General features: G+C 36.2%; 1 protein-coding gene and 1 long non-coding RNA gene across 2 annotated transcripts; one reads left to right on the forward strand and one right to left on the reverse strand.

The window, feature by feature from the left end:
* Positions 1 to 4,331: 4,331 nt before the first annotated feature.
* Positions 4,332 to 27,444, forward strand: RGS18 (regulator of G protein signaling 18). The gene is made up of 5 exons (XM_008543193.2): positions 4,332 to 4,773; positions 5,263 to 5,364; positions 6,414 to 6,475; positions 24,297 to 24,463; positions 25,982 to 27,444. The coding sequence occupies exons 1-5, from the start codon at positions 4,655 to 4,657 to the stop codon at positions 26,237 to 26,239; spliced, it is 708 nt and encodes a 235-aa protein (XP_008541415.1). The 5' UTR covers positions 4,332 to 4,654; the 3' UTR covers positions 26,240 to 27,444.
* LOC139080688 (uncharacterized) lies at positions 26,481 to 45,987 on the reverse strand. Its single transcript, XR_011535393.1, has 2 exons — positions 45,534 to 45,987; positions 26,481 to 45,387 (listed from the first exon to the last, which is right to left on the reverse strand). It is a non-coding gene; the product is annotated as an uncharacterized lncRNA (long non-coding RNA).
* Between the last annotated feature and the right edge of the window lie 26,102 nt (positions 45,988 to 72,089).

Raw genomic sequence — 72,089 nt, forward strand, 5'->3', positions numbered from 1 at the left:
GTCAGAAGTGACATTTCAAGACCTCAGTCTGGGTCTCATTGCTATTGCATTAGTCACTGTATCTAGGTCTTTATAGTGGAAAGAGGTAGAAAATATTTACAGGTAGGAAAAATATATATATTAGCTCTGTCCACATAAAAGACTAAAAACAAAGACCAACCCAGTAGCAGCTTCCTAAGTTTATACTGATATTTGCAATCAAATTTCAAGACTGAGGAGATTTTAATTAAACTCTTCTCTATTGTATCTATATGTCCCTATTCCACACCAAGAATTACGATTCTCAGGGGTACAGGGAATGATAAATTAGAACATCCACTAATTATTCATTTTTTTTAATTCTCAGAAATAATAATACTAACACCATTGAGATTACTGAAATTAAGTAAACTAATGCTAGAAAAGCTTTCTTGAATCCTGGCTTATTCTGAAAGTACAAGAAAACTAATTTCACATGAAAGTAAACAACAAATATATCGAGTTTACATTCCATACAAAGTTATAAGAAGAAGAGAATAAGGAACATAATTATATAAATGTACACATTCACAAAAGATAAGTCTAAAACCTAGCCTCATTTTAGTAGGCCTTAATTTCTCCTAATGCCAAGGGAGAAGACAAGGATTTCAACCATCAGCTTCCTATACTGAAGTTATAAACCAGTGTTATTAGGCTAGAAAATTAATTAGAGTATAACAATTAGAAAAGAGTTGTTGAAACTAATAATATTTATAAAGAATCTGTTTATTGAGAAATTTAAGAAAACTAGTCGAAAACTATGAGTACTTCTATGAGCAGTAATAGCAGTAATAGGATTCAATAAGGTAACAGGATACATGAGTCTCAGGTAAAAGATGGCCATGTTCAGGATGGACTGACTGCCATAGCACATTATTTCCTGCCATAAACAACTTGAAAACTGGAAAAATATATAATACGACTCTTTTAAAGTGCTAAAAATTGGTAGCATAGACCTAGCAGAAGAATGACAGGTAAGGTGATCCATACAACTTCAACTGCTTTCTTCGAAGACTTCAAATGAGGGAAGAAATGTAAGTGTCATTAGAAACTGAGACGTTTACAGGGGTACTCCTCAAATAGAGCAAAAAATACTGTTTGAAGTTGAGGAAATTGTGATCTGAGCTCAGTAAGAGCAAGAGGGCTCAAATTTGCAAGAAGAAGTACTAGAAAGAGCTCCAGATATTTGTACAATGGTGCCTTTGAGTCTGGCTGAATATCAAGTAGCTCACATGCAGAATAAAACTCCATGAGTATTGGCAAAGGATACCTACCACAAGATAGAAGTGAACAATTTCCAGAGCTCACACAGGGCTCAGAGACATCCAAGTTCTTAGCATCTAGAATAAGAAAGCCTTAATGAATACTGAGAATTCATTAGAAACTTAAGAATCATCATACCTTAGTAATTGAGGCTACTCTAGATTCACAGTAACAAAGTTTAAATGAAAGTCTTTAAAAACAAAGCTGATCCTTAAATAACTGCTGGCCAGGACTAACTCCATCATCATTAAGTGAAGATTAACAAAATCCTGATATGTAACATCAGCAAATTCAAAATGTTCAGCAGGCGATAGTTAGTAGACATCTGAAGGAGCAGGAAAATGTGGCATCATCTGAAGGAAACTTGGCATAAAAGCAGGCTCACAGAGATGAATTTTCAGAAAAGAACTTCAATACAGGTATTTTAAATTGTTCAAGTACTTAAAAGAAAGAAGAGAAAAATGAGAGCTATAAAAAAATTGAATTTCTGGAGCTGAAATTAAAAATTTACTGGATACACTTGGCAACAGATTAGCACTGCAGAAGAAAAGATCAGTGAACATTGCTATGAAGACTAGCAATGAAAATGTCTGAGGAACAGAGAGAAAAGAGGTTGAAAAAATTGAATAGTTCTTAAGTAGTCAGTGGAACAATGTCAAGGGGTCAACATACCTGTATTTGGAGTCTCTGAAGACGAGAGAAAGAGAAACAAAAAATGGAGAACCAGTGCCTGAAAGTTTCCAACTTTGATGAAAACTATAAACTCACAAGTTCAAGCAGCTCAACAAACCCCAAGTAGAATGGACATCTTTTGTATCTTAATCAAATCTTTAAAAAATCAGAGATAAAGAAAAAATCTGAAAAGTAGCCACAAAAAAAAGACATGTTAAAGCATAAGAAGTGTTCTATAAATTACCACTGACTTCTCATCAGGAATAATAGAGTCCAGAAGAGAAAAAGGCAATGTATTTAAAAATGCTGAAAAATAAACAACTGTCAGCCTAGAATTCTATCCTGTGAAAATATCTTTCAAATTGAAGATGGAAAAAAAAAGGAAGATATTTTCGTAAAAATGAGCAAATTTGTTTTCAACCTGCCTTCCCTATGGAATATGTTAAAGGTCTTTAGGCTAGAGAAAAATGAGCCCAGATGGAAACTCAAGTCACAAAAGAGTGAAGGGAGCTGGAAATGACAAACATGTGGATAAATATGAAAGCCTATTCTTTTGCATTAAAAAAAAAATATTTAAGGGGCCAGCCTGGTGGTGTAGTGGTTAAGTTCATGCACTTTGCTTCGGCGGCCCAGGGTTCACAGGATCAGATCCCAGGCATGGACCTAGCACCACTCATCAAGCTATGCCGTGGTGGCATCCCACATAAAATAGATTAGCATAGACACTAGCTCAGCAACAATCTTCCTCAAGCAAAAAGAGGAAGATTGGCAACAGATGTTAGCTTGGGGCCAATCTACCTCACACACACCAATATATATATATATATATATATATTTAAAAGATAATTGTGCCCAAAAGAATGATTATTAGCTGAAGTCACCATGAAACATCCATACTTTTCTTCCTCTCCTGCTTCCGCCTGTCCACATAGGCAAAGAGCAAATCCAGATGTCTCCCAATTGTCTCTCAGGCCTTTGTACGGGCTATTAATGTAGTTTACTTGTTTCCATATTTTCACACTCTCTCTCTCCATATTTCTATCAGCTTGTGGATAGCATATCTTGCACATAATGTTAACAGATCTTATGACAAATAGTTCAGTAAGTTTATATCTTTCACTCCTCTGGATATAGTAATTCAAATATTGTCTTAGGGACTGGATGAAATCCATCCTCCTAGGGTATTCCCTTGGTCTTATTCACTTTTACAAAATTAAACCTCATAATTATAGGGAATGCTCATAAGCACCAGAGGACATCATGGTGGAAATGTGGTCTGCATTATCAGCATCCATTTCCAGCCAAACTTGCCATAAAATGCCCTCATGGATAATGTTTTTAGCAGCCAATTTTCAGCCAAGGGGAATTTAAAAGTATGTTCAAAGCAAAAGTGGCAGAATCAGGAGAGAGTATGTATAAATATACACTAAATATTCTTTAATTTCAATTCTGCAAATATTTTGAGATAGTGCCCCTGATAACTACTTTCTTGAAATCAATAATTTGAAAGGACTGAAAATAAAATAAATTTTCTTTTAGATTTGTTAACTTATTTTTTTAATACATTCAATTTTAGAAGAATTAAAGCATTCACCACGGGAGATCTAAGGCTCTTGGAAAGACTCAAGCACGCTCTGCTAGTGATCAAAGGTTCTAATAATTCTAGATCTTCTTTTCCGCTGACCTCTAGGACTTTGCAAGAATGACTCACTTGATATCTATTATCTTTACTTTCTTTTTCTATAAAATGTGAGTTATGGACTAGATCAGTATTTCTTAGATATTTAGGTTTCATGAAACAGTAAAAGAAGCAGAGTCTGAATCAACTTGGAGATACCATTTGTTTATTAATAAGGACATAAAATAAATGAACATAAAAAGTGCCATGGTTAGTTAAAATATGTCACTAAAAAGAACATTTTAACAATAAAAAGGCAGAAGGATAAATTCAAAGTAAGGAAGTCCTTCATATTAAAAAAATAAATATATAGCTTAAGAAAAAAATGCATATTGTCCTTTTTATCCTCATTTTCATCATGGACTGGTAAAAATTTCATAAATGTCTAAAATCATTCCATGAATCTGTGCTTAAAAATTATTGAATTGAATGCTTTCTACTCTCCCTTTCAACTATAAAACTCTGTGATCTACAGTCTTAGTTTGATCCAATATGTAAAACAAATGTAATTAATATAACATAGCATTATGTCAACTAAATATAATTTGCTAATTCAAATAGTTTAAAGAAGTAAAAATGCTTTTTTAAGAATGAGGGAAAGTGTTTCCTAATGTTTGATGTAGTACTTTGCCACGATACATTTTCAAACACACTACACACATTAAAGAACTTTCGAAAAGTTCCTGCGGGAAATGACAGTGTCATTTGGGTCTATTAAAGCATCATTCTGGTTGCACAAACTAGAAAGAGAAGTTCCACTGTGGTAATGCTAGTCTTTATCTTAAAGACCAAGAGTCATTCTGCAAATTTGTGGTATCATTTCCCTAAACAACTCAGGACCGAACGGTACTTCTGTTCCTCACTTCTACATTTCTGCAGAAGCTGAAACGCAGCTCTTGACTTTTTTTAAGCATTACTAACAGACTTGAGATAACTTTTTCATCTACCATGTATAACTACGGAGTAGCATTAACATGTGAAGGATGTAATAAATTAGACGTCTCTTCATTTTAGAGAAAGAAGATGGAAACATCATTGGTTTTCTTTTCTCAATTAAATATGTGCGAATCAAAAGAAAAAACTTTTTTCAAGTTAATACATGGTTCAGGAAAAGAAGAAACAAGCAAAGAAGCCAAACTCAGGTAAAGTCATACTTTTTAAAATCAGCCTTATACTTTTAAAAACAGGATGGATGTTGAAGATTTGTTAGCATTTATTTTTAAAATATCTGGTCCAGAATATACTGATTGTACTGTTATGATTGAAAAAAAGTCTTTATTTACTAGGAGTAAACAACTGTTAAATCTAAAATATTTTCATTTAAAAAAAAAGAGCAACAATTTTAACTACAGAGAAGAACTGGTAACAATCTTTGTTGAAATATAATCTCAAATACTTTACAGTTACAGAAGGAAAAAACAAATATATTTTACATACGCCTACCCAAATTCCTCCACAAACATGCTATTTAAATGAAATTCTTTAGGAATATCATTGTGAGTGTGCGATGAGTGGGGTGTGGGTGAGAAGGGGTGTTTAGGTAATTACCAACTCCAAACTTGTCTGATATCAGAAGGAGAGGTTTAAATTGTCATTTAAATTGTCCTGAAACTCACGCCTTCTCTTTTCAGAGCTAAGGAAAAAAGAAACAGGTTAAGTCTGCTCTTGCAGAAACCTGAATTTCATGAAGAGACCCACTCCGGTAGATCCGGGCACTTAGCCAAAGAAACGAGGTGAATAACTTTTAATTATTTGGGGGATATTTTGCTGATTCTACCATGAAAGATTTAAGAAAGAGGAAATTAGGGATTTCCATTTTATTGGAAATTATACAGTAATATAAAGAAGGTTAGAGATCTCATTTCGACAAACTAGAAATATTCCATAAAATTAAACCACTTTAATAGCTGGAATCAAATAATCTTATAAAAATGTAAAGGTGCTCTTTTAAAATTATATAGCTGTCAATTTTAATGATATATTTTACTCCTTATAAACTGATGAAATAGTCATTAATTTAAGTGTTTTCACAATGTGATATTGTCATAGAGAAGAGCTATTCATCTCTTTCCTTAGTAGTTTGAAAAAATGCCCTACGTATAAAAGCAAATAAAGCACAAAAAGGGATATTTTGCAATTTTTAGCCTTTTCTTGAATTCAACCAGAAAATGGAATAGCCTTATATACTAGTATAATAGAAACCCTTCCAAATATGAAATATGACCAATAAAATATCCAAGATAAATATATTCAGCTCTCTAAATTATCAACAACTCTGAAATATTTTTTGCATTAAAAATGCTTTGTATTTCTTGCCCTTTATAACTTCATTAGTCAAACTTCCTGTATCTGTTAAAAAAAAGTTGCCACATATTGTGGTAAGAGCTTCAAGGAAATTACAGTTAAAAAAAACTTTGACTGAAAGATACTGCCAGTTTAGTTTCTTCTATTTGCTGAATTAAGAAAGATAATTGACCCGATTTCTTTTTCTTTGTTTTTAACCTAATACATGATTAATTTTTCCTTAAAAAAATCATAATTCATATACTCATGAGAAAATATTTAATGCTTTTTAATACATTGCTTGATAGGCAAAATCCCAAAGAAAGTTGACCAATGGTTTTGAAATTTTTGGCGTAAATACAACTTTCGTTATGTAATGAGCAAAGGAGAAACTCTGTGAAATATGACAGAAAAGAGCAGTATCCTAGCAGATGTCGGAGCAGATTCATAAACAGACTTTCTGCACACTCCATCATAAAACATTTTGTTTCTTGAACAGAATCTCCCCTGCAGAAGCCGTGATATGGGGTGAATCATTTGACAAACTGCTCTCCCATAAAGGTTAGTGGTATTTTTCCCAAATACTTTCTGCCGTAATGGAAATTATACAAAGTATGCATGTAACCATACAAAACAGGCTGTCATAAATATTTAGTCAGATTGGTAATTTACAGCAATCTGAGTTTCTGATCAATAGAAATAACTAAATAATAGAATAGGCAACCAATGGAAACTGTTTTTAGAAATATTCTCATTTCATTAAGAATTGCTTATTGTGGTCAAAATATTATTTCTTTGTGCTGTGGCTAATAATTTCAAATCTTTAAATTTTTTTATTTTTGAAGGAAACTTGGTTTTACTAAATCCCAGATTATCCATGTGATTTTTATTTTTTTATTTATTTTATTTTTTTGAGGAAGATTAGCCCTGAGCTAACATCTGCAGCCAAGCTTCCTGTTTTTGCTGAGGAAGGCTGGCCCTGAGCTAACATCCGTGCCCATCTTCCTCTGCTTTATATGTGGGACGCCTGCCACAGCATGGCTTGACGAGCAGTGCATAGATCCGCACCCAGGATCTGAACCGGCGAACCCCGGGCTATCGAAGGGGAACGTGCAAACTTAACCACTGCGCCGCCAGGCTGGCCCCTGATTTTTATTAAGCGATATAACATTTAAACTAGTTCTTTTAATGGACATATAGGAAACTCTCATGAAAGTAGTTGGTTTTTTAAAATTTTATAAATACCTCACTTGTCACTCATCTGTTTTTAAAGCAGAATTTTATAGAAGAGTTGAGAATCAGGAGGGGAATTTGAGAGGAAGCTTTGTAGATGAGATGGAAGTGAGGACAAATATTGAGTCCCCAGTTGACTGTCCAACACTATGATCACTCTAGGTTAGAGGACAGGCTGCCTGGCTTGCTATTCTTTAGGGTCACCTTACATAAGGCAGCAGGTGAGCGAGCTTTTTTGTCTTTATTCAGTCCACGATTTCTTTCCGGTAGCGACACTGATGAGTTTAACTGGGTAGGCTGTGGGCCAAGGCAACCACAAGTCCATGATTTTCCACAGTGAACCAAGTAGAGTCTGCATAAGAAGTACCACTTTCTCATTACCGAATATCCACACGCTTCCTCAAGCCTTCAGCTTTGATTTGTGTCTCAAATTTTCTTGTTCCTTACTTCATTCTTTGAAACAGAAGCACTTCCCAGATCCTCCTCTGACCATTCCAAGATGAGGCTGGCCAGACTACTCTAACTACTGTTATTCTAACTACTGTTTACAGCTTTGCAGGCGGGTTTCACATTCTAAGGTGTCTCCTGGAAGGAGCTCCTGTTGCTAAGACAGCTGGGAGTGTAGTACTCATAATTCAGCTTCAAACGCTCCGTTTGATGAAACACCAACTTCTCTTCTCTGTCCTCATTTTCTGTATTTTTCTCTTCAATTGTCCTTCTCTCTATAAGGTCTTGCTGAACTCTTAATGGTCCCGTTAATTTACTGACATAAGAATTCTATTTCTGCAGACTATCTCTCAATACTTTCTTTGTTTCAATGAAAACAGATTCTACCTCTGAATTGTAGTATTGACTCTGAGAAGGGAAAATATAGGCAGAGAAATCAAGGCTTAAATTTAGGCAAGGATGTAATCACTGAAAATGGAGGGTAGTAGTAAGAAAGGAAGTTTATGCTGAAAAATGTAACTTGACTCCTTCCTCCTTATTTCACCTTAATACTGTCACTCCCTATTTTGGAGAAGAGTAATTTAAAGAGCTTTTCTCAACTATTCACTTTCTTCATTCTCAACATCCAATCATTTCTTAACTATTGTTAAAATTCTTGCCAATCATATTGTCCCATCCTCACTAACTCCACCGCCACTGTCTTGGTTGAGACAGTTATCACTTCTTGAGACTAATTACAACCGCCTGTGTAAACCTTTCCTCCATAATTCATGCCCCCTCAAAGTTGCTTCTATTTTTTAATCTCATATTGTTTCCAAGATTTGGGCACATCCCGGCCCTTCAGTCTCTTCACCAGACAGAGCAAGGAGAAAAAGAGAAGTGGAATTCCTTTTTTTTGCTATTGACTGTTTATTATAAGGAAGCAGATGTCTTTTCATCTGCGAATCCCCAAATCCCACAAACCACCTGGTATATATTAAGTGCTCAAATAGCATAACCACATTTGTTGCTAGAGAGAAGTTAGTGCAGGGTTCCTTTGAGATTTGAGTTCCGGTTCTCTTCTACAACATAATGGTTGTATAATCTTAGTTAAACTAATCCCTATAATTTCAGTTAATCCTCACCACTCTGGACATTTAACTTCCTCAAGTGTAATTGTAGATAATAGTGTCATGTCCTTAGCTCTGATAGAAATATATTTCTGTCAGGATTAAATGAGACGAATAAGAAACCAGTAACTGTTTGACATTACACAAATGCAAATGGTGTCTGGTACTATGAAAAATAATAATGATCAACAATAAATTTAATAATGTTTTTCTGTTTCCCAGTCTACTCCCAATAGGATAAACATCGCTCCCAGGGTTAAATTTCAATTGAAAGAAATATATGAGCTGGATTTATTTCTTTAACTTAATAAATTGGTGTGTAATAATTTCATGGCACTCTCCCAACACATTCAGAGAGATGCAAGATTCAGCAAGGGCAGTTAGTCCCACAGAAAATCCTGCCCTGGCATCTGTAATCATTCTGCTTTACGAGTAGTCAAAACCAAATGGAAAGAATTGAATTTGTTGCTCTCTCTCTTTTCTCTACTGGGGAAATATTAAAGAACTGTAAGATAGCAGTGATTGGAATCAAAAAGGGATAACACAAGTAACAAAAGTCAGCACTGATCCACTTGGAGACTGTTATCATCGCTCATGATCAAAATGCTAATTAAATTATGCTCAATTCACGAAAAATTACGTTACTAGTATTTTTTTAAATCAATCCCCCCAAATTCAATTATTTTTCATTGCAAAGCTTATTGCAATATTAAGTTACTAAGCTTAAAATAATCAGCTAAAAAATGTTATTGGTTGCAATGGTTAAATTCAGCTCATTTCTATTGACTTGACTCTAGGCAAACAAAAAAGGAAGATCTTATATTCATACTTGCACACACACACACACACACACACATGCACTTCAAGAAAGACCTTGCTCAATCAAATTTTATAGAATTTCCCTTTGGTTAAGTGTGTAAGTTTCTCAAATTCTGTATGTCATGTCTTTATAAAGGAAGTAGAAATATTATTAAATGTAGTCAAATGGAAAATGAGGTAAGTCAAACAAAGTGCCATGGAAATTTGCGTATTCAGTTTGACAAAAATGACGGATATTAAAATCACTGTAGACCGATTATCAGCATCTTTGGGAATGGAGCCACACAGAGGAGATGGTTCTTACTCTAGATTTTAGGGAATTAATCAAAATTCACTAGCTGGGCGAGGAGAGAAAGACATTGTCCAAGCAGAGAACCAACAGAGGTATGGGGCATCAACCAGTGCCATTTATTTAGGGAACCAAAAGGAAAGTAATTCTTTGTTGAGAAACATAATTTGAAAAAGGAAGGGTGGCTTACAGTCACAGACAATAGATAGATGAGACTAAAACAGAAAGCGCATGGGTTTTGCCATATTCCACAGAAATCAAGGCTCCGTGGAGCGTTTTGATAATCCCACTATTTTATTGAAATTTCATTCTTAGAATGTAGTTGAATCCTTAAAATTAAAAAAAAGAAGGTAAAAATCCAATAAAATCTAAACAAAGTATGGACTTCAATTAATAATAATGTATCAAATATTTGTTCATTAATTGTAACATATATACCTTACCAATGCAAGATGTTAATAATAGGAGGGAACTGGATGTGGGGGATATGGAAATTTGTATTTTCTTTATAACTTTTCTGTAAATCTAAATCGATTCTAAAATAAAATGTTTATTTAAGGAAAATGAACTCAAACACATTATATAGTAAATTTTAACACAATGAAGTCCCTCAACAGTTTAACTTCTGTTCCTCATTTGTTTCCAAGCAGATATTAGGATAAATAAATTTTTCTGCCATCCCTGTTTATTGACAAATTTGCCTGAAATTGCAAAATGAATTATAAAAATCTATAATTTAACAGCATATATGCAAATCAATAATTTCTAATGATGTTTAATAAAAACAAAAAGCACAAATAAGTCAAAAAATAATATCAGACTATATTGGTCAGTCATAATTATCAATTTCAAATTTAGTCATCAGTCTTTTTCACTGATTGACTTTTTAAAAGTAAACGTTTTCAGTGGGAATCTAGCGAATCAAGTAATTCCAACAAAATTTTATTTCCATATATTATACTCACACATGTATGTGCGTGTTTGTATACATATATATGGTTCTGTGTAAGACATCTTTGGAAGTAAAATAATGTTGCTGAGTCATACATAATTTTGAAAACAATTGGCTAAATAGTTTAAAAAATGCTATCGAACTTTCAAAGGATCACACAGACTTTAGAAAATCATCAAAAGAGATTAGATAGATGTGTGCAAGATTTCAACAGGCAGAAGAAAAGGTAATTCTTGAGTGGAGAAAAAGACATGAAAACAGCTAGAGAAATTAGAGATTTTGCTGCCACCTGGAAAAGCAAGCAGTTCACTTTCACTGGGGCAAAGAGTAGTGAACAAACACACTGGAAAATCAAGTTGGGGAAAAACTTTGGAAGTGTGTTTGTTGGAAAGCTAACCCCGATGCATAGAAAGGTAGAGTTCTATGCATGCAGCATGGACTGCCTCCAGGACCGTTACAAATAGAAAAACTAACCTCAAGGTAAGGGCTATTTTGGAAAGAAAATGGGTGAACTTGGTGACTGAATGTGTACATATGCTGCAAAGTGAGAGGATGAAGAAATAGGAGATGGAGAAAAAAGATGAGCCAAAGATCCCTAGATTTTATTCCATATTAATAGAAGATAATTGTGCCTTTTACAAACGAGAAATAGAAGTGGAAAAACAAGGTTTGTGAGAAGATGATAGGTTAGAGTTTGAACTTATTTAGTTGCTGGTAAACTTTATCAAAAGTTTTGTAGGGTTTTAAGGCACATATCTAGAATACGGAAGAAAGATTGACTACAGATAGAGATTTTTTAAGCATTTAATATAGTTAATAATTGAAGCTCAAAAGAGAATGTTATTTCCTGTGAAAGGAGGGTCTAGCAATAAGAAAAATCTTCCAACTACTACTTAATTGTTTATTTTCCTGTGCAGCCTTTTTTCAGTCATTGCAAATAATTCCAGTATTTTTAACCTTTGTATTAATTACTGTTTGCTTGGACTCTTTGCATCCTGGATTCTGGCTCTACTAAGCTTAATTCTGAGAATAATTCATAATAAGATAGATGTAAAATATGTACGTCATTGCACTCCTTTGATTTAAAAATACAAACTGATTATACTGTGGAAAGTACTTATTACTGACTTTGGGTAAATGCTACTGGGAAATGCATCCTTCTCTTTGGGGAAGGAAATGAGTACTTCTTCTCATAATTTTCACCTTGTGGCTTTTCAAGCTGCCCTCCCCAATTTTCGGTTACCAATTTTCTGCAAGATAAGGGATCCCAGTGCTCTGAAAGTTACATTTCCGAATCAAGCTGACTCATAACAAACACTCAATTTCTTAATCTAGCTAAAGAACAAAAATAAGTAAAAGCCAGTCTAAATTATAAATGGATCACATAAATAAATCATTATTGCAACAGTAACCACAATATTGTGTAGCAAGTCAAGTGCTGTAAAGCCAAATATGAAAGAAGGAAACCACTCAAGCCAGTACAAATATAAACCAGTAGAATATTATACCATACTTGGGTTTCCAACTTGAGAGTTTTTTGACTTTTTGTTTCATTTGGTTTCTTGGCATGAGAAAGATACTCCAACAGATGCCAGAGTTTCAATTTAGAAACATGCCATTACAAGCATTTCCTATGTGTATGACACATTGAGCCAGCTTCTTCCAGTGTGACTTCTAATCCCAAATTCTCTAGAGTAATTCTGACAGCTGCATTCACCACCGCAGCCTTCCGAAGGACTGTTGAGTGAGTTACTGCCTGTGTGAGAAATGGTTCCATGGTGACTTCACCTAAGGCAGCTGCCCCTGGTGAGTCAGAGAAACAGGAAGTAGCTAATGTGCTGGGATAACCGAGCAGGATATTGCATATTACTTTTTAAAAAGTAGTTTACGTGAACTTTTAAGTAAATGAACTACTTTCACATTCATCCCTAATTCATTTGTTGAATCAGTCTTATTCTTCCCTGTTATATCCATATTATGCCAACCAAATCCACTCACTTTGATTAACCCATAATGAGTCCCTTTAGTATACAGCACTCTTTCTAATATCCGTGCTGTGACTTCATTTTGAAAGGCTGTATCAAGTTCAAGACTAACCACCATAACCAATGGGTTTTGCATGATATCCTAGGGGACAATGGCTGACACATAGTTGACACTCATGCTTTACAGATTAATGAAGAACTATATTTTAAGTAATGTTTATGTTATTTTCTGGAAGACTGCTATTTGAATTCCATGAAAGCTGATTTTCCTCTGCTGTTGCAAAGAGAATAAGTCACTTCTGCAATTGTCCTTCCTTATCCTTGGTATGTACATGGCTGTCTTGCCCATTAACCTCCATGTTCCCCAACAATAGGGACTATGTTTTATGGCAGTTTATTGGTAAACGTTCTATAATTTTAAGCAAAACAAACCTTGGTTCAAACCCCTGTGCTTTTCCCAGCTGTAAGATTTAGAGCAACTTAACCTTCTGAACCTCACCTTCTTCATCTGTAAACATGGGTAGAGCAGGACTTACTCCACAGGGCTGACATGAAAATTAAATGGAACTGCTCCAATAGAAGGCATAGAGCAATGTGCCAAGACCTCAGCAAACACTCAAACCTTCCAACTATTGGAATTAATATTGTATTTTCAATATGTAATACAGTCCTCAGGTTCATACTAGGCATTTCATAAACAATTAAAAGTTACATGAAGGGAGTTATTTTTAACAAGTAAGTAACAATTTCAGTTGCCTGGCATATGGATGATTCCTTTTAGGTGTCAGTACAAAACATTTTGCTATATTTGAGACTTATTAATAGGAAAAGTCACGGCCATATCGTCCTAAAATTGTGACAATTACTTTTTAACTCACTTGAGGAATAATTTGGTATTTAAAAACTGGTTAATCCATGTTTATACATGACATAGGAAAGAATTAATTGAAGTCAAAAAAAATGTTCCTTTCACTCCTGTCAAAGTAACTTCGTTCATAAACCCAATAGAATATATCCTTAGTTTCCTCTTTCCAAACCAGATCTGACCTGGAACAGATTGTTCTCCCATGTAAAATAGCAGGCATTTTATTTTGCCAACTTTAGTAACAGAGAAACAAGTAAAAAGCAAGTTAAAGTGTCTCTTATTGTGGATGGAGAAGAGGCAGAACCTAGATCATAAACAGAGCAATAAGACTCAACGATATGCTTCTTAATATCAGCAGAGTGTATATATCCATGACGACTTCTTGCTTTTTTAATTAGGCTGTCCTGAAAATTTCTCACAATCATTTTGTTGTCTTGCTTTCAATGGCTCCTACTATCTAGAAATTCTCTTCAGAAATGTACTTTATGCAGCTGCCAAGCAAATTTCAGAATTCTCTTCAAAAAATACAAAGAACCTGTCAGTTTTGAAGATAGAGTTAAACGGAGAGAGCATCATTTATTTTTCAGAATTTGATCCAGTAAAAAGTGGATGTTAATCTGGGGGGAGAAAGACAAACATTTTAGACATTTGAAAGAGGAAGGAAGCATGGGTGCTGAGCAGCAGTTTTCCATTACGCTAAAAATTCATCAAAGGGAAAGTTCTCATTTTCTTTTAGAGTTCTGGCCAGCAGCTGGGGCACATTTACAAAACTGCCTAAAGTTTGCTTCAAGCCAATTGGTCTACAGACTGGTTTTTTTGGTTGTGGTTTTGTTCTTACAGATCTAAATGTTGCCCACATTTCAAATTCTACTTCAGTTTCAATCTGGGGGTTGAAAGGCATATTTTGCCTTAGTCTCCTTGTTTCCTTCCAGGATCATTATAGAAGAAGAAAGAGGATAAAAAAGGCAAAAAGTGAAATGAGGAATGATGCAACAAAACCATCTTTCTCGTCACACAAATGCAGAAGGAAGAAATTTTTAAGCTTGGTCAATCAGTAGTCAAATGATGCTTATTCAGCCTCTTTCCTAAAGTCATCAGCCTAGGGCTCCAGTTTCCCCTGAAGTCTTAATAGGAGGCTACAATAAAGTTTCCAAAAGTTAAAGGAATGTAATCTTGGACAACAGCAATGGCTTAAATTGCTTTTCCACAAGTTCGGGTTCTGAGATACACAAGGTGAAAGGAATTATGGGAAGGAAAATCAAATAGAAACATATTAAAGACCAATAATTCCCGTGAGTACTGGAGTGCTAATAGACATTGTAAAACCAGCATGTTGGACTCTCTGTTCTTCCCTTTGGCAGCTATTTTGGTTCAAAAATATTAAAAACAGAGACAGATCACTCATTTTACTCTGACACATATACATTTTTAGGTGTTTAGGGAAAATCTTCTATCAAAATGCTTCAAAGAATCATTATCCATTTATATTTCCTATCCACATTCTGAGAAAAGTGCAGTACTCAGCATGAGAAGTACATCTTGAAAATCAACCACCAAACAAGCTAGAGAAATAAGAAGAGTGGTTAAATATCACCCACATTGATCATTCTCACTTCTTCTCAGCGATTAGAATTTGTTGACTCATTCATGAGCACTAAGGCCTCCACAAGACCCTTGTGTTTGACTAGGAATCATTTTACTAGCATCTAATGACTGTAGACAACTTCTGAGTTACTTGGCAGTCTTACCACGCCTTCTCAAATTCCTGTTGAGCCTGACCTTTGCTTGTCTTCCTAGTTTCTTCACTTACTTAATTTACTAAAGAAAAGAAAAGACAGAATCTCCCCTCACCCCAGGGAAAACACCAATGGAAGGAGCAGTGGGGTGGAACAGACCCACGTGATTCTTTCCTCATGGTAGAGGTTGAAGTCATCCCATACTCTAATACTTAGAAAACGTTTGTAGGTTGTCATGTCGTTTTCTGACAACTGATTTCTTAAACATTAAGTTCCTGGATCTCTAGTATACTCAAAAGATTGCTTACAACATAAAAAACATGATGCTTCATGAGAAAAGCAACAGGTGTTCTCTGTAGGAGAAATAAATGGTGATATGTAAAGCATAATTCAAGAATTGCATTAGTTTCTTGTTGCTGCTGTAACAAGTTACCACAAATACAGTGACTTAAAACCACACAAATTTATTATCCTACTGTTCTGTAGACCAGAGGTAGAGGATGGGTCTCATCAGAAAAACATCCAGATGTCAGAAGGCTATTGTCCTTTCTCAAGGACCTAGAGCAGAATCCCTTTCTTGCTCGTTCAGGTTTTTGGCAGAATTCAATTCTTTGCAGTTTTGGTCCAAGGTCTCCATTCTCTCGCTAGCTTTAAACTGAGGGCCATTCCCACCTTCCAGAAGCCACCACGTTCTTTGGCTCGTGACCATCTTCTTCCATCTTCAAGGTCAGCAACAGTGTTTCTCATATTGCATCTCTCTGACCCACTCTTCTGCTTTCCTTTTCCACTTTTAATGATTCATGTCATTAGACTGTCTACCTGGATAATTCAAGATAGACTCCCTGCCTCAAGGTCCTTAACCATAATCATATCTGCAAAGCTTCTTTTTTCTATATAAGGTAACATATTCTCAGGTTCTGGGGAGAGGGCATGGACGTTTTTGGACGGCTGTTTCTCTGCCCCAGGAAGTATTGCCTCCCTGAGAAAGATACACTTCTACAATTTTTTTGTTTGAAAAGTGAGATCTTGGGTAACTGAACTTATCTGAAATTCAGTTTCCTCATCTCTGAAAACGAATATAAGACATATACCAGGCAGCTGTTGTAAAGATTAAATGGGGGTAATAATGCTTATAAACAGTATTTAGCCCTCAAAACCTCTAGACAGGTTATAAATGCAAAACCTCTGAATTATCATTATAATTCTACCCAAAGAGATTTTTTCTTCTTGCTTCGTTCTATATGAAACTTTCTATATTAGAAATACTGACTGACCACAAGGAATAGTTTTAGAGAGCAGTGGATACAAAAAATTAATGTAAGTGAAAATGAGTTGAGCAGATAAAGAAAGCTATCACTTTATTTCACAAATTTTTCCAGCCATAATACTAGAATGTTTATCTTTTTTATAAAATTGCTGAATTTGTCTTTAATATTTTGTTCAGAATCTTTGCATCTGTGATCATGAGGGGTATTGGTCCTTAACCTTATTTCCCTTTTTCTTTTTTTCTTAGTCTTTATTTTATTTATTTTGGAGAGGTGGGAGGTGTTATATATTTGTCAGGTTTTGGTATTCGTTATCTGAGTCTATTAAAATGAGATGGAAAGTATTCACCCCTCCACTGTTTTCTAGAAGAAGTTGGGTAAGATTAGGATAATTTTTTTCTTAAATGTTTTATGGAGTTCACCAAATCTGGACCCAAGATTTTTTGGAGGGGCGCTACTTTAATTATAAAATCTATTTATTAATTGAATTATAGTTATCAGATTTTCCACTTCTTCAGGGTCAGTTTGAAGACATTTATTTTTTAAAAACAATTTCTTGTTTTATTGAAATTACATTTATTGACACAAAATTGTTCATAGTATTCACTTACTATCCTAATGATATCTGTTAAGATCTGTTGAAATATCCTTAATTTTCTTCCTACTGTGAAACAGTCTTGCTGGGGGTTCTATTTTATTAATGTTTTCAAAGAACAAACTGTTAGCTTAATTTCCTGTATGGTTCATTTTCTACAGACTTCTGCTCTGTTTTACTTTTATTTTTTCCTTCTATTTACCGTAGCTTTAATTTACTCTTGCTTTCCAAGCCTCTTAGTGTGGAAACTTAGACCTTGATTTTGACTCCCTTCTTTTTTTTTTTTTTACTAGTAGAGTGTTTCATGCAGTAAATTTCCTTCTAGCTACTGTTTAAACTGCATCCCACAAATTTTGATGGGCTTGTACTCTCATCATTCAATAGTAAATATTTTCTAATTTCTCTTGTAATTGGTTCTTTGACTTATGAATTATTTATAAATGTGCTGTTTTATTTCCAAATATTTGGGGCTTTTACAGCTATGTTACAAGTATTGATTTTTGATTAAACTGCTTGTGGGCCAAGGACATACTCTATAAGATAGCAATCTTTCAAAGATTCATTTTATATCCTAACATGTGATCTATCTTGTATAATCTTCCTTGTGCACTTGAAAAGATGTGTTGGGTAGAATGTTTTATAATTGTCAATTTGGTCAATTTGGTTAATAATGATATTTAAGTTTTATATATTCTTATTGATTTTCTATCTATAAATTTATAAGTGAGCAGAATTAAAATCTACTATTATAATTGTGAATTTTTCTACTTCTTCCAGTTTTATCAGCTTGCTTCATGTATTTTAAAGCTCTGCAATTAAGTCCATATATAATTAGGACTGTTATTTACCAGTAATGATTGACCATTTTATAATTATGAAAAGGAAATATTCTTTATTTTGAAGTCACTTTGTCAGACTGCATCAGATTTTTTATACAGATTTCTTATGCTTAACTTCTGTGTTGTGTATCATTTTCATCCTTTTATTTCACTTTCTAGATACTTTATCTTTAATGTGTCTCTTGTAGCCAATATATAGTCTAGTTTTAATTTTTAATGCAATCTGATAATCTCTGACATTTAATTGAGTGTGTAGTCCTTTTAAATGTAACGTCATCATTAATATAGATGGGATTGTATCTAATTTCTTACAATTTATTTTTTTGTTTGTCTCACAATTTTGTGTTGTTTCTTTACTCTTTTCAACCTTTCCCGCCTTCCTTGGATTAAATAATTTCTATCCAACTGTCTTCTAGAATACTTAGCCCTCCCTCTGCAGTCTTTAATCCAGTTTCATGACCATCCAATGAATTTTTTACTTCTGATATTTTGCATTTCAGTTTTAGAATTTCCATTTGATTGTTTTTTACAGTTTCACTTTCTCTGCTGGGTTTTTGCATCTATTCATTTATATGTCTTTTTTAACCTTTACATTCATCAACATATCAATAATAGTTTTTGCAAAGTCCTTGTGTGCTATTTCCAACATTTTGGATACCTCATGGTCAGTTTCTATTGACTGCCTTTGTTATTGATAGCAGTCACCTTAGACATTTCTTTGTATGCCTAATAAATTTTTATTGTACATGAGTATGGAAGAAGATATAAAGTCTAGATTATGTTATCTTCCTTTAAAGAGTCTTAGATTCTTTTTCTGTCCATCAGTTAAATCATTAGTGCATCCTCTTGACTTTTTCTGGCCAGTTAGATCCTTTAGAACCAATCTCTTTCTGATTTGCCTTAGCACTAAGACAAAGTCTTTGCCCTTAGGCATAGTATTTATATCAAAAATACGGCCTTTGTTGGGATCTCCACTATGGCTGAGCCAGAACTCCAAAGTCTCCCAGACCAATGCAGATTCTTATATTTCCATTTACCCCTCAGCCCCACAGCAGCTATACCTTTCTAGGCTTCATAGAGTTTGCCCACCCATGTACAGGCTCGTCCTCCATCAAGGGTCTGCAGGGAACCTGCATTCAGACCTCCGGGTCCCCTCTGCTTGTTTCTCTTTTTTTCAGTACTCTGACCCACAAATTCCAAACATATCATGATCCCAGTCTCTTACCTCTGCCTCCAGCTTAAAGCGATTTTTAACTTTGTTTAGGCTCCATCTCCATGCATTTCAGTCTTACAGGTGCCCCCAGGTAAGAAGCCAGACCAAACCTAGGCTCGCTTCATATGCTTCTTTTCTCACACTGCTTCTAGGCCCTTTGTCAATTGTACTCTGCTTGGAAATTACTACCTTGATATTTTGTCCAGTTTCATAGTTATTGATAGTCAAAGGGCAAGTTTGGTTCCTGTTACTCCGTCATGGCCCTCCATTTCATCATAGTTTAATAGCAATATTTCTTTGTATTTAAGGTAGGACTCTGTAGATTAAACATCAAGTCAAGGACTTTGCCTCCATTTTACGGCTAAATCCTTAGTACCTAAAACAGTATCTGGATCAAAGTTATCACTCAGTAAATATTTTTTATAATAAATTAATGAGTTGTTCAGTGGGGAATTCAGGATGAAAACAAACTTTATTTAATAAGATAGTTGACCAAAGTTAGGAATACACTATAGAATTAGGAATATGCTTGAATAACCTACAGTGATATCCCCAAGAGAAGAGTGTGCCTCCAAGAAAGTTTGTCAGCTTGTCTGAAGCCACATAGGCTGGCATTCACCACAAACTGAAACCCTGCCAGTTCTGAATATTGATGCTGTCATCTTGTTAACGTGCCAAGAAAGACCCAACTCTCGGGAGCAGGCTCACACTGGCAAAACTCATGAGGCCGAGTTCCAACTCAATAATATACACTCAGGAATAAAACTCTCATTGGTAGGCATTTCTGTATGCTCAAAAAGAGGCCAAACATAATAAAAATTTTGCTTGATAAGCTTGAGATTAGAACGTTAATTAAATGTTTAATGGAATCAGGCTAAGATAAGGATTGACTTCTTAAATGGACTAATATATTATGAATTTCATATATTTGTGCATCCCTATTCATAATAGGACAAGATTTTTTTATTTTTTTCTTTATTGGTTTTTTGCTTTTTTATTCTTACTGACTCTGATCGACAATTTCTCTTATATTATAGAACTGATATCTCATTAAAAAGACAAAACATTTCCTAGAAGTCTTGTATTTTTAATGAAATTTTGTATTTTTCTCATATGTTCGAATATTTCTTTCAGTAAGTAATTATTGAGTGATTTCTTCATCCTGGGGATTTAGTGGCAAATTAGACAAGAGTTTCCATCTTATGAATCTCACAGTGTAGCATGAGAAACAAAAGTGAGCAAGCAACTACAGCACAATATTTTAAGTGGGACCCAGTATACTAGGAAGTCATGGCATGAAGACACCCAACTTACTCTTGAGAGATTGGCGAAGACTTTCCAGATGAGATGATCTCTAATTTAAACCTGAATGGATGGTACAGATTAGATTGATGAATTAGACTGATAAAATTAGAGTAGGAAGAGAAAAGTGTTTCCAAGAGAAGCTCAAGGTAAGAGATGTGGGAACACGGCACACACATGGAACTCAAGTATTTCTCTGGGCTTGGAGCTTATCGTGTGAAAAAGATAGTGGAAAGAGATGAAGGGTATTATTGGAAAATTTTAAACAGTGGAGAAACATAATGAATTTTGTACTATAGAAAGATATTACTGACTAGAATGTGGATAATAAACTAAGAGTGTTGGGCTGGGGTTGTGGTGGCGGGTGCCAGGCAGGGGGGAGCAATGGAAGCCTGGAGTCAGAGTCACCAATTAGAAAGTTGTTATAATAATCTAGGTGAAAGATAATTCTGGTCTGATTAAAAGTAATTCCAGATCGCATAAAAATAAAAAGATAGATGTATGATACATGAAACAGACAAAGTTGACAAGATTTCATTATCAGTTGGATGTGGGGTGAGAGGAAAATTGGGAATCCCTGAGGATGCCAGGGTTGTGGTTTAAGTTGTTGAGTGCATGGTGTCATTGAGTGGAAAACATTCTGGGAATGTCTTGGGTGATGATGAATTCAGCTCTAACATGATTATTTCGGTGGAAAATTCAATAGAGATGTTTACCAGATGTTGGTTGATAGGAGCTTGGAGCTCAGGAAAGAGATCTGGACTGGAGATGAGTTCTGAGAATCATCAGTGTATTCATTTTATCTGAGTGTTGGAGTGTTGAAGTTATTACCCAGGAAATGTAATTAACAGGAAGGATGAAGAAGGGTAAACTACAAATTATTCAGAGAAGCAGTGGTCAGAGGCCTAAGAGGAAACTCAGGAGGGTAGGTGCCATAGGAGAAAATTACAGATATTTCTCAACTGTGCCTGCTGTCGTAGAGAGATGAAGAAACATATGGACTGGAAAAAAAAAAAGCCCACTGAATATAACAGTAAGTCATTTTGGTAAAAATTATATAAGTATTGGGTAGAAAGCACATTTTAGTGTGGGAAGTAAATGAAGTGGAGGGGATTAAAAGACCAAGTGTAGAAAACTTACTCAAAAGACTATATTTGTAAAGAGAAATATATAGATGAGTAGCTGGAGGAATATTCAAAGTCAAGAGAAAAATGTTTCTACAATGATTTCTCTTAATATGATTAAAATTATTAATGCTATCAAACGATTATTAAACATTAATGACATCAAAATTTAACTCACAGAAACTTTATTGTTTTCCAGGATTGTTTGTAATGCCTCATTTTGCCCACAGGTGCCAGCAATATGGGTTAGGTACAGCGGGACCTAAGGGAAAAAAGGAGTTTCCGGAAAAATGTGGGAAGAGAAGGTAGGAGGGTAGAGAAGAGAAAAGGGAGCTAGAAGAGGAGAGAAAAGGAGAAGAATGTAAAGAACAGAATCCCAGCAAACATCATATTCAACCAGGGAACAGAAGAAGTTAAGCCATCACAGGCGACTGCATAAAGTGGTCAGATAGTGTGAAGTAGGAGATACAGTGCCCTGGAATCCTAGGAAGAAGAGTACTTCCAAAAGGAGGGGGTCAGTATTATCAAATATTACCGAGTAAGAAGTCCAGACAAGATTCATGAAATTTCCCTGTGTAATAAGGTACTTGTGATAGCAGAAAGAGAAATAGGTCATAACTAGAGGGTGAGACCAAATCTGAAGAAAGATGGCTAGTCATTTATATCCAACTCAAATGTGAACTTCTCTGAGAAAATTTATCTGAAAAATCCAGAAGGAACAATGTTCTTTTTTCTCAGTGCTTCTACAATGCACTCTTTCATATTACGACTACCTATGACCAAGCAATTTCACTTCTGGGGACTTATTCAAGAGGAATGAAGACTATGTTTACATTAAAAAAAGACATCTATACATACATGTTTATAGCATCTGTATTAATAATAGCCAAAAAAACCCTATGTGTCCTTCAATTAGTAAATAGTTAAACAAATGTTGGCATGTCCATACCATGGAATACAACACAACGATGAAAAGGAACATCAATTGATACATGCATCAATCTGGATGAATCTCCAGAGAATCATGCTGAGTGAAAAAAGCCATCCCAAAGAATATTTACTGTATGATTCCATTTACATAGCATTCTTGAGTTGACAAAATTATAGCAATGGAGAACAGATTAGTGGTTCCCAGAGTTTATGGAGGGATTGGGTGTAGGAGGGAAGTACGTGTAGCTATAAAAGAGCAAAATGAGATATCTTTTTAATCATGGGAATGTTCTGGATCTCGACTATAGCGATATTATTACCCTAGTTGTGATATTTTATTACAGTTTTGCAAGATGTTACATTAGTGGAAACGATAAAAAGTACATAGGATCTCTCTATTATTTCGTACATGTAAATCTATAGTTTTTTCAAAACAAAGAAGTTTAATTTGTAAAAATGTCTGTAAGCCAAAAAATGGTAGGATATCATAAATAGTTGAAAGAGCACTAGTTTTAAAGTCAAAGTGTCTTAGGGTTGAATCTGAGTCTGCCGCATTTTTAGCTATGTTAACTTTACCTGACTAAGCCTTAAACAAATGATAGTCATCAAGATTGTCGTCAGCATCATCCCCATCATCACTACCATCAAAACCCATATAGAGTACTTACTATGTGTCAGTCACTGTTTTAAGCCCTTGGCACATTTTAACACATTTACTTCTCCAAACAGCCCTATCAGGTAGGTATCATCATGATCTGAGGCACAGAAATGAAGCATAATTCACTCAGGGCAACACAGTAACCAGCTGAACATGCATTTGAACCCTGGTGGTCTTTTACCAGACTTGAGACCTGCCCCTAGCATTGATGGGGCTCAAATAGAACAACGTCAAAACGGAGGCTCCATACCATATGTCTAAATGCTTAAAAGTTACAGACCAAGCTGACAGACTGTTAAAATTATTCATTCTATCCTTCTATTTTGAAAAATATACGGTGTAACAACTTGGAAGATTAGGTTTGAATTAAAAATTCTCAGACTCTTCACAGTTCTACTCTGTAAATATGGCCTCCCTCACTTCACTTTCCACCCATGGTTTGGTTCCACACTGTGAGAGGCCTCTTTGCACATTTGGGTGGACACCCTCAGGCTGCAAATTCAAGTCCTGTCCACACTCAGGCCTAACGGTATGCATACCACTGAGTCAGCGTGCCCTTGTTGGATGGACTTGGAGAAGACGGCTGTGCAAACTCTGGAAACACAGAGCCTTTAGACAGGGAATTCCAGGGTCCTGAGCCCAAGAAGCATGGACTAGAAGATGAGGGATGGGCTCCAGGTGAAATGGCTTCTTGGCTCTGTAGAATAACCTCGCACACACACCCTGGGGAGAGGCACAGCGGAAGGAGACCCAAAGTGAGGTCCAGAGTCCCTCTTACTAGGTCTAAGTATGATACAGCCTCATTTCAACAAAAAGGATACTTACCTTTCATAGTTGTGAAGATTTCAGCCAATTTATATGAGGTCCTTCTGCCATATCACGCAAGACGTATGCTACCGCGCTGCATTTGAGGGAACATGAGCTGTTCTGCTAATATTTGCAGTTATACTGTAATATCAAGGAGTACATTTTCTCAGCATTCATATTTTATTGTAAAATATATCACTTCTTTTCTTGGTAGGTGGACTGGAGACTTTTACCAGATTTCTTAAAACCGAATTCAGTGAGGAAAACATTGAATTTTGGGTAGCCTGTGAAGATTTCAAGAAAAGCAAAGACCCTCAACAAATTATCCTTAAAGCAAAAGCAATATATGAGAAATTTATACAGAACGATGCTCCGCAAGAGGTAAAGATGACTGTAAAAATTTACACCTGTTTGAAAAATATTTGAGAGAATCTGCCTTCATCAAATGGGTACACCTGTACGTTCTACCAGAAAGGCCAGGATTTTGTTGAAGCAAAAATGGTGGTTATTTATATAGATTTCTACATACAAACAGGATGCAATGTAACATATTACCATGGAAGGAAAGATATAATTGAAGTCACTCCTCAGTGTTATTTTTATTCTAAATGAAGAGTGAATACAATTAATTGCAACATTTAGATTCATTTATCATGTTAATCACCTTAGCTCAAGCCTTCTCTCACAGAAACTAAAGATTTCTATAAGTGATAAAGGCAAGAGAACCTAAGATCTTTCTATCATGCACCATTTTAATCTTTGCTCATCTACATACACAAGGTTTTGTTTGCCCTGAAATGATTCTCTCTCCATCTTAAAGTAGACTAAAAGAAAATTTCATTATAGAGAGACGAGGTAAACCTAATTTGGCAATGGTTCAAGTGAAAACACAATTGTGATTTTCTTTGACTGCAAGTTCAGTATGAGGTAATTGTTTGAAACAATTGCTAAAATGGCTATAAAACTAGAAAATATTACTTGGCTTTCCTCAAACGTGAATTAAAGAGAGTTTCTATATTTTTATGTGTTCAATAAAGTGTCTCTTCAGTGCGGTGGTAGAGCTGGTCATCTATCACTGTTAAGAGACCTGTTTGACTGTAAATTAGATTGTCCATGGGGTAGCATTGTTCCTGTAGATATTGTTCCACATGAAATGATAGTTGTTTTCCTTGTTTCATTATGTTTCAATCTGTTTTCTGTTGTAATTAATTATTCTGTCTTCCCCATGGCCAACCTTACACACAGGTAAACAAAGGCAGCTAGTTGTATGGTGCTACTCACCAGGGAAGAGGAAGAACCTCTTCCTAAAAACTCACCACATCAGAACCAGATATGTCATCAGTGCATTGATAAACAGCATTAAAATATTTTATATCTTTCTGGTGTAGTGGCATGGTGGTTAAGTTTGCATGCTCCACTACAGCAGCCCGGTGTTTGCAGGTTTGGATCTTGGGCACAGACCTACATACTGCTCATCAAGCCGTGCTGTGGTGGCGTCCCACATGCAAAATAGAAGAAGATTGGCACAGATGTTAGCTCAGGGACAATCTTCCTCACACGCACACACAAAAATAATAATAATAATTTAATTTCTATGAAGTTGAGTTTCCACTTGAAAATGAGTTGAAGCTAATGATCTCTATGGCATGTACCATTAATACTCCGTTATTCTAAATTGGCAGAGAAAGTGAAAGACCAGGAGTATAGGGAGAGAAGAGCCAGATGAGATGCCATCCCAGAGTAAATCATTGGATCCCTAGACCCATAACAGGAAAAGCACCCAAGTGGCCAAGTGCCCTACCCCTACTTGAGCATTGGGTCAGCCCTGTACTGTTCGTTTCTCAAGCATGTTTACTGAAGTAGATTGGCTATAATTGCACTTTTTTCATTATTATCCAGGTTAACCTTGATTTCCACACCAAAGAAATCATTGCCAAGAGCATCACCAAACCCACTCTCCACAGTTTTGATGCTGCACAAAGCAGAGTATATCAGCTTATGGAACAAGACAGTTACACACGTTTTCTGAAATCTGACATCTATTTAGACTTGACAGAAGGAAGACCTCAGAGGCCAACAAATCTTAGAAGACGGTCACGTTCATTTACCTACAATGAATTCCAGGATGTAAAGTCAGATGTTGCCATTTGGTTATAAAGAAAATTAATTTTGCTCGTTTTGATGGCAAACTTGTACATTTGCTTCTAAGATATAGCATGTTTATGTCAACAAATGGGTACATCTTTTAAAATAAAACACATCATGCGAAAGGATTTTAAAAATGTAAATCAAAACTTTTATTCTAACAGTGCATACTGTCTCTGCCAACATATTCTGTAAAACCTTCCATTTGACTTCACACCATTCATAATCATAAAAACTTATTACTTAATTAAAAGGCAGTAATGAAGTAATAACAATGTTTTACAAGATTGTAAAGCTAAGTAAAGTTTAAGCTTTTGTAAAATTGTCAACAGTGTGACCAAACATCTAGTTTGGATTTTCTTCTAGATATAAAAAACATAATGCTCAGATATCATATATTCAGACAACATTTTTCATAATGGTGAAGACTCTATCTCAGTTTTAGAGAGTATGGAAGTGGTCTAGCTCTCACAATGGGAGAGAACAAACATTTATTCTTGGGTTACTAACCCTGGCTCAAAAACACCAATTTTTCTAACTTCTAGCTATAAGCCATCAACAGGAACGTTTGGGAGGGCACGTTCATCTCTATAGAACTTCCGGGTTAAGCGTAACCTAGGTTGCTGATTGAGAATGTGGTCCACATTTGGGTTCATTCCTAAGGGAGCATGGACTTACCCAGTTATACGGAGCACACTCCTGCTGGTCACGGAAACATGCCCAGATGAGGCATAGCTCCACGTTAGGACTGAGTGGAGCAAAGAGAAGTTGCTACTGAGATAGCGGCAGTCAGTCATTTGAATGGCCACCAGAGGAGGTTTATTTCAGGAGTAATTAGCCCTCGTCTTTGGACTTTTAGGATTAGGGCAAAAATTAGAAATGGGAGGAGGTAAAGAAGCAAGGAGTTTGAGGTCCTAGAGATCAGGCATCTGCCGCATTGGCTCATATTCAGGAAGTATTCCGCCAGCCATCACAGTCTTCTTCCGAATCTGATTGAATCACTTAGTACTATATTATTCAAATAAGATTATGCTAATTAGTATGTATGTCTCTACTTTAGGGAAATATTTAATTTTAGATATGTGTTACATGGTCTGTAAGTGTCTGTATTTAAAGATGCCATACATTTGCCTTTGGCAAATGTTATTTTAGTTGAAATGTAAAATGTAAAAATCGTAGATCACCTATAAGAATAAATATTTTAATTTCTCCATTCATTCAACAGTTTATTTGACCACTAAATGCTCTCACTGATTATTGATTATCCTTCCTGTCATCAAATGAGACATAGACATATTTTCCTATTTTAGAATGATATTGGGGCTGGCCCCATGGCCAAATGGTTAAGTTCGAATGCTCCGCTTCAGTGGCCCAGGGTTTCGCCAGTTTGAATCCTGAGTGCAGACCTGGCACCGCTCATCAAGCCATGCTGAGGTGGCGTCCCACATAGCACAACCAGAAGGACCACAACTAGATATACAACTACATACTTGGGGGCTTTAGGGAGAAGAAGAAGAAGAAGAAGATTGGCAACAGATGTTAGCTCAGGTGTCAATCTTTAAAAAAAAAGAATGATATTGGGATAGAAGGTATTAATTGAGGTATTTTGTCACTGACCTTAATGCTAAATCAATTCCTTATACTGTTTCAAACATGAAAAAACGGTACCATGCCTTTCAAAGAAGAGCTAGGAATGTTATTTTTAATTTTTCTTTGGCTGATTTGTATTTTCTTTTTTGGTGGCTGTCTGTTTTCAAAGAGTTTGATTGTTTTATACACAGAATTAAGACTTGATACAAACTCTCTGATCTCATCAGAAAAAATCATGGGCTGACTTTAACAGCATTGTTCTAAGACCACAGATAAGTATTATGTATCTTTTTTATCTGTCATAATTTCAGAAGCATCTACTGTCTTGTTTAAATTATGAAATATTCAATGAGACCCTTCAAAAACCTACCAGGACTTTTTGATGAAGTTAATCGCTGACTAAGGAGCTTGTATCTGCAGAGGAGTGACATAGCCAAATAAAGAAAACAGACTAAATAATTGGAGAAATGAAAGCAGCCAAGTAAAAATGTGCAGATGGTACTGAACACTGGCTGAAGGAATCAAAGAAACATATAATGAAAGCCTGAGACACTGAGATGCTCAGCACCTGGGCTCCCGAACCAGATGTCCGATCCTCAGAAACTTGTTTAACTTCTAAGCATCCTTACCCTACACATTTTTTCAAGATAACGACTCAGGATTTCTAATTTCTAATCTTTTTATGGTCCCAACACATACTGGTTCTAAGCAGATGATCTGATATTCTCGAGAGTTCCTCTTGATGCCCAAGCAAGGAAAAGAGGCAAATAATTAAGGTTAATGAAGGACTATTTCAGATTAAAAATTACTATGGGATATTGGTCTCAGAATAAGGAGCAATTTTTTAGAAGAAAACTTAGAAATACATGGGAGGAAAGAAATCACAGGAAATATAGCTTCCATTTTTTTCGGCCAGTCACAACTAAAAACATCTTTAAAGATGGAGTTGGGTTGAATTAGATAATTTGATGTATCTTGAAGCCCATAGACAAAGTCAATACCTAGACTGTCAGATTTTCTCCATAACAGAAGCTCAGTAAAGGACTGTGGAATCAAGTGGAAACCATAGGAAGTATTATGAAGCAGGAAGTATAGGATTTCAGCAAAGACGAAAGGCTTTCAAATATGACATGTTTTTACTGGAATCCTGGCTCTGCCACTTATCAAATGCAGTGTTTGGAAAGTTATTTAAGTATTCTGAATTTCAACTTTTGGTTTGTAATATTGGAATAAAACTTTTACAGTGTTCTTAAGATGATTAAACTTGAAAATACTGGTAAAGTGCCAAGGATAGATTAATTGACTTTAGTGAGAGGACATGATTATGGAAATTATTCCCTGTATTTAAGTATCACATTTAATTAGGATATATGTTTCCTAATAGCACCTAGCTTAAAAATCAAACAAATATCTTTTGAGAGTAATGAGATTTCTTGAATAAAATCTGGGGACAGCTGTGGCCCTCACTAAATCTTTTATAATTTTGCACTGTATACAAAAGTAAATAATGACATTTTAGCTAAATGAAAAATATTGGAACATTAAAAGCTTAAAAATTCTTCTAAAGACAAAGCTGAAAAAATTTAACTTTTTAGTTATGTGCAGTATAGCCCTCCTTTAAGAGAAAAAAAGAGAACAAAGCATATTGAAAATATATACCCCTCGAAATGCTTGCAGACTTAAGAAAATTGATAAATTTAAACGCATTGAATTTATTATCATTGTGTCATATTAAATGGCTTTATATATAATTTTGCTGCTCTTTAATTATCATCTGTCTAAAAAAGAAAACAAAACAAAAACCCTTGCCAATTTTTCCACAAGTTTGTTCATCTATGTCACCTGAACTCTTTTCAACAATGAAAATAAAGGGTAATGTAACATGTTCAAATTCCTCTCCTGTGACATGTTGAATGAATGAACAAACGTTTACTGAAAGCTGCGTACTTGATCAGTACTGTTAGCTGCTGGTCATTCAGAAGTGAATCAAACAGAAGGAGTGAAAGGGAGAGAGAAAGAAACTTTCTTCATGGTACTTTCTCTGATAAAGTTTGCGTTCTAAAATACACAGCTGAAAGTCATGCTTTAAACAAGACATTCCTTCATATTTATCCCAAATAGCAAATCCATCTATGACTGAAGGTGCTGAGATCACTCATCTTTTGAAGCTAGGAGTTGAGTAGTTAATTTCTTCATTCGTTTCAGAGAAACACAGTAGACTCACCAACTTGCACAAATTTTGCATAAAATAAAAACTGAACTAACTAAAAGTATAACCACATATATAAACACACAAGTAGTAAAATATTGCTTTTGAAAAATAAAGAGCCAGGATGAACTGTGATTTTAAAGGATATAATCATTTTATAGAAAATCCACACATTTCCGTGGAAACTTGCCTTCTAATTGAATTTTCTGTAGTAGAAATGCAACTTTTCGAAGTAAGAACCAAGGGAAATACTTTAAATATCATACATTTAGTAAAAACAACAGTATTAATTTTTGGATAGCCTGTTCACCTGTTTTCAGATATCTTTACCTACATGCAGGAAATAAACATTAGTTGTAGAAAAAATGAAGACTGAAACATTGTTAAATTTGGAGCTACTAAAAAAATATCAAAATTGTGCTTAATAGACTATTTAGTAGAGCAGGGAAGTGAAAGGAAAACGTTTAGAAAGACTATCTTCGACTTGTGAAACCCAACAACTATTTTCTGAACACTGAGCTATTGTTACATGCAGAGAAATTGGAATACTTAAACATGAACTCAAAAGAGGTCAAATCAGTATTAATGATAGCAGTAATATATTTCTTTAATAACCTATAGCTCAGCCCGTACATAATTTATCCTTATTTAATCATGCAGAGCCCCTGTAGTTCAATAAACATTTACTGGGGCCAGCCCGGTGGTGCAGTGCTTATGTTCGCACGTTCCGCTTTGCCGGCCCAGGGCTTGCCAGTTCGGATCCTGGGCGCAGACCTACACACCACTTGTCAAGCCATGCTGTGGTAGGTGTTCAGCATATAAAGTAGAGGAAGATGGGCACAGATGTTAGCTCAGGGCCAGGCTTCCTCAGCAAAAAGAGGAGGATTGGCAGCACATGTTAGCTCAAGGCTAATCTTCCTCAATAAATAAATAAATAAATAAATAAACCTTTGCTATAGCTTCACTTCCATTCTAGTCAGTGTACCAGAAGGTAGGAATGAAAGGTGAATACTGTTGTGCAGAGTCCCTCCTTGAGGATACTACACCCAGTGATATTCCTATGTAGGCAAATGCATAAACCAGTCATTTCAATATAACATGCAAAACATTCCTGTATATCTTGCCTTTCCTACCTGTAAAAGATGGCAGCACGGTATCACACAATGCAGTAAAACACCAGAGTCACACTTTTGTGTCTTCACTTCACTTGTGACTTCACATCCGTCTGAGTATGTTTTGTAGTGGGGGATTAGGTGTTGAATTGCTATCTCTCTGTTGAAATCTGCTTGAAAATGCCAATCTCTGGAAACCCGAATCGATCTCATGGTATAGATAAATGAACTTCATTCACATTGCAACGTGATTCATTACTCTCTCCCTTTAGGTAGAGCTCCTACAAATCTATTTCGGTTTTATCCACAGAAAATTTCTTAACATAAAGTCTTTGGAAATACATTTTAGGTAGAAAAATGAAAAGCAGAGTATAAAGAGACACTGATAAATGAACATCAACCAAAAAAATCAGATATATGATACCTGACACTACAAAGTAAATTCATTGAAAAATCATAAATCAACCCATAGAATTTTATTTATTGATATTATTCATGAGAGTATCTACTGTGACTAATAAACACATTATCTAAAAAAAGTCACATGATCACAAACAAAACCATAATGGCAATTTGTTCCATTAATTTATTCTTTGCTAGCCAATTTAGGGTAGCAAATTCTATTCTGTTTTTCATTTAGTTTTTTCTCCAGGTGGCTATTTTGCCAGGAATTTGTAAGTAAAACAAATTTTCATGGTATTATTTATAGACAAATATAAAAATATATCAATAGTTAGATTTTTAAAGGATAATAATAATGATTATAATTATGCTCTAGTCTACTAGGTAAAGCTTATTTTCTCTGCCACACAATACCACTATTTCTTCCTCATTGAAGAAGCCCTTAGGCAATGTTTGAGGTGACATAACAAGACAATATTTATACTTTATAGAAGACTTTGATTAAAAAATTAGGATTATAAATAACAGATAAAAGTAACTGGAAAGAAATCAACAAAATAGTAATTGTGCTTTAAAAAACCATGTTTCTGGGGGCCAGCCCCATGGCCCAGTGGTTAAGTTTGGTGTGCTCCACTTCAGCAGCTGGGTTTGGTTCCTGGGTGCGGACCTACACCACTTGTTGGTGGCCAACAAGATAGAGGAAGATGGGCATGGATGTTAGCTCAGGGCAAATCTTCTTCAGCAAAAAAGAAAAAAGAAAAAAAGTTTCTGAAAAGAAGCATTTTTTTAATCCCTGAATATTGCAAATATTAATGATTGTGTTTATTCTGGCAACTGTCAGTATCTGCCTAAGACTGGAAATGATATCATTTCATTGTCATTTTCTCATTTTTCGTACAGAAACTCTTAAGCCTTTAGAGATTTAGGAGTAACTTATTGGCCTTCATTTCCTCGAATGTCTGAGTCAGAAAATGCATCTTTAAAGGTGGAGTTGAGGGGCTGGCCCCGTGGCTAAGTGGTTAAGTCTGTGCGCTCCGCTGCAGGCGGCCCAGTGTTTCCTTGGTTCGAATCCTGGGCACGGACATGGCACTGCTCATCAAACCACGCTGAGGCAGTGTCCCACATGCTACAACTAGAAGGACCCACAACGAAGAATATACAACTATGTACTGGGGGGCTTTGAGGAGGAAAAGGAAAAAATAAAATCTTTAAAAAAAAAAAAAGGTGGAGTTGAGTAATTATCACAGCACATATAATATTTCAGAGCTAATTTTCCAGCAAATGTTTGAGATGTGTGATCTTGAAGTCAACCATAAAGGTTACATGGAAATAAAAAATCCCTGCATTTCAAGGATATATACATTGGCAACAAAAGCAATGTAGAGATTCTGGACCAAAAACATACATTATAGAAAAATGAAAATTATGATAATCTGAACCACAATGTCTAATATGTTTTTCAAAAAGTACTATAGAGTAGACATATCAAGGAGATAACATTTTTAACTCTACATATGACATAAAGACAAATAAATACAATACATGAAGAGTGTGAAGAGAAAAAGAAACCCTTTAATCCTTCAACCCAGAAATAAGCCTTTTAGCACATGTGTATCTTTCCTTCTTATCTTTTTAAAATCTACTTAAAATTTTCGTCATTCAAACATCAGATTTTGGATATGAACACTAATTACCAGAGAATTCTGCCTAGTGATTACAATAAAGAGTTTTTTAAGTAGCATTAATGTTTAAAAAAATAAATTCTCTTAATTTTAAAAATGTAACGTGATATCAATGTGAACTCAATGAACGAGCAGTGGAGCCATGAATAGAATACAGCTGAATCTCAAAAATGACAGGTGATGATATATTTGAGGTAAATTCTAGACAGAGTATGTGAAAAAAGAATTATCGGGTTACAAAAGGTATGAAGATAAGGGATGAAGAAGAGGAAAGCAGAAAGACAAACACGAAGGATGCAACAATGGCTTCTAAAAGGCAGTATTTTATTACAAATAAAGCATTGTGGGATGCTTCTGAATAAGAAAAGATCAGCAAGATTTGATATTTTCTATCCAAAGCATGACCTTGTTGTGATGCGGGAAACCCACGTCATCACTGGGAACCTGCATTGGGCAATTTGCAGATTTCTGATATTTTATTCCATCACTGAACCCTAGTGTGGAAGGAGATTTAGAGCTCATGCTCCATCAACCTTTCACACTTTATGTCAAAATAATAAAGTCATCTCTAGAATAATTTAGAATGAAAATAAAGAATTTGAGTGAAATCATGACTCAGATATCAACCAATATATTTACTTCTTCATCTCATCAATAATTTATTTGTGCCTACTGAGTCTGAGTGTCTCACAAAACACACAAAACATAGTATCAGAAGAGTATACCAAATGCACCATCTTGTCAAGAAAGTCATCTTGTCTGTTTTACTGAAAATTAAACATAATCAGAACTCAATGTGAACCTAGATTCGTTCCTTCAAATTTACTTTTGCTGATATTATGTTAGTAATATACACATACACATACATAATTGTTGAGAGAAATGCAAACTATATTAAAGTCAATTACTCTTAATTTAATTTTATTTATAAAATGCTAAAGATACTACAACGTAATTGAATGGTAACCTTTGGAGCAATGAAAATTCAGAGAAAGTCATTTTATGGAAGAAATGAAGCAAATTAATTACGTTTATCTGCATAGTATCTGAATATGTTAGTCATAATTCATAACAGTATTAAAGTTTTAGTCATCTGTGTACATATATATATATGAACACAATTCCAAGCTTCCAGATTTTTGGAAGTACTGAGATATTTAATAATATGTTTCACATTCAAATTGCATGTTTAATTTAATAACTACTCAACTGTAAAATACTAACTTTAGGTAGTTCTATCTTTGGCTTTTATACTGAGGATATGTGTCATATTAAATGAGTTAATTTCTAAATTCATTTTTAAATAAAGTTTACCTTAATTTTTAGATTTTTGGTTGAATAATTTTTATAAGACTTAATTGGAGCTGTTTATTTATTCTTTTGTTTTATAAAGAAGTCTCATTGCTTCTCTTTAATACTTTATATAGGCCACATATACTTGCTTCCAAGATTCTGATACAGCTATAAAATAAACACTGGAATGACTAATACTGGCTAAAATTAATAGTATAAAAAGTGAAAATGTAAATTATAAGTTTTGACCCCAGAGGTTGATTTTTCTCTTCCATGCTGTAAGCCTGAGTCTTGAGCAAAGATATAAAATGGGTTGTTTGCTTAAGTCTCTTCAAAGGGTAAGTGATGATTCAGACCAGACTTCACCTCAATGAGAAAAAAAAGGTTCAGATGCCAAATGTAAAATCATATTCGGCATTTGAAAGTTTTTGATGATTATATCCTTTTAAAAACCTCTAATTACACTACGTAAAATAAAGGAACATTTAAAACCATAGTAAAGCAATGAATCACACAGAAGGAAAGGTAGGTTTTAACAGAAATGGGGGGGGTGGGTAGAGCAGAGTTTTCTGGGAGAATCAGAGAATTAATCTCTGAAAACTTCCTCAAATAGGAAAGAATTTTGTACATGTAGTAATACATTATATGTAACTGGACATAGACTTTATTAAACAGTTATTGAATCTATATTTTTTGTTTTACAACCCTTGAAGTCAACAAGTCTGGCAATTTTACTAATTCGTATGCTATTCTTTCTTCTATATCTTTTTTTGGGGGGTGAGGAAGATTGGCCTTGAGCTAACAGCTGTGCCAATCCTCCTCTTTTTGCTTGAGCTAACATCTGTGCCCATCTTCCTCTATTTTGTATGTGGGATGCCATTACAGCATGGCTTGATGAGCAGTGAGTAGGTCCATGCTTGGGATCTGAACCTGCGAACCCCAGGCCCACAAAACAGAGCGTGCAAATTTAACCAACATACCACCAGGCCAGCCCCCTTCTTTTAAAATTAAAATTCCTGAAAAACCAACTGAGCCTCATGTGATTTTATAAATTGTTTATTTCATCTCTCAGATTTCATCTTCCTAAAATAAGTAATAATTTATTGAGATTATCTCAAAGTCTATGAACTCTTTCTATATAGGTGTGTTCCCTTTAAACCTGGCTTACAAACTAAACTACTCCTGGGTGTGAAAATAAACACCGATACTTCTATTTTTGATTCCTTGCAAGATGTTACATTACAAAGCACTTTAAATGAAAATTGAGTCAGGATGTGGAGATAAAAGAAGTAAACTCCACGTAATATTATAATCATGGGCCCTCTAGGACCAGTTCAACTGACCCCATCTTATCAACAGCGCAACTAAGAGTGGTTTTTCAGGAACGACCCCTTGTTCAATTCAGGTCAGCCAAGACCACCAATCCTCAGGGTTATACAAATGCCCATAAAAGAACTTTTTTGACATCCAATGGCTAAAAACTCCAAACACCACCGTTTTGTGAACACGCATCCTATGAAGAGCCATGAAGGCGGACTACGCTTGCCCAGATCATCAATTACCTCACTTCTCCTTGCCTACAATCATCTATCCCCACACTTCAGACCACCTGGCCCTTCATCCCATCCCACATCCCAGGCTTCTGCCCCAAGCCCTGCATCAGGGAGAGCCCGTCCTTCTGCCTCCTTCCCAATCAATTGCAGAATAAACTGCTTCTTCTTTCAAAGACAGGTGTACCATGGTATTGGATTTGTGCGCATTGGGCGGTGAGCTCTTGCTCAGTAACAATACGATTTCAGAGTTTTGGAAATAAGACGCAATGTGAATTTAAAATAAATGGTGCATGGGAAGTCCAACGTTCTCCTCCTTCTTTACTATTGGTGCCACCAGGCAACACAAGGTTACATTTGTGAATTTTAGGAAGCAGTTGAGATTTCATGAACAGAAAATACACAACCCGCAGTTTTATTTTCCTCAGAAATCATCAGAGATTGAAAAGCGATTCTAAAACACTTTCAGATAAAACAGAGAATAGTTTGTTATTTGTAACTACATGCAAAAAAACATATCTTTTCTGTTTCTAGGTATTTGAGGTGTTTTTGTTTCTTAATGGTGAATATATTATCGGAAGTACAAATCAAGGATTTTCAGATATTTACAGAATTGAAATGTCTTTGTCTCAAAATGAGTCTCACCAATTTTGAGCAGCCTAAGGAAAATGTCAAATATGCCAGTATATGGCATGAAAAGCACCCTGAAATCCTGAAAATATTAAGAGCTAACTGTTACAAGTACTTTTTTCTTTTCTGTTATATTCCAATATTTGAATGTTGTTATTTCATTTTCATCCTGAGAAAAGCAAAATATTTTAATTTTTTACCAATTGTCTATATTTTTATTTCATTATATAAGAGGATCAAAGACTTGGAATGCTAAAGGCTTCTCTTAAACCTCAACGATGTAGAGGAAGAGACATTTTCTGAAACAGATTTTCCCAAGCAGATTCATTTTACAATTTAATTTCCTTCAATGAGGTAAAGGTCAATGCGAGGCTATAAGAAAGTTAATTTGCATGAGGTATGCACATGGAACATGAAAATATTATAATATGAAGTATTCATAATTCAAGCTTTAGAACCAACCTCAGGGCTAGAAAAGCAATTATTATGGGAAATGACTCAACAATTACAACAAACTTTTTTGATGATGTCAACTAACATACTCTCATTCTGAGACACGAAGAGAGAATCCTGTCGGATAATAAGTTCTAAGAATTAGCAATCTTCATATTGCCTCCTTCATATGTTCGTTGGCTTTACAAAATGTTTATCAATATTATTTGTTAACTATTAACACAATTCTCTGCGCAGTTCTACTAATCAAGTAATTCTAAGTCAGTTTTATATTTACGCTGATTCTCTCTTTACATCTCACCAAACTTGAGTATTTTTTAAACCATGGAAACTCACACACATTTCTTTATTGGCTATGTCCCACGTTGAGCTATTTGAACAGGATTAAACTTGCATTCTTATTCACAATAGTGTGGCAGACATCTGTTGATCTGTTACTTCTTTATCTTAACATCAAATTACTTTAATAAAAGTGGCATACAATGACAGTCTCTTGCTGAGTCACTTAACCGATTCCTACTCTGTTCCCTTCAAATCAGAATAACTAATAATTCTCTACATTTCTTGACAGAGAAGTCTGACTTTCTGGAACCCTATTGAGTGTGTGAAAGAGTTTCTTGAAATTTTATGAAGGATTCTCCAAAATATTAATTCAGAGACATGATCCTGTTTCTCTGCCGGTCTGAGTTCTTCAACGCCTAAGAAAGGCACATTGCCTGGCATGGCCTGCTCCCAGGCTTCCCCCTGTAGCATTCGGGTTTTGGGTATCAAATGTCCTACAACATCTCTTTATCTCCTGTGGCTTCCTCTCTTCTTCCACAGCCACCTCCACCCCCTAGAGCAATGCCAACAAAGAGTCCAGATTTCTAGTAGTTTCTTGGGCTTTGTAGTCTCTGCCTAGATGAAAACAGTGTGTTGAGGGAACAATCATTACTTGGGGGCAGAGGACATGGTGATAAGAGATTGGGGAAAAGACACAATAACGTGACTACCTCACAATCAACCCTTGGGAACCAGAGAGGACATTGTCCAGATTTCCATTGGAAGAGCCAAAATCAAGCTTTGAGAGAAACCAAGCATCTTTTGCATGATTTCAGTTAGCTTCTTTTCCATGAGGTCAAAGTCAGGTCATGCCACTAAGTGAAACCTGGGTTAAATGCTTTTCATCCACTATCTTCTTTCTCAAATAGAATGGAGACCTTACCCAGTGGTGGTTTGCTTCTGTTTTAGTTTTTCTGGTCATTTTAAAATTTGGTCTTTTTTTGTTCCTGGGTTTTCTTAGTCAATATACTGAGACGCTGGGCTGCACTACAAGCACTGCTAACAGAAGTTGCTTTGAATTAGAAATTCTTTCCCAGTTTGACCCTATACTCCTCTGGGATGGTACTATCCTAGAGCAGTCCTAACATAAAACAGCAACAGTGCTAGTTAATGTATGTATTCGTGTCCTTTAGGTTTTTCCATACCATTTTCTTTTCAAGTAATCCTACGTAATAATAAAATTAATAACTACATTTATTGAGTGCATAACATGTTTTTATCATAATATCTTATCATTGGCACTTACCATTGTGTTGACTATGACAACCAACTTCATCTCTTTGTGCCTGTTTTTCTTCTATAAAAAAGGTGATGATGTTACCTTCCTTACACAGTTTCTGGAGGATTCAAGGAACTAATGTGTCTAAAGAATTTTGATAAATGCCTGGCACATAATAAGCTCTCAATAAATGTGAGCTTACTCCACGAAATAGGTCAATTTCCGAATAGCCGGAGTACAGGTGGAAAAGAACTGTCAATCCTCTTTTCCTATCTCTATTTCTAAAAGGAGATAATGGTAAAGAAGCAGTGACAATATTTAAATGATGGTTTTCCTTGATTTTGCCTCCGTGTGTGTATGTGTTTGTGTGTCCACGCACATGCTTGTTTATTGTGCTAAGCAGAACTCTAAGATGGCCCCCAAGAGTCTCCAGATTCTTGCTCCCTGGAGTACAGGCCTTGTATAACCATCTACCCTTGAATGTGGGTGTAACCTGTGCATATGACGGGTAGTCACACCCGTGGGTAGATTATATTATATAGCAAACTACGATGAGACAATCACTCCAATGGTTGTACAACCCCAGCCAATACATTGATTTCAGCCCAGGGGAATGTGAGCAGAGAACTCAGTTGAGCCCCTACCCAGAATCCTGACCCACTGCTCACTTTGTGGTAGTTTGTTATGCAACAATAAAAACCCTAATAAATTTCTTTAAATCTCCAGACCATTTATGTGTACACATTTTATGGAATTTCTATAGTCATCATCTGATATTATTTCAGGTATTAAATATGTATTAAACAACTATTATATATCATGAACATAGAAAAGAGTGCTGGGAATACATGAGCTGATCAATTAGATGATCGACTAAAACATTGGCAAATCTTGTAAAAACGTCACACCCAAAATTGATCAAATACATCAGATGACTTCAGACCAGTGCAAAGTTCAACGGGACCATTGATCTGACTGTACACTTTGAGGCAGACAAAAGTAGCAATAGATTTTTGGGGGCTATTTTTTCAAGGTTAGGTCATTTATTCCCACAGAGAAAATTCTTTTGGCAATGACATTTTTGGAGAAGAGATCTGTTTCATTTTTCACAGAGTTACTGTAAAGCAGTACAAAGATATTTAAAAAGCACTTTAAGCCTCTTGAAGGAAGCGCATTTGCAAATGCAAAAGAAGATTACTATTAACAAAAGGCATTTTAATGATTTTATTTATAGACTCACGCTTATCCAAATATACTGCCATAGTGTCCTATTTAAGAACAGACAATTTTTAGTTATTTCCTCAGGTCAAATATCTTCCTCCATCTTTTAAAATGTTAGGAGTGGTCCGTGCTAGAAATGGATAGTAAATGACATTTTTATAAGCATCGTTTTACCCTTAATTTCAACAAGCGTCAGACTCATCGTTGATTATAGTTTCATAATTTCAAGTAGTATAATAAATTAAAATGCAACCTTATATTTAATCCTAGCTTTATTATTCATATTTAGAATTCCTGAGACAGATGTCAGATTGAAGTCTTGTCTAACTTAATCATTTTATTATTGTTTTACCACCAGTTTCTATAGGCCTCCAAAAGAGACAATTGTTAGATTGAAATTCTAATTTCCAATTGCCTGTTGCCCTGCATAACGACTGTAGGAAGCAAAACCCTTGAATCAGGTTGCAATTAGAGAAGGAAAAAATACTCTACACCTGAAGAATAGACACACACCTTTTCAAAAAATCCAGTGAATCCCGACTAGGATTTGATTTGAAAAAGAACATAGGTAACACATGTGCTTTTCGTATCCCACATACACACCTCCAGCTGCCTTTAGCTTGAAGTAGAATAATAAACTGTCAATTAGAAGCTACCATTGGGGTTCTGCATGGAATCTAAACCAGGAAGCAGCTGACATGTCTAGAAACATCTACTGTAATTGTGATTTGGAGATTGATACACAGTAAAAACTGTTTTAGAAACAGCTTGCATGACACCATGTATTTGAACTTCTGAACAACTCTTTCATGTACATTAAAATTATTAGCAATTTAAACAATTCTATGACTTCTGAAAACAAATACATAAAAAAAAACCCAGACGTAAATTTAGGAAGCAAATATCTTTCACTTAAAGACCTATATTTTTCTAACCTCTCTGAACATTTTCCTTCTTTATCTTGTCACCCAAATTCCGTCTCACCCACTAGGAGACACATTCTAGAAGGATAAGTAGAGAGGGATTGAAAGGTGGTAAAAGGGCAAATGAATTCTCCCAAGATTAGTTCTCCAAAATTTAGAAGCCCATGAAAAAGAATCGTATGTGGGAAAGAAGTGTTTCTGAAACTCTGCTTACAATAATTATAGCAGTAATATCCCAGCCACCATTACTGTAGCTGTTTAGTCGCCTGTCTTTCCATGAAGTCTGTGAGTTCCTGAAGGATGTAAACACAGTTTGGCAAAGCGGAAAAACCTACAGCATTGGAGTCACCATACCCATGTTTCATCCCAGCCTTTCATTTTCTAACTGTGGAATCATTTCATTAGTCAAAACTAACTGTGGCTTAAAAAGATAACAGCTTTATTTTTCTCACATCATATGCAGGCGACAGCTGGTCTGGTGGCTCCATCTGACATCTGTGGGCTAGGTTCCTTTTATCTTTTTCCTTTATTTTCCTTCTTGTATGCCCTTTGTCCTCATGATTGCAATAGGCGGCAGTAATTATAGGCTGATGTTTGCTTGGGCAACAGAGAAGAGAGAAGGAAGGTCGAGGAAATAATGCAAAGAGCTTCCTCCTAGCAAAGCACCACCCTCCTTTCTGGAAGGACACCCTCCCAAAGGACTTCTGCCTAAGGACATTGGCCAGACCTGTGTTCCATGGCCACTACTAGCTTAGGGATATTGCAATTTCAATTTTATAATTTTAACATGGGTGACGATTAAATGATATAATATATATGAAAAACTATGATAGTGACTGACTTATACTAACACTGACACAAGACGAATATCAATTCCATGAATGAATACACAGAATATTTTTATTTAGAAATTTAAAAAAATTTTGATGAAGTAGTTTTTTTTTAATGGAGTGAAGCGGGGTGGGCAGGTCAGCATAGGGTATATGGTTTGTATTTCAGTATTTCATTAGTAAGCTGAGTGTTTAGAACTAAAAAGAGATTTTCCCAATCATAGAGTTTGTTGAGCAGCTTATTTAATACAAAATATGCATACTTCTTTTAAACTATAATATACATAAATGATGTCAGCAGGATTATGTACATGTTGTTCTGAGTTATTGCTAACTGAGTTAAAATGAACCACATTCAAATGGGGTTGGAGGGGAGTCTTGGGATATATGTTGAGATATTTATACATTTGTTTATGGGAATATCTCATTTGTACAATTTTTTTTGGAGGAAGATTAGCCCTGAGCCAAGATCTGCTGCCAATTCTCCTCTTCTTGCTGAGGAAGACTGGCCCTGAGCTGACATCCCATGTCCATCTTCCTCTACTTCATAGGTGGGACGCCTACCACAGCATGGCTTGCCAAGTGGTACCATGTCCGCACCCAGGAGCCGAACCGGAGAACCCCGGGCCACCAAAGTGAAATGTGCGAATTTAACTGCTGTGCCATGGGGCCAGCCCCTCATTTGAATAATATTTTTATATATGGTATATATTTACGTATTTATATGTATTTAACTGTTTAATTGCAGTATCCAGTTTTCTCTTTTAAATTTAAAATGTGGATTCCATTCATCTCAATTTATCCTTATACTGTCTTTTGAAAGTCATGAGTTAGAATGAATTAGCAGATTTATACCTAGACCAGATGGATTCTAACAGATCAGTTAAGGGTAGACTAAACAGACCAGATAACGAGGACTCTCTATAGAATGACTTCAACTTTTATTTCTATAGGAATTAACTCATAGTGAAGATAGTGTGAAATTTTTTGGCAACAATTACGGCAGTTCTAATCACCTATCTAGCTTACTGTCCCTACCCCAGAGTTTAGCTGTCACTATCAGGCGGACGGTAACTTCAGATCAGTGAAGCATCAACTCTGCGTCAAGTCCTTCTCGGGGAAGATCCAAAGCTGGTTTGGTTCATCATTTCCCTCGGCTGGTTTCTCTGCTTTGCACTCTAGTTCTTTTTTTTTTTTTTTTTTTGAGGAAGATTAGCCCCTGAGCTAACTACTGCCAGTCCTCCTCTTTTTGCTGAGGAAGCCTGGCCCTGAGCTAACATCATGCCCATATTCCTCTACTTTATATGTGGGATGCCTACCACAGCATGGCGTGCCAAGTGGTGCCATGTCCGCATCCGGGATCCGAACCGGCGAACCCTGGGCTGCTGAGAAGCAGAAAGTGCGAACTTAACCACTACACCACCAGGCCAGCCCCCTCTACTCTAGTTCTTTAGTGACTAGTACAGCTTTGAGCCTGTAAGTATTACAGTATTTGAATGCCCTTCCCGGGGTACGCAGGAATGTATAGTGGTTATAACCATGGAAACTAGAATATAATGAAACTGATTTTAAATCTGTTCTAAAACTTAATTGTTGTATGGATTTGCCCAAGTTGCTAATTGCTTTTTCCTCAGAAGTTTTCTCATCTGTAAAATGAAAACAATTATTCCTCCTTCATTTAATTGTTTGAGGGAACTAAATGAGATAAGACATTTATCCAATTACTATTTGTTTAACATTCACTGCATTCAAGGCTTACGGTACTTACCTAATAAAGGGAAACTCTTTTATTTTATCATCAAGAAAATTTTTTTTATTGTCTGGCCTACCCCACATCGCCTGACTCTGCCTTTGCTATGTACTGGGGAACACATATTCTCTTTTGGCCTTGTCTCAACACTACTCTCTGCGAAATACTTCCTGACTCTAAATTGAAACTTGTGCAGTCCTCTGCACATACCACACTCCATACTTTCTATTCTCCAAATTTGTGCTGATAGCATTCTTTAAGACTTCCCATCTCTTATCTCTTGTAGAAACAGTAGACATTCCTCAAGATAAGTACAGTGATCTCTCCCTTTTTGCATTTCAACTCCTGACTGTCGTAAATGCTCTAAATTCTAAAAACACATTGACCACAGTCTGATGCAATTATTCTCTATACATATTTATGATCACTTACATTACATCTCGTTATTCTCCCTCTACGAAAGGCTCATTGAAGATTCTAACTATGGTTTATTCATCGTTGTATACAACATGGGGTCTCATACATAGTAGAAACTGAAAAAAGTTTCAGTAAAATAATCAATGGATGTCTGAGCTGAAAAGCAGAAATTGACTTTCTCAAGAGTTCACACTAGCGGCCGGCCCCGTGGTGGAGTGGTTAAGTTCGTGCATTCCACTTTGGTGGTCAGGATTTCATTGGTTAAGACCCTGGGCACAGACCTAGCACCACTCAGCAAGTCACGCTGAGGCAGCGTCCCACATGGCAGAGCCGGAAGGACCTGCAACTAGAATATACAACTACATACTGGGGGGCTTTGAGGAGAAGAAAAAAAAAAGAGGAAGATTGGCAACAGATGTCAGCTCAGGGCCAATCTTAACAAAAAAATTTCACACTAAAAATTGTTTTAAATATCCACTCCTGTTTTAACTACAATAGATGACAGTGGGTGAAATGGGATTAGAAGTCAGATCCAAGCTCAAATTCAGAGTTGTTCCAATTACAATGTCCCCTCCCCATTACTTTCCTAATTAAAATGACAAATGAGAAGTACAAATTCCGAACCGTTTAAATCTACAACTATACCATTGATGAAAGGGTTTATTCAGAATATTAAATTAAAACTGTCCATTTTATCTAAAATATTTTTAGTCTTAAATTAAAACTACAGAAGAAATATATCCAGAACTTAAAAAAGAAGAAAAACAGAAGGTTAAAAAAAGTAATAGATAATTTCATATGCATTGTCATATATCAGACCCAACATATTTTGTTTTTGAAACTTTTATAATGTGGAGGTGTCTGATATTCTCATTCCTATTCTACCCGAACAGCTGCCATTCACCACCTGCTGCGCAAAGCCCACTCATACTTTTAAACGCCTCTAGAATTATGTAAAAAACAGCTTCTTGCAAATCAGTTAACCGTACTTCAAATGTCACCCACACCTTCGCTTGGCAGTCAAAGAAAAGTATCAAAGTGAGAAGGTAAATAACACTAAGATTTACTTCTTACTCCCATCCAACCCCACAAAATCTTTCACACGCTAGCATAATATATTTTGAATTATGCTGAAGAGTTAGAGAGTGAAATGGGCGCAGGCGGAAAACGTGTACAAGAAGCAATGTGTATTTTTATAGCCGTGTCTACCTGGAAGCCAAGTTGCTAATTCACAGAAGACGTTAAGAAGAACATAATTTTAGGACTGATGCCGGCTCTGAGGAGGCGACCCCGGTACTATCGGTTTTACGACACTTGCACGACTGAAGCCAAGTTTATATATAAGCAGCTGGACAATTCTGCAACATCAGCTCCTCAGGGACAATCCGGAGAGCTCCCGCCAACATCCCCCAGCTGGGGTAGGCGTGGGTCGTGCGGGCTGTGGGTTCAGCTTGGGTACTAGATCCCAAAAGGAGTAAGACTGTTTTTAGCAACATGAAGGCACTCCTTTCTCTTTCATAGTGATAACACCGGTGCCTCTTCAAGGGACTTCATACATCTGGGAGACAAAATGGGGCAAAAAGTGGGCAGGTAAAGAAGCTTTGGTGTGGAAGACACAGTGGCAATTTATTTTAACAACCGTATACACACAAAGAAAAGTCTATATAAATTTAAGACTTTTCTAAAGATAAACTTTATACTCACCATTTCCTATGAGGGCAAGTGGCGGCAGTGGAAGAGCAAGATAGCCCAGCTCACAGTAGCTGCTGTTACTCAGCTTTACCACAGATACATGAATATTATTCTGTCACTGCCCCCATATGCACGGCATCTTCCTGCGGTGTAGAAAATGAAAAGAAATCCACTTCCTTCCATGACACTGGAGAATTGCAGCACTATATGAATAAGGAAGATAATTTAAGAGGAAGAGTTTTCCTGGAATTTCAATTTTCAGAAATTTATACCTCTGTCCCTGTAACATTCAAAGTTCTACTTGTGTAAACATTGACTCATCCCACCCTGGAATTTTTATATGGTTGCCAAAGGTATTGGAAGCACATTAAATCACTTAAGTACCGCCAGAGGGAAAAATAATAACCACGAGGAGAGTTAATTCTGAAAAGTAATTTCTTAGCAAATAATCTAATTACCTTTTATAATATCAAAGGAAGGAACACACAGTTTTCTTTCATTTCAAATATGCTAATAGGCACAAACTGCTGAAAAAGAGAAAGATTTAATACTCTTTCAATCAAAGAAGAAAGATTTATTTTTAATCTGAGAGGAAGTTATTTTAGCCATAAAGTATGATAAGAATGACTAAACAAAGAATGAATAAAACATACGCCCTGTGCATTTATGAGTTTGTTGTTACTAAAATTCACTAAGCAGGCTCAACGTAGTGGGTCACATATATAACAAAGGTTGGACCATACCTGCCTTCAGAATTTAGGGGGTAACAATTTATGCTTTGTTTCTGCCTTCTTTTATCTATGGACTATTTTGTACCGTTCTCTGTTCTTCCCCCTTACTAGGCGCATTCAGAGCACTTACATTCTATTTCTGCCATAAAAATTTCAATATTTCAAAACCAAGGTGAAAGTAGAAAACTGTTATAAATTAAACCTACCGTGAGGATAATAGGATGCATAACAGAGGAGAGTCAAGGAAAATTGATGAAAACAGGCTACCACCTTGAGTTTTTAGATAGTCATCACGGATACAAGGCTTTGTAACAAAAACAAAAAATAAAGGTGCAAGTTATTATTGGGCAGATACAGATCATTGGTAAGTTGTCTGCTTTCTTTATTCTAGTTCCACAGTATCTGGCCTTGGAATCTGTCTTTACTATGGTAATCTCAACTAATCCGTGACACAGCAACATGCAAATCCACTATAAGATGCTTTTACAAAGTGAGATTCTTGAATTTGTCTTGAACAGCCTCTGGATATCACAGTACAGACATCGACATCATCATTGCTTGAATACTAGAGGTATAAGAAACTTCCTTTCAAGACTGTTTCAAAAGCAAGGTGGCATTGAGATGCATCTTGTATGCTGAGCAGAATTATATAGATAAGCGAGATGAAAAAGGGGCATTTCAGCCATGGAAGGAAAAGACAGCCAAAGCCTAGACATTTCAAAGTGCGCATCATATTCTGAGAATGCTGAGTACCATGGAACATCATGGTACGTGAAGCGGGAAATAGGGGTGGGAATTTGTGAGAGAGCTTTGTGGATGATGCAACTGGGGAAAGAGCCTTAGAGATAAACTGTAAAGGGATTCAATGCTTACTGAGTTTTGGAAAGATAAAAGATTGTGGAGTCTGATTTTCATTCTATCCAGCATTTGGCAAATATTTTGGGCATCTATCAGGTTTTAGGTATTGTTCCCGATGCTCAGATTTAGCAGTAAAAAAAAAAAAATCATAGTGCTTCACATAGGCTAGAGTATGGCTGGAATGACAGACAATTAGACCATTAATTACAACAGATTTTGCGAAATACATGGTGCCATGACAATTGGTAATTTAAAGACACCCAACATCTGAGGATGTCAGGGACAAGTTTTTGAGGAAGTAACATTTAAAGTAAGAATTGAAGGATGAATCAGAGAAGCCCAGAAAAGGAAGAAAGACGATAGCATAAAAGGGGACTGAATTCCAGAAAAAAAAAAAAAGATGCCATTGCAAAGACAAAAAATAGTAAGTATTGGTGAGGATGTGGAGAATGTAGAACCCTTCTACACGACTGGTGGAAGTGTAAAATGGTGCAGCAGCTTTGGAAAACTGCCCGGCCAGTTTCCTAAAGGTGAAATATAGAGTTACCATATGACCCAGCAGTTCCACTGAAAATTATACACCCAAAAGAACTGAAAATATATGTCCACACAACAATGTATGCCCAAACGTTCATAGCAGCGCTATTCATAACAGCCAAAAAGTGGAAATAACCCAAAAGCCTATCAACTGATAAACAGATAAATAAAATGCTGTAATATCCATACAATGGAATGTTGTTTGGCGACATAAAGGAAGGAAGTATTGCAACATAGATGAGCCTTGAAACCATGATGTTAATTGAATGAATGCAGACATGAAAGTCGATGTGATTGTATGATTCCATATATGACATGTCCACAACAAGCAAATCCATATAGCCAGAAGGTAGAATAGTGGTGGCTCAGAGTTGAGCGGGGCTGGGGGGTGGTGACTTGAGACAGAGGGCACTAGTAAGAGATGGGGAATGATTGCTAATGGCTATGGGCTTTCTTTTGGGAGTGACAAAAGTGTGCTTAAATTGATTGTGTTGATGATTGCACAACTCTGTAAATACACTAACAGTCACTGAATTTTTCACTTTAAATGAGTGAATTGTATGATACATGATTTATATCTCAATAAAGCTATTGAAACTATTGCAAAGCTCAGGATGCAGGAAAAAGCATCCTTCAAGGAAAAAGTCCTTTGAGAAACAGAAAGATCCAGTATAGTTAAAACTACAGTGTATGCTAAGTGGTGATACCAGAGATGGTATTTCTGGACTTACAAGCCATGTTAAGAAGTTTGGATTTTATTCTAACACCCAAAGAACACAATTAAGTTTTATGAACTGGGAAAATGACATGATGGATTTTTTTTTCAAGAGAGGTCTTTAGGGTCAGCATTAAGGAAAATAGAGAAAAATAGGACAAGGGGCAAAAAGATCATTAAAATTTTGTAGCAGTAATCCAGGAAAAATGGTGGTGAATTGGCAGTGGAGACAGAAAAAAAATGGATGGAATACTACTCATCCATAAAAAAGACAAAATAGTGCCATTTGCGACAACATGGATGAACCCTGACAGTATTATGGTAAGCAAAGTCAGACAGAAAAAGACAAATACCGTATGATTTCATGCATATGTGGAAGATAAACACATAGATAAGGAGAACAGATTGGTGGTTTCCAGAGCAGAAGGGGCGGGGAGGAGGGTAAAGTGGTAAAGTGGCACATATGTACGGTGACAGATAGAAATTAGAGTTTTGGTGGTGAACACAATGCAGTATACAGAAACTGAAACATTATAATGTACACCTGAATTTTACACAGTTATAAGACAATAATATCTTAATAAAATAATTTGTTTTTTAAGATTTTATTTTTTTCCTTTTTCTCCCCAAATCCCCCCAGTACATAGTTGTATATTCTTCGTTGTGGGTCCTTCTAGTTGTGGCACGTGGGACGCTGCCTCAGTGTGGTTTGATGAGCAGTGCCATGTCCGTGCCCAGGATTCAAACCAACGAAACACTGGGCTGCCTGCAGCGGAGCGCGCGAACTTAACCACTCGGCCACGGGGCTGGCCCCAAAATAATTTTTAAAAAAAGGAAAAGAAAAGAAAAATTCCTTCCTACAGGAATTTAAAAAACTGGATGGGTTGAAGAACAATTTAGAATCAGACACAAGGAGACTTGGGCATTCCTTAGAAGGCCCAGAGGGGAACACAAAAGGGTTACAGATTGGTTGCTGGTTTGGCTGTTTGGGTGGATCTTTACACAATGCATGGAAATTAAAAATTGAGATGAAGGTTTTCTGAGGCTGGGGTAAAAGGAGGCCACACAATCACACATGTCAACCTTCAAACACCCATTGAATAACCAACCACATACGTGAAGTGGGAAAATAGCTGTAAGGCTCCAGAGCATATTGATAGAAGTGCACTAAACCTATAAAATACTTATAAGGAATCATGTCTGTACAATTTTACTCTTCACAAGAACACGTGTAGTAAGGTTTTCTTTTGTATTTCTCAATAGCATTTTGTATTTTTCTTTACAAATATATCACAGAGCCAGTAAAACTTTTTCTCCCAGATTGAAAGTGTATTGTAAATGCAATTTTTTATTATTTTTGTTGGGTATACAAGAGTCTGTAAATCGCATCACAAGTTAACAGCAATATGTACAAACAAGGCAATAAAGTAAATACTCAATATTTGATATCTGTATGCATTTTTAATACCTTTTGTTTCTCTGTAAATCTAACGTGTATCTATCAAGCTTTTTAGTAATCTGAAACAATATAAAAGCCTCGTTTATTTCCACTTATTCAAGCAAAATATTGAGCGTAGTATTCCACTGAGGCATAACAATAAAATTCTGTCATATTAAGATCTTGGCCAATTTCATAAATAGCAAAATAGTACTCGAAAACGTTTTCCAAGTGTAGATTTAAGTCAATAGTTGTGCTTGATCTCTAAGCCAAGACATTTGATATTAAAAGTACTGATTCCTCTTTCCTGACAAGTATGGATAATCAGTATGTCATATGGTATCTTAGAAAAGAACAGATCTTTGAATAAAAATAAAGTTTTAAGAATGAGACTCCTCTAGTAGATGATTGACACTCAAGTAAAACTGTAAAAAGAATTATATATTAAAAACAAGATTCATTGTAAGTATTAGATGATAGTGATTTGCTAAAATTAAGTGCCAAATAAGTATACAAATTACAGTAATAATGATCGTAGTAATCACATTGTTTGAGCATCTATTACACACCAGGACTTAAAGTAGATAATTTATGTATGTGTATGTCTTCCTGTTCCTCACAAGAACCTTGAAAGAAATGTACGCTCTATGGCTGAGAAAAGTGAGTGGGGGAAGAGGAGCAGATAATTCAGGAATCAAAGAAAAGTAATCGGGGGCCGGCCCCACGGCCGAGTGGTTAAGGGCTCGCTCTCCACATCAGCAGCCCAGGGCTTTGCTGGTTCAAATCCTGGGCGTGGACGTGACACTGCTGGTTAGGCCACGTTGAGGGGGCGTCCCACATGCCACAACTAGAAGGAACCACAACTAAAATACTGGAGGGTTTTGGGGAGAAGAGAGAAAAATAAAATCTTTAAAAAAAAAAAAAGAAAAGTAATTGGGTCACAATAGCAAAATTTACTTGTTCTTCTCATCTTCCTGAATTCAGGAAGCCCAAACATTGGATGAAAACATCTCTGGGAAACTGCAGAGCGGATTCTTTTTAATTTAGCGCAACATGGGGAATACTGTTATACAGCCATTGGTGCACATATTTACTATGAACTTAAAATCTTGCGCTTTCTTCCATTCAAAGTCTTGATTCATATAAATCATCACAATTTTAATATCCTCAGCGATGCTTAGTATTCACATCTGAACTGCAAACTTTTACCAAACCTAATGTACATTTGCCATCTTTTAATGGTCAAAATTTCTTTCTATTCTGTTTTGGGTACGTGTGTGTAAACACAAATGCAAAGATGGTTTTCTATTCAAAATAATCTCGAGACTCTTTGTTTTATACTAGTAAAGTATAAATAATTTATTTTTATCCGGATTACTGTTTGGATTAGTCATATTCTCAATTCTTTCTGTTCTTTGGTTTCACTTGTAACACAGGTTTTCTAAAACATGGAAGATAATCTATTTTCTATGCAAAAATAATCTGAGAAGTAGCTATCACTTAATTTCATATTTTCTCTCTTTTTCGTTTTTTTTTTTTTTTGGAAGATTAGCCCAAGCTAACATCCGCTGCCAATACTCCTCTTTTTGCTGAGGAAGATTGGCCCTGAGCTAACATCCATGCCCATCTTCCTCTACTTTATATGTAGGATGCCTACCACAGCATGGCTTGATATGTGGTGCGTAGGTCCAGAGCTGGGATCTGAACCAGTGAAACCTGGGCCGCCAAAGCGGAGTGTGCAAACGTAACTGCTACACCACCAGGCCAGCTCCTATATTTTCTCCTTTAGAATAATTATCTTTTAAGGCTTTTAAAGTTTTTTTCTTTTGAAATTTTATAAGAGTATTTACATTTATTTAACCTTATATTTAATTCTGTGGAGATGCTGCTTGTTTATTTGCTGGATTTTAATCTTGTGAAAGAGAAATCTGAGGCCAATCTTATTTTGATTTATTGGAATCTTTTTTCCTTTTGCTTTGTTACTTCTAGGAATTTCTTTTTATCCTTAGAAAGCAAATATGTCCTTTATACAATAATGGTGGACTAAGTAATTCAGAAAACCTCTGAGGACATTTAGAAAAGATTGAAAAAGTATAAAAAGCATCTGCCTGATGTCATGGAAAGGCCTAACAAAGGTGTAAAAAGTGATGTGACCAAGATCCATGAAAAGAGGAAATTCTAGAGAGATGAATCTGACATTTTGGGGTCTCTTCCTGTACGAACTTCACACTGGTGTAATGCTCAAACACTAAGCAGCATTTTTCATACTTGATAGGAGCAATAGGGACAGGAGTGAAATTCCGGGCACTACAGGAGGAGATGCTTGCGAAAACACCGAGTTTGTACCCTGTACTGCTTACACCCAGAAGTAAGGAGTAAAGATGAGCTAGAAATAAAGTGAACTCTAGCTTCTAGAAGCCTCCATCTCAGAAACTAAATTAAGAATATCTCAGATTACCATCCTTTAGCCTCAGCTCAGAAGCAAAAATATATCCTGTCTAGGGGCAGGTAATATCATCTTGACTCTCAAATTATCTTGATGAGTGTTGGTATAAACTTTCCCTAACTCAGTTAAACATACCAGACACTTGAGAAATTAAAACAATAATAAGATCAATAAGCAGCAGAATAATGACAATAGAAATAGAACAACAAATGTCACAGAAAATTGACATACTGGACACAAACTTTAATGATTATTTATTAGTATCATATTATAAATTGAGATTAAGTTTTCATATTTTTAATAAAAGATATATACTTTTTTATATCATATTATAAAATGATATTTGAACATGCTCCAAAAGATAAAAAACTATATGGGCAGAAAATTGAAAATTACAAAAGTACCAAATGGAAATTCTAGGACTGAAAAAAATGAATGGAATTAAAAGTAAATACTCAGGGGTAGACTTAACAGCAGCTTAAACACAGATGACAAAATTCTTAACCTGAAAGATGAGTCAGAAGAAAATATCCAGACTGAAAGCTGAAGAGACAAAAATAATGGAAATTTCAGAAGAGTTAAGAGAGTAAAGAATATAGTAAAATGTTCTAATGTTTATTTTAATTGAAGTACAAGAAGAGAACAGAGGAAACAGGAGAGACAACATGTTTGAAGAGACAGCAACTGAGAAATTTCTGAAGCTAATTAATGAAAAGTTAATAGTTTCATATACATCAAGTCAGGATCATCCAAAAATTAACTTAATCAAGTTATAGTAAAACTGTTGAAAATCAATGACAAAGAAAAAAAGAAAAAAAAGATCAAAGTAAAAAAAACAAATTCCTTTAGTAAAATAACAGACTGACAGCTTCCTTCTGAACAGGAATGAAGGAAGCCAGAAGTTAAAGAGGAACAACATTCTCCAAGTCTTAAGGTAAAATAATTGTACATAGAAAGCTATGTTCAGCAAAAACATCCATCAAGAAGAAAGGTGAGAAACAGACATATGTGGGCAAACAAAACTGAGATAAACAAACAATAGCAAATCCACAGTATTACAGAAACTAATAAATATTCTTCAGAGAGAGGAAAAATAGTCTCAAATGCACTTGGAACAAACAATAGCTCAAAATGGATCACAGAACCAAATGTAAAATGCAGAACTATAATAACAGCAAAAAAGAACATGGGAAAAAATCTAGACGACCTTAGGTTGGCTATGACTTTTCAGATAGAGACCCAAAGGCATAATCAACACAAGAAATAATTAAGTTGGACTTCATTAAAATTTAAAACTTCTGCTCTGCAATTCACTGCCAAAAGAAGGAGAAGACAAGGCACTGACTGAGAGGAAATATTTGCAAAAGACACATCTGATAAAGGATTGTTACCCAAAACATGCAAAGAACTCATAACGCTCAACAATAGAAATATTAACAGAGGACAGCCTGGTGGTGCAGCGGTTAAGTTCTCATGTTCCACTTTGGAGGACCCAAGTTTGCGGGTTCAGATCCCTGGTGTGGACCTACGCAACACTCATCAAGCTATGCGGTTGCAGCACCCCACATATAAAATACAGGAAGATTGGCAATGGATGTTAGTTCAGGGCAAATCTTCCTCATCAAAAAAAAAAAAAGCTCAATTAAAAAATGAGCAAAAGATCTCAACAAACAACTCAACAAATATATACAGATATATATACGATGGCAGATAAGCATGTGTAAAGATGCTCAACACCATATATCATTAGGGAATTGCAAAACAAAACAGTGAGATACTACTACACATCTATTAGAGTGGTTAAAATCCAAAACAGTAAACATCAAATGCTGATGAGGATGTGGAGCAAGAGAAATTTTCATTCTCTGCTAGTGAGAATGAAAAATGGGACGGCCACTTTGGAAGACAGCGTTTGGCATTTTCCTACAAAACGAAACATATTCTCACCCACTATCCAGCAATTACACTCCGTGGTATTTACCCAAAGGAATGAAAACTTACGTCCACACACAAACCTGTTTTTAGGACAGATGTTTACAGGACAACAAGTAAGTTAATAAACTGTAGTACATCTAGACAGCGGAATTTTATTCAGTACTAAAAAGAAACGAGCTGTCTAATCACAAAAAGACAGGAAGGAACTGTAAATACATATTGTTAGGTGAAAGAAGTCACTCTGAACAGGCTACATACTGGATGATTCCAACCATATGACATTCTGGAAAAGGCAAAATCATGGAGACAGTAAAAAGATCAGTGGTTACCAGGGATACGGGAGGAAGGAAGAATGAGTAGGTGGAGGACAGGGAATTTTTCAAGGCAGGTGAACTATGCCGTGTGATATAAAGGTGGATGCACATCATTGTATATTTGTCAGAAGCCATGGAATGCAAACATCAGGAGTGACATCTAATGTGATCTATTAACTTCAGGTGATAATGATGTGTCAGCCTTGGTTCATCCATCTTAAATGTACTGGTGTGGGATGTTGATAATGGGGGAGGCTGTGCTCGTGCAGCAGTGGCTGGTATATGGGAACTCTCTACTTTTTGCTCGATTTTTCTGTGACTCTAAAACTGCTCTAAAACAAAATACTCTATATTTTTTTAAAAATCATGCCAGATAGAAAGTCAGTGCATCCATCAGTTCTAAGACACAAAAACTATGTAATAACTTGAATAAAGGACATTTCTTATAAACAATAATTAACGGTAAGAGGGGATTGGAGTAATGAGGAATTGGCTAAGAAGGAGTAAAGAGAATTCTGAAAAAGATAGGAAAAGCAGATATAAGGAGCAACATGTACTCAAGTAAGGGACCCCACTCCCCATACTGAGATCAAGGCCTCACCAGAGAGGGTGCAGCTTTGGCTCACTGGATAGTAAAGTTGTTGCGGTTCAGTCCTGGTGGAACTGGCTAGAAACCTACCATCAGGAATGCTGGGGGAAGCTGTCCAGAAAGAAGGAGATGTCACACCTCAGGGTTTGCTGCAAAGCCACCAGAGTGAGGGACGTCATTAATAGAGAGATGGCTCACCAGCAGCTCTCCATTCTGAAGTCACCCAATGGGGTGCTGGGGGAAGCCGCTGGGTGCTGCTGAAGCTGGGTGCTGGAGAAGCTGTGCAAGCTGCGGGAGCCAAGCAGTGCAGCCCTGTGCAATGCAAACACTGATGATAAGGGCGCCCTGGAACCGGGCAGAGAACACCTTCGTCCCCGCGGTCTCTTCTGCGCCCTCTGCTGACCACGCTTAACATCGCGTCAGCCTACGAAGACAGTTACCAAGCCCATCTGCATTATCACAGAACAGGCGATGATGAATGGATTTGGCGCTGACAGGCAATAAATTGATAATTGGCACCCTCACAGATGTTCGTAGGAATGAAAAGCAAAGCAGATGGTAAATAAATCGGTAAATATAAATCGATACTGACTGTACGAACTATAATAATCTTTATTTTGAGCTTTAAATTACAGAAAAAATGAAAATAACATGACTTACAGTAGTATATATGCTACTGGATATGAAATATGATTCAGGTCTGCTCACTGTTAAAATGGTAAAGGAATATGTAATAACTATGGCAATAGAAGGGGAAAACAAAATTGTTAAAAATATATATTTCAAACAAAAAGCTGGAAAGACAATAGAAAAATAATCAGTACAAATGATGATCAGTACATATGATGGTGGGAGTTTTAACTCACTAGTATGAAATAAAAATTCTAACTTTTTATTTTTCTAATAACACAGCTGCAAAAAATATAACACAATAGCGAGTGAATAAGAGAGCTAGAGATGAAACAACCACCACAGTAAAATATTGTAATCCACCTCCCAAATAAAGATTAAAGGTAATTTATAAGTGGATTTAGGAAAGTTTTTGATACAATTTTAATATACAAAAATACGTTTTTCTATTTACTATAAACAATCATTAGGAACATAAAAATTTCAAGGGTGCAATTTAATAAAACATCAATATGCACCAAATATTTAGATATAAACCAATTGAAGGAAGTTCAAGTCCTATACACTGAAAAATACAAAACGTTGCTGAGAGAAATTTTAAAAACCTAAAAAGAGATACATCATCTTTATGGATTATAAAATTCTCTATTCTGAAAATATAATTTCTCCGAAAAGTAATCCAAAATTAAAAAAAAAAAAAAGCCACTCACAAAGCCCCAGAAGGATATTTTTATGAAAATTGACAAGCAGATTCTAAATTTTTTATGGAAATGTAAGAGCTAAGAGCCAAGACACTCTTGAAGCAAACAAGTTGGGTGGACAACCTCGACCACATATTAAGTTCTTACAAAGCTATGATAAGTGAAATATGATATTAATACAAGTAGAGACAAGTAATCTAATGTTACAGACTAAAAAGACCATAAAAGTCCTTTTCATTGAATATCCATTAAAAAATAAAGTTCAACATTCAACCATAAACAAAATTCAATTCCAGTTTGATTGTAGAGCTGTATGTGACAGGTAAGACAATCAAGCTACTAGATGTTAATATAGGAGAATATTCTCATGGCCTTGCAGTAGGGAAATATATTTTAAACATGACACAAGAAGGATTAATCATAATAAATATTGATATACTGGTGAACATTAAAATTGAAATTCTGTTCATCATAAGAATGCATAAGAGAGTCAAAAAGCAAGCCAAAGTCTAAGAAAAAGACTTTTGATACATAAAGGCTAAAGAACTAACATCCAGAATATATATATATATATTTTTTTTAAGATTTTACTTTTTTCCTTTTTCTCCCCAAAGCCCCCCAGTACATAGTTGTATATTCTTTGTTGTGGATCCTTCTAGTTGTGGCATGTGGGATGCCACCTCAGCGTGGCTTGATGAGCAGTGCCATGTCCGCACCCAGGATTCGAACCAACGAAACACTGGGCCGCCTGCAGCGGAGCACACGAACTTAACCACTCGGCCACGGGGCCAGCCCCAGAATATATACTTTTTTAAAAAGAAAAGAGAAAGAATGTTATAGCTCAATGAGATGGAAAACCTAATACAAAAAAGAGTGAGCATGCTGAATGTACAAACATAGTAGCTGGTATCCAGATAGCCAATAAATATATAACAAAGTATTCAACATCATTTGTCACCAGTAAAATGCAAAACAAGAATACAATGGCATACAGATGCACACATGTGTGTGTGCCTGCTCATGTGTATATCCACCAGAAATAAGGCTAAAAGGAAAGGCAACAAAACATGCAGGCAAAAAGCAAGGGAAACCTTAACATAGTGTAACAAAGTATAAATTTATAAATGTAGTCTTTTAACAAATGCTGAAAGAGATGTGCTGATGGACAGAGAAGCACTATTTCAGGAAGAAATTTCCAAGGAGAAATTGATAAGGCTTATCAAATGTTGGTCAGTTTTGCATTCATGTCAGCCAGGCCCTATCAGGGGCATGGGGGTACACCTCCAATGGTGGACCTCTCATTAGAGTGCTTTATTTTAGATTGGCAGAGAACATAATGACTGCCATTTGTGTTTCTTACTACTATGCTAGAGGGCTTTGATACAAGAATTGTTGCTCCTGGTTTCTATTTCATACATATTTCTTATTCTCTGTTTTCAGTATATTTGAAAATCTTTCCTTATCTTTCCTTCTTACTGTTTCTTCTTCTTTCATTTTAAATGTCCTTCTATGCATCTGTACTATTTAGAAAAAGTCATCAGCTTGTCTTAACTTGTTAGCAGCTTAAAACATATTGCCTAAATACATTTCAAAAAATTGCTTTTTATTCTGTTTTATAATCCCCTGAAATCCATGAAAACATTAAGTGGACAGATAAGATCTCTGCTTTCTAATATCCTTTGGCAGTGAAGCCTATGAATGCTACAAATAGCACATGCACTGTCTTTTCTCAACTGTTGAGAAACTGCTTAGATTTTTTAAAAAGCTCTGACCCTATCAAAATAATGGCCATGGAGACTAATCACTCTATTAGTTAAATATAATTAGCTAGTTATATTTAATTCTAGATTATTTCTCTCTAGCTCAAGACATCGATAGAGTGATATCTTACAGCATATGTTCCTTTTCACAGGTTAAAATAATTATTCTTTTGTGAACAATGTGCTAAATTCATTTATAGACATCTAAATTCCATCCAAACAAACAAAAAAAGTGACAAATGAAAAAGTCCATTGGAAAAAATAAGCAGGTAGATGTTTTTACATTGTAGAAATAGACTTTAAAATAAAATTGCAATTCTATGACTTAGCTGACCTTCCCTTTTGGTAAGATATGTGTGGAACAAAACTCAGTTGTCAGATGGAGGTGAAGAGAATCTGATATATAGAAATAGTGGAGTCTCTGCCTGGTCCTCAAGGGACTGACGCAAAGAGGAGAAAAGTGTTCACAGTGTCAAACACCGTAAATACAATGAGCAGCATTTAACACATAAGAATAGAGTCAAGGTGTGTTTTGAGAATGTGAACAGCAGTGCCGTGGCATGAAATACATGTTATAGAAAAGGGTAAACTGCTTATAGGATCATTTCAGTAGGTTGAGAAAATTCCCCAAACAAGCTGGGCTGAATAAATTTATTTTCTCTCATTCAGATATCCTCACACATGTTGCTTTTCATTGTGGTATATGGGCTTCTAATTTAATTTACAGTTATATAAATCATCTCTTGTGGTATAATTTTTTTTAAAGAAAAATTTCCCAGATGTAGCTATTAGCTTCTCCCTCGTGGAAGGTTATATGTCAGTTCACTGGTTGATTCTACTCTCCTCTTTCAATTTCAAAACCAGTGATCATATTTACAGGTACACAGAGGAATTCATCGGAAGAGGACTGTTGTTCCTAAAGATGATGGAGATGAGAGAAATACTACAGCCAAGCGTGATAACATTTATTCCAATTGTTTTGATGTTTTAGTTTGCATCAAGAAAATTGAAAGTCAAAACATATATTTCTCTCATTTTGCTACAAAAACAATTTTATTTTTTACCCACTTGTTGTTGTTACTAAAAAAAAATCAGAAATAGGAAAGAGTACAATAAACCGTAAGGTTACTTTTATGAGAGTAATTGTGTGAATAAGTAAAGCATTTGACACTATGATATAGAAAGTGTGGACTGCCTTCATTCAATGGGCAGAAGAGTATCCATTGTTCTGTTCTGAGAAATAGCTTAGAACAAAGTTCTTGAGAGCAAGGCCTCTAGGTTTTTGTGTGTACTTGGAAAATGGGATGAAGATTTTAGCTGTCATATCATAAGCTGGTCATCCTGAAAATAGGATTTAACAAGTGAAGTAGAATGAAAATAACTTTTTTTTTTTTACCTCATCGCTTTTTCTACCCTCTTCTAGTTCTCAGCAATTCTCTTTTTTGTAAGATTGTTTGACTCAGGAATTATGTCAGTCTTCGTTGCTCTAGAGACTTTGCATGTGAATGATAATGCAACTAAGGTCCAATAACTTTGCAAAATATTTATAAATATGATTTCTGGGTTCCAGTATGACATATAAAAAGAGCTTGGAAGTCATCACTTCCATTCTCACAACGAGAAGAAAGCTGAACAAACGGAAAATCAACAGCTCTTCTTAGATCCTTTAGAATTTAGGTCACAGGGCAAACTGCTGCCCAGAAAACCAGACAGACAAAGGGACACAGATAATCATAGCTTACCAGGAGCAGAAGCTCACAGCTGGAGCCAATATCAGTAGGAGTATTTTAAACTATAATTGACTCATTGCTGGCATCTCAGTGTAGACTATCTTAAGAGTTAAAAACTCTGAAGGGGCCCAGTCTTAGAGAAGCTCCCACATTTTGCCTTACCAGGTCCTTGCTGTGAAGATCAGAGAATACTCCACTAATGCTTACAGCAGGGAGTCAGGAAATGTAACCATTTTGAAACACGCCCAGAGCTTTCTGTTCTCCTTAACAAGGCCTGCCATGAATAGAAACTATTTTACAGGAGCCTAACTCACTGGGATTATAGCAAAGCCTAAGTGACCTGGGGGTAGGAAAACACTCAATTCCAGCTCCCTCCAGCCTTCCATGTGAGGAAGGGGAAATACCCAATGTAAGCTCGCTAAAAGACAGAGACCCAATCAGAGGACTATGGAATGCTTCCCCTCCCCACTCACCTTACCGCCACATCAGTAGAGTTCCTGTAAAACAATAGGGGATTAGAACTAAAAGAACTGCAAGCCTCAGATCTGACTTAAGAAGTTTCTAGGGACACCCAAAAACAACAGGAAAGACACAAATAAGGATACGAGAGAAAAGTTTAGCCTCTGACATCAAGGCTACAGAAAACAGTAAAAACAGCCTAACTCCTAAACAGATGAACATAAAACTTCACACTAAAGATCTATCTATATCAGTTCTTTTTACCTGATATATCATGCCCAGTTTCAACAAAAAATTGCAAGGCATGCTAAAAGACAAAACACATAATGTGATGAGACAAATCAAGCATGAGAACCAGATTCAGAAATGACATACATTTTAGAATTATCAAACCAGTAATTTAAAATAACTATGATTAATATGCCAAGGGCTCTAACGGGAAGAGTAGACAACATGCAAGAACAGATAAGCAACAGCAACAAAGTGATGGAAAGTCCAAGAAAGAATCAAAAGGAGAAGTTAGAAATCAAAAATATTGTAACAAGTGAAAAACGTAGTTGATGAGCTCATCAGTAGACTGGACGTGGTCAAGAGAAGAATCAATGAGCTTAAAGATGTGTCAGTAGAAAGGTCCAAAACCAAAATGTAAAGAGAAAAAAGAATGAAAAAGATGGTATAGAATATCCAAAAACTATAATGGGAATACCAGGAGAAGAAAATAAGAAGAAACAGAAGAAATATTTGAATAAATAATGACTAAGAATTTTCCAAATTAGCGACAGCCACTAAACAACAGATCCAGGAGGCTCCGAGAACACCAAGCATAATAAATACCAAAAAATCTACACCTAGGCATGTCATATTCAAACTGCAGAAAAGCAAAGACTAAGAGAAAATCTTGAAGAAGATTCATGCCTTTAATTCTTTTCAGATATTAACTATCATGGACAGGTCACTGGAACGAATGATTGAATGACAATCATTGTAAAATATTTGTCATATGAAATACAAAGCAAAGGCGTCATAAGATCAAGTGCTCAACAGAAAACAAGTACATTAGGAGAACAGAGACTCAGAGAAATGTAATATACAGCCACGGTCTAATAAATAGGTGAAATATGATGCATTTCGCTGATGCACAAGATTTCATTAAGGGTTAGTCAGAAATGTGGATATCCTTGGAGGGAAAGTTGCATGATGAATTTGCCAATCAACAAGTGTGTATTTTGTTTCTGTTGTTTGGAAGGTACTTGGCAAGTGCAGTGGATTATAAAAATGCATCAGACATAGGCCCATTTTTTAGTAACTTAAAATCTATTGGAAAGACATGGTAACCATCACATAAAAAGGACACAGTAGGGTTAGAGTCAATGGTCTTGGAATCATTTAAACTCTCAGAAATTAATCAGTTGTGTGGCTTGGGGAAATTATTTATTACTTTAGTGAAAGTTTATTCCCTTATAAGAAAAAAAATCATATTTATCTCGTGCATATTTTGTGAAGATTAAATAAAAGTATATGTGAAATTACCTCTAGGGATTTAATGTGTGCCTGTTGAAATTTTGAGAGGGGGAAATTAAGCCATGAAAATTAAATAACTCAAGAGTTCAAGAGCACCCCAAGACAGTCATAGAACTGATGTCAGAGGGGTCTTTCCAAAAGCTTTGAGTTCAGATAAAGGCCATTTCACTACAAGATGGCTTCATCTGGGAAGACTTTATTAAAACAATTGGCATCTTATTGGGATTTTAGAGGATATTTAGGATTTTAATAAACAGAGAGAAGAGAAAAAGACATTGACAGTGGGGAGAAAGTTTGATTAAGAGCCACAATAAAAACTTAGGGAGACCAACTTACCTAGAATGGAGAAATCATTATGAACTCTCACAGGACATAAGATTCATTACTTTAAGAAGTTTATGGAAATCTAAGGCAGAGAAGCATTGCTTTTAATGGTCTATCAATTAAAAACTCACACTGAAATCAGTTTTGGAAAGAAGCACTGGTAGTAGAAGATATTGATGTGTCCATGTTATAGGCTTATACTAAAGGAAGAAGAAACTGGAAGTTAAAGCATTTTCCCAACCTGGGAGTTTTTGAGGAATATAATTCTTGCTGTTGTGCAGAGGTTGTATTCAATTCAGGAGAAATCATAATAGAGCATCTAGCTGAGAGATAACCGCAAACAGCAATATGGCGATAAATGCTTGGGACAGTGATGGTCATGCATATCTATTGCCTAGTCAAAGGAACTGCAGAAACTGTATTTCTAGGAAGTGACTTTTTTTTTCTTAAAGATTGGCACCTGAGCTAACATCTGTTGCCAATCTTTTTTCTTGTTTACTTCTTCTCCCCAAAGCCTCACAGCACATAGCTGTATATTCTAGTTATAGATCCTTCTGGTTTTGCTGTGTGGGATGCCACCTCAGCATGGCTTCATGAGCGGTGCTAGGTCCATGCCCAGGATCCAAACAGGCAAAACCCTGGGCCGCCAAAGCAGAGCACGTGAACTTAACCACTGGGCCACGAGGCGGGCCCCTCTAGGAAGTGACATTTTAAGAGACAGAAAGAAATTTTGAAAGTGTTGTTTTCTCTATCTATAATAAACATTTCAATGATAATTTCAGGTTTGTGAGTTTAAATTAAGGTAGACAAAATTTCATTTTTTCACAGTAGGAGGAAATAAAAAGAATCAGAAAATATGTAGGCTATATATTTATTTTAATTGGCATATCACCTCTTTTCCCTTTTGGTACAGGATATTTATCAATATCTGTGGCTCATCCTTTTTCCACCTTTTTTAGTCAACTCTTTTTATAAGGTAGGAAATACCTGGGGAACTTTAGGGTTCCCGTTTTTTTGATTCGCATTGCATCCTGAAGGCTCACCTCACACGTGAAAGGCATGCTACACAGATAGGTAGATAAATTCCTCTACTTGCGAGCTTTCAACTTAAAAGTTCCAGAATGAAAAACACAATTGCACACCAGAGTAAAGGTGGGTTAATGATTCCTGACACAAAAAATGGCAATACTGGTCACTTGGTCACTTTAAACAAATGAACTTAAGAAGAGCCTTTGGGGAAAATCATTTACCATTGTCAGTTCTTAACTCCGATATAGGGAGACCCATTCCTCCTAGGCTGGCATGAGGCACTTTCTGGTCCCTTGAGCACAGCCCATTCCAAAGACTACCCATGCTAAGGGCAATCGCAAATGAAGATTTGCAAAAAGCTTTGAGCACTGGCAACATCATTTCCATAAATACATAGAGCAGACATTGTTGGTGCCCCACCTCATGTTATGACATCCCCTGTATGTTTAGCTGCTGCTGTGACGCTCAGCACGGTGACAGCTGCTCACCTTAAGTGCCTGCCTCCCCCTTCTCTGTCTGGCTTCACGGAAGATGTTCCACTTCATCCAAGAATGCCTCTCTTGAGGGCAATCTTCAAACAATGGAGGAAAGGGGACAAGGGATAAATGTCCCAGCCTCTCCACCCTCCGGTGGGATGAGGGTGATGTCTGTTTCTCAAAACATTACCAGTGGTGTTGACCCCCAGCTTGCCACAATGGTGACCCACTTTATAGCACACCATTATTGGCTTTTCACCTTTTCTGACTCACTCTCCCCACTTCTTCACTCGTGCTTCCTGGGATTATATTCTTTATAAAATACTTACAAGAAAGTCTTTCTCTTTAGTCTGCTTTTGAAGTTACAAATCCAAGAGAATTAGTACCAGAAGTAGACCCTGAAAGTAGGATTCTGGAATGAGTCCTCTTGCTAGTCAGATGACAATGGAGGCCACAGTACTGGGGGCATGTAAGGCCTGGCACGCTGTAGCATTGCAATTATTAAAACTCTCGTTTCTGTTGAATTGGGGTGAGGTAGAGGTGGAAGAAGCACCAGCTTGGGCAAGAGCTCCGGCACTTAACGATGTGAGGGCAAAGGTAACTATGAGGATGGTGGAGTTACCCGCCCTAGAAGCCCTGGTACAGAAGAATGATGCTCTCCAGGCAGCCAATTCTCAATCAACAGCATTTGAAGACATTTTTCTCTTAAGCAACTTGTGGTACACTGAACTGATTAATTCTGTTTAAACTTCGATCATGAAGATCTTGGAGCGACAAAGGGGACTGGATATACAGCTTCAGCAGATCACCAGGCCCTGATAGAGAAGGAGTGAGACTTTGAGACCTAGGATGGGGTCATTTCATTGAGTGTTTGAGAAGCTTGACTCCTGTGTCCACAGAGCCCTCTAAGGCGCCAGAGCAGTCCCCATCCTCTGATCCTGCTGCATAGAAGCCCGCCATTCTGCCATTGCCTAGAGATTAAGCAAAGGCTTCAGCTGAGGTATGTCCCTCATGATAATATTCGTCCTCATCAAATTTTAGTTCTTCTTCTCTTCATTGTCTCCCATCTATTGAAGGAAGCAGCTTATTCACCAAAAGAGCCATGGAACCTGGTTAATACATATTAGCAGGAATAAGGGGAACCTATGTGGGAGACAGTCTTGAGGGTATTAGACCAGCAGGGTGGTAGAATATAAGACTGACTATGGGAAAATGATTGATAAGGGGTTATTCTCCTGAGTCTCCAATGACTCAGTATTTAATTTCCCGGCAAAGACATCTGCAGCTAGTTTTCACGATTTGCTAATATGGCTCTCAGAATCTTGGACATGATGGTTGCCTGCAGTAAATTAGTTGGAGATGTTGGAACAGCTTTGAGAGATACTGAGGTAGAGATCAGGAGGCCCAAAGAAGTGAATATGTTTTAATGGATTTATTACCTGATGCTAGAGATCCCACTAGCTGGCTGTGTTCCCTGGGAGGCCCAGAGAACACTCCCTTCCTTAAAGCAATGAAGAATGTGCTAAAGAGGTAGAGTGACATAAGTGAGAAAATGATGACTGTTCTCTGTAGGAAGGCGTAATGCCATGAGATGCTGCTATAGAACTGGGTTCCATCGTATTTCTATGGATGATGGTATTCTAGAACAGCAGGGATCAGGTGGTGTCAGAGGTAGGGTAGGCTTCATTACCATAATAAGCAACAGTGTCTAAGTGGCAACTAGAATCCTAACCCTGAAAGATCTATAGCAAAGATGCTCCTAAGGGCAACATAGTTGAAGAGCCATTCAGTGAGGATACTGTTTGGCTTTTAACAACAAAAATAAATCAAGAATGGGTAAGCAAAAGGCTGAAGTCAAACTCCACAACAGAAAAACGCAAACTCTCCACCAGTTTCCAGAATGGAGACAAATCTCAGACCCGGAGTCCACACTTAAATCAGGAACTGAGTTCCACTGAGATAGTCCATGGAATTCCACCACAACTATGTACAGTAAATATATCCTCAATCCTGGCTATTTATCAGAGCACCAGAACAGTGGGAAAAGGGATTACCTAGTGTTTTGAGAGCCATTGGACACAGACTCTTAGCTGAGATGAATGTCATCATGCTTCTCCTGTTTGTGTAGGAACTTAGGGATGCCAGTGAAAAATGAAGTCCTAGTTCTGTCCATCTGGCAAAGGGTCTTATGAGTCCATGGGCCCATGCTGTATTTGCTTCCCTGTTCTCAGAACAAATAATTGAGGTGAATATACTTATCAGTTGGCAAAACCTCTCCAGCCAATGGAAAAAGAGTCTTTACTAGTACCAAAGTTCAAGTCAAAGTCCCTAAAACTATCCCCACTGGCCATGATGGTAAATCAGAGACAATAATGCATCATGGGTGGGATGATAAATACCAGTCTTAAAAGTGGTAAGAGTGATGTTTCCCATCATGTCCCCATTCATCACACCCATATGGTTTAAAAAAAATAGATGGATCACAGGGAGGATAATAAATTTTCATTAACTTAAGCAAAGAGTAGACGAGTTGCAGCTGTTGTGCTATATATAGTGGTGTCTTTGCCAGAGATCAGCACTGCTGCTGGTACTTGTTATGCTGCTCTTGATCTAGAGCTGGAGTCAGCAATCTTTTTTTGTAAAGGGTCATTTAGTAAATATTTTAGATTTGCAGGCCATATGTTCTATGTGACAATTACTCAGCTCTGTCATCGCAGCACAAAAGCAGCCATAGACAGTATGTAAATGAGTAGATGTGACTGTGTTCCAATAAAACTTTATTTATAAAAGTAGATTATGCATCAGATTTGTCAAACCCGGATCTACAGAATATGGTTTCCTCATCAAGAAGGATGTTCTTATTCATTTGTGAAAGAAATCAAACCATATTCACTGTCTTTCTCAGGGCTATTTTAACTTCCTTACTCTCCATAAAAAATTGTCATGACACTTTGTAGAGCATCTCACTGGTTCACAATACGATGACTTCATACTAATTTGATCTGATGAATAGGAGGGATCAAGAACATAATGGATTCCCTGGTAAGACACACATATGCCTGAGCATTGTAGAGAAACTCTACAATAATCAGAATCCTGTACCATCAGTGAAATTTTTAGAGGTCCATTGGTCTTAGGGATGAGAGGATATCTACTAGGTGGTAAAAGACAAGTCACCACATACTTACCACTATTACAAAGGTATGTGGTGGTCCTTTTTGAGTTTGGGAGGCAGCATACAATATTCTTTCCAGTACTTCTTCCAGCCATTTATCAGGTGACTCCGTAGGCAAGAGAAGGTTATTCATCCAGTTTAGGATGAAGTACAAGCATGCTGATTCTGGGACCATATGACTCAGAAACCCAATGGCACTATAGGTTTCCATGGCAAATGAGAATGCTATGTGGAGTTTCTTTTATGCCCCAACAGAAGCTGAAGTGAAGACCTCAAGGAGAAAACTACTCATCATATGAAAAGGAGTTCCTGGTATGCTCCTTATTCCTAGTAGAGACTGAGTGCCTAATTATAAGACACCAAGTTACAATGACACTAGAGCTGTCAATATAAGCTAAATATTGTCACATCCACTAAGATGTAATTTGAGTGTGCACAGCAGAATTCCACTGTATGATGGAAACAGTATACTTGGGATCAAACCCAAGTTGATCCAAAAGACACAAGTTACCTGAACAGGTGGCTATGTGGACATGTCACCTATCTCTGTTACACAGCTGGCTTTTCCTCGACTCACATCAATGGTCTTGTTGATGTTCCCTATTCAACTGAAAGAAAAGAAAAAAAAATCCTAAGTCTAGTTTACAGGTAGGTTAGCTTGGTATCTGAGGGGAAGACAGAAATGGACACTCCCACACATAGCTCCACTCAGGGGTAGCCCTAAAGACATGGTGAAGAGAAATCTTCCCAGTGGTACGAACTTTATGCAATACACTTGATCATCTCCCTTTAAGGATGAAGAAGTGGTTGAGAAAAAGATACATACAGGTTGTTGGGTAATGGCAAATGGCTTGGGTGGTTGGTTAGGAAACTAGAAGGATCAAGATTGGAAGATTTAATGAAGGAGTTATGGTGAAGAGGAATGTGGATGGGACTATATGAATGGACTGGATGTATGAAGATTTTTAGGTTTCATGTCAATGTCCACAAGAGAACATCTACTGCAGAAAAGATACTGAACAACTAGGTGGATAAGATGACATGTCCAGTAGATGTCAATCAGCCTCTGTCCTGGGCCATCCCATTGCTTGCACAATTAACCACTGAGCAGAGTATCCATGGTAGCAGGGATGAAAGCTATGCGTGAGCACAAAGGCATGAACCCACTTTTACCAAGGCTTTTATAGTTACAGACATTGCTGAATACCTGCACTTTTAACAGCAGAGAATCACTTGGTAGCATGTTGTATACATCAAACCTTTTCTTTCACGAAGGCAGCAATGGTTCAACCTCACCGCAATTGAAACTTTTTCTGGAATGATGTTTTTCTTCCTTGCCCCAGCACTACTATCCAAGTCCTGACAGATTTGCTGAGGTTGTATACTAAATAATGCTGCCTTAGACCAAGGAAGTCATTTTATAGCAAAAGAAATGTAATAATGAATGTGCAACATAAGATTCACTAGTCCTATCATATAGCACATTACCCAGAAGTTCACACCCTGAATTTTAAAATCAACACTTAAAGTTTCATCTAAGGAATCAGCTAGGAGGAGACACTTTGCTGAGTTGAAGCAAACTCCTCCAGAATGTGGTGTAAATATTGAGTCAATGACAATTAGACGGTCTTGTGTGCCCAGTAGCGAGAACACATAGAACCAAGAACCATGGGATGGAAGTAGGAATGGCTCTTATCACCAATCTCAATGATCTATCTGGGGAATTTTTGTTTCCTTCCCATGAAACTGAATTCTAAAGGTAAGTGATTCTAGTGTACTCCCTGGGGAAGCCGGTGATGTTTCTTCAACCAGAAGACACAATGAGAGTTTCCTTAATCCCAAAGTTACAACTGATACGCAATCATTTTGGGCACTTCATGCCAGTAGATCAGAAGACAAAGAAGAAATTACTATCCTAAGTAGCTAGGACAGATCCTTCATAATAAGAAGGAGGAGAAATATGTCTTGGAACTTGAGTGATACCCTGAGGCATCTCTTGATGTTCTCACGCTCAGTAAGTACGGAAAAAATTACAGCCACCATAGCCTGAAAAAGGCAAGGTAACCAGAGATTCATACCCTTGAGGGATGAAGCTGTGGGTCTTTCCACAAGACAAGCAACCTACATCAGAAGAAATACTCCTAAAGATGAAGGTAACCTAAAATAGGTAGAAAAGGATGAAGACAAAGAACACCAATTATATCATCCAGATTAACTGCAGCAATAGGAATATAGTTTGCTTCACCAATGTTCAATTTAAAGATTTTTAAGAGATTGTAGCTAGCCATCAACATAGAGTACCAGCAACAAAGTATCTTCATTGTGGCCCATAAGGAAATCTAAGAGATGGACAGTAGTAGTGCTGCTGATGCCTTATCTCATGTCCCCTTGACATATCTGAGTTCACCTGAAATTGTGGTGTCCAATAGGGATGTGTCAGGGATGGAGAAGATGTGCCCAGAGCAATCTTCTGCTAAGGATGGAAGTCTGTGCATAAACATCGTAGACCCCCATTGCCTGGTAAGATAATTCAAAGGCATGTTTCTCAGAAAGTCCCCCAATGGGATTGAGTTCCAGTTGACCACAATGATAAACCACTAATAAATGCACATTTATTTCGCTTTTCTCTTGCCCCTATTTCTGTTTTCCTTCTTTTTCTCTCAGACTTCCTAGGATCATCTCCTAAATAAGTTATCTGCATTCAAATCTTTGTTTCAAGGTCTGCTTTTGGGAAAACTCAATAAAAGTCATATAGCATCTCAAAATACTTTAATACGCAAGTTAAATACATGTAGTGATGTGAATATATATATAAAACAAAAACAGTTACATCACTTTATATGGATACTGAGTATACTGGTTCTTCTCAGACAGAGGTCTTGCCCAGCAGTCATGTGGGTTAAAAGAATATGTGAGTTGTCCTCTGATCCTAGCAATAGGAAACATGCTAAAACTCTTCCAACCCATAATGAACATAGACGTAGTATAATTAGATCAACAAATCAAGCAGAGAATTTAAGGTCTAAATGGAAGACAATTACAATGGTCCCCATCATTCACGCTGAGAAACTGATCTTGGACAGCACATGCATCGCAAGAATCGTTATGAGAAAACAGGGCAAATAGCCTGCACAGTCTGACCAACATCACATTCCCCAACATGTTTTTGGAAGAGCTTTAAAGAGAGAAGAATTGAACCTACAGAATTAAACAGTGGAAAACTGGTTCCTTCTGCTAAAGCAAGAAAAGTGTCTATAAACTTAAAAACCTATATATAGGGGGTTTATTAGGCACCAGGAATAATCCAAATGCCTTTAAATATGCATATGAACTGAAATAATGGGTGAAAGTCTAAGAGTTTCCAAACACTGTGGAAACACAAAACACCATCATTTTAAATTTTCATTTTCGTCTATATACACGTCAAGGTCACTGTCAAAGCCTGAAACTTCTTCAGTTACCAAACTCTCAACATTTAAAGTTAATTACAAATAATTCTCAATAAATCAAACACTGAACAATGTGCTCGATAAGAAATAAATGACGACAGAAATGAAGTTTAGAAACGTCAAGTAAAATTATTTAAATATGCGATATTTTCTAGTTGTTTTAGCCCAATTTAATTTGGAATTAACTGGTTTGTTTCACTTCGCTTTACTTTTCTCATTCCACAGTATTTCTTTCTTTCAATTCTCTTTGCTACAATCACGACGTTAAGTAAACAATCTACTCTACTACATTTTTAAGTTAACTTAAGTTTCTTTTAAAATTATTGTTGTCATTTGGCCCTAAATTCTTTCATTTGGTGGCAGGTGTTAAGTGACTGAAGGTGGGAGTGGAAAGGGGTTTAGATGAATGATTTTATTTGGATTCAAACACCATAATCAAAAAATGAAGGGAGAAAAATGAAAGAAATATTGAGAACTGTACCTTTTCTGTCCTACTCTTCTATTTAATTTACATTTTATAAGGATTTAGAAAATCAGACCAAATTATTTACAGTAAAAATATAAACTTGCGAACAATCATTATACTTGCAATCTCCCAATAAAGTGCAATGTACATTTTTATTAAGACTCAATAGTTTGCACTAAGTAAATAAATTTTATAGAAAAAACTTACCATTCTTGTTATTTATAGAATAAGAAATTAAAAAAAATAAATTTTCTAAGTTTCATTTTAAGCTAAAGTCCAGAGTTAAATTTTCAGCTGATATCCATCTCCATAAATATATCATGTAATTCATACTATTTTATGTTTTATATTGGAGAAGGATAAGACAACCCCAGAAGAGAAGTATAGAATTATTGCTGAATATTAAATTTGATAAAGATTTAAAACTCTTTACCATTAATAAAAAGCAAAGTGCCTATAAATGAAACAATTCTCACTCCTAAGAATTATGATGTCATAAATGGAGTGCCCTAGAGATGCTCTGGCCCACTCCTAGTTTTACAAAGGAAGAAATCTGAGTTTAGAGACATTTAATGACAATCCTAATTAAATAATAGAAAACCTAGTATTAGACAAGACATCTCTTGAATTCCTTCTACCGCACTGCCTTAAATGTAAGGAAAGATCACAGTTTTTTTATCAGACAATAATCATTTCTGACCCCAAACAGGGGGCAACAGGAAAGGAAAATATCATTTTTAAGGTGTAGGAAATATCCTCCTATTTTTTAGTGAAAGTGCTTCCCAGTTCCAGACCCAATCGATTTTGATAAAAAAACCATAAACTATTATTCAGTTTTCTTAAAAGTGATTTTTAAATGATCCTGAGCAATCTGTGGAAGAAGAAATTAAAGACGATGAAAATTAATCGTGAAGATATGAAGCAACATTACCAATTTTACATAACCTTGCTGCTTAAGAATGTAGGGGTCTAAAAGTGGGAATCAATAGATTATAAAATAAAAGCCACCTCCATATTAGATATTGTTAATTACCCACATTAATTTGATTCTTTTTGGCTTCAAACTTCCAACTACTTTATCTTAACTTGTTTCACTATTTGCTTCTCACAAAAGGTGCTATTTAATTGAGAAACGTAACCTGGCTCTGTATAATGTGAGCTAGAAAAAAATAGGGCAGTTGATGTCATAGGTGACACAAAAACTGCTGTTATCTGCAAACTCTAAATTTCTCAAAGTAATAAAGTCAATTTACTTTGAGTCTTATTCTGAACCTAAACTTAGGTA

Source organism: Equus przewalskii, chromosome 31, assembly GCF_037783145.1.
Source record: "Equus przewalskii isolate Varuska chromosome 31, EquPr2, whole genome shotgun sequence".
In the NCBI taxonomy this organism is placed as follows: Eukaryota; Metazoa; Chordata; class Mammalia; order Perissodactyla; family Equidae; genus Equus; species Equus przewalskii.

What these genes read in the sequence shown, in the direction of transcription:
- RGS18 (XM_008543193.2), top strand. Translation starts at nt 4,655, where the DNA reads ATGGAAACATCATTGGTTTTCTTTTCTCAATTAAATATGTGCGAATCA. An exon ending in AGCAAAGAAGCCAAACTCAG is followed by an intron (nt 4,774 to 5,262) that starts GTAAAGTCATAC and finishes TTCTCTTTTCAG; the next exon opens with AGCTAAGGAAAAAAGAAACA. An exon ending in CAAACTGCTCTCCCATAAAG is followed by an intron (nt 6,476 to 24,296) that starts GTTAGTGGTATT and finishes TTTTCTTGGTAG; the next exon opens with GTGGACTGGAGACTTTTACC.